This window comes from Nicotiana tabacum, chromosome 13 (genome assembly GCF_000715075.1).
Source record: "Nicotiana tabacum cultivar K326 chromosome 13, ASM71507v2, whole genome shotgun sequence".
NCBI lineage: Eukaryota > Viridiplantae > Streptophyta > Magnoliopsida > Solanales > Solanaceae > Nicotiana > Nicotiana tabacum.
In genome coordinates this window covers 41086450-41158538 of record NC_134092.1, presented here as the reverse complement: position 1 = coordinate 41158538, position 72089 = coordinate 41086450, and the positions used below count along the sequence as shown (strand labels likewise).

Genomic DNA, 72089 nt, shown 5'->3' with positions numbered 1-72089 from the left:
GAGTGTGTAAAAACTTATTTCTCCACTGATAGAGTGTGTAAGATGTGATCTTTAAGTAGGAAAAAATAGTCCTTTTTGGACAGATTTTGGTACTTTTATGTGCCAAAACAGTCCATTTTTCACCAAAAATCTGACACAACGCAAAGTAGTTGTATTTTCTAGCATGCTTAAACAGTAAAATACCCAACAACCATGTACTTTAAACTCAAGTACTCAGATTTTATCCACACATGACTGAAATTCAGCTCATACGCTCAAACTCAAACCAACTACGAATTAGGAAAGCAGAAACAAGACTCAAAATGTAATCGAACTAAGTATTCAAACAAACTAGATTGGAATGAATTAGATTTGTGCAAACTAGACTCGAGCGATCAGCTATTGCGCGAAACAAAAACTAAGCAAACATCGCTAAACTATCAAGATTAATAACAACTAAACATACGACTAACTATATAAAGAATTCAACTAATCTTTTGAATTTTGCACAAAGCTAGAACAACACACTTATTATAGACTAACAACTAATCAAAATAGAGAAACTTAAACTAAATTCAAAACCAAATGGGAAAACATAAACTAAGAAAATGAGGGAATGAATGTTATACCAAACGAGCATTCTTGAAAATATCCATGAATCTCAGGGACGGCGCGAGCAGTGACAAACGATGACGAGCGACCTTCGAACAAATTTCTAGGTGGCAGACGTTAGGACACCAATTCGGGGAAGCCGAATAGTGATTTCAACACCATGTCGCCTAGAAAGAGTCGTTCCCAGGTCGTATCTAGGCAAAAATAGCAGCTCGGTGTGATTGGTGGTAGTGAGGCAGTAGAGTAGCAGTGAGAGCGGGTCGGCGGCATCGGGGGTGGCTCGTCGATGATGGTGCCCTTTTTTGGGGGTAAAGTTGAAAGGAAAGTGTAGATCTCCTTGAGATCTACACGTTCATGTAGGTTTTGTGGGGGTGTAGTGGAGGGAAGTAAGAGGGAAGCTCTCATGATGGAGCACTGAAGCCTAAAAAACAAAATGATAAGGTCGTTAGAACATTCTAAGACTAAGCAAGATTCGCAAAGGATGCACGGAGTAGACATCTTAGCCGGTTTAATGCCTGTTGTGCCTCGTTGAAGAAGCTTGGTGTGCCTACTTCGTTAAACTTTGCCTGGTCCTCCTTGGTCACCAGGCAACAAAGATATCTGGCCAAACCCACCGAAGCATATAGAACCCGGGCGTCCGCTGGGATAGTAAGAACGACCATTCTTTTACGGTCGGGATCCACACTCGGGGCAGGGAACTGCCTCACTAGCTTCGGGATCGAGCTCGGCTAGCCCACTCCCAATCGCACGTCCTTTTTTGGGACCTCTGGGTGACCAAGCCTCGTAGTCCTCCAACGGGCTCATGTCCATATCGTCGAAGAACATGTTGAGGGCATCATTTGCACCCTGTGCCGTCTCGTTTAATTTTTCTTTATCGGCTTGAGCCTCTTCGAACATAGACTCTGTGTGGGACGGCGTATCCGTGATGTTGATGACACCGGCTACTTCCTTCGAGGTAGGAGCGGATTCTCAGGAGACCACGACCTCCGATTCTTCTTCTAGCTCCCGAGCTAGAGGAGGATCGACCTCTCGACTACCTTCTCCGATTGCCGCCCGCTCTCCTTCATCGATGGTCGACCCATGAGCGACGAACTCCAAATCATCATCCGTCGGGTAATCCCTGATCCTGAATAGGGAATCGGTGTCCGGTACCCTGGATTTGGTACCCTTTTTATTGCTTTTCCGAACCCGGACAACTACACTTTCCTTGTTCACCTCGGCGTCCAGAGATCCATGGGATTTCCTCTATTTCTTTTTTTTCTCCTCCTTTGTGGTAGATCTGGGCTGTCCCAAAACGGAGGGTTCAGCAAGCGAGGACAGTGATTCATCCTCATCCAATGGCCGAAGTACGGTAGTCTTACGCAAACCTATGAGAGGAAAAAAGAATTAGCAAAAATAAAAGTTAAGTATGTAAATGTAATTATTCGGGACGAAGACTCACCGTGGGAACGGGCCTCCCACTTTCCCTTCGAGAGCTTGTGCCATTCACGTTCAAAGTAAGACATTTATTTGCAAATCCCCTCTATCCACTCCTTGAAGCGGGGGAATACATTGGGAACATGGGCGATCGCTACAAAGTGGAAGACAAAGGCAATTAGAAAAAGAATAAAAGAAAGTACCAAGTACTTGAGAGGGAGAAGACTTACGGGATGAGTTCCACTTTTCAGGGAACAGTAGAAATTCGGGGGGAATGAGGTCTTTGATTTTCACCCGAACGAACCTTCCCTGCCAACCTTGATCTCGATCTTCATCGATTCTCGAGAATGGAGCTTTACTTGCTTGACGAACGAGCTTGATCAGCCCCCCGCCCCCGCCCCCCGGAAGATTCGGGGACTATAGAGACGAAGCAGGTGCTCAAGGGAAAACCGAGATGCTTAAGTGTTGTTTACGAAGTGGCGGAGGAAGATTATGATCCTCCAAAAGGACAGGTGAATCTGCCCCAGACCTCGTACCTTTTGCAGAAGCTGAGGATTATAGGGTCCACTGAGGCGAGCGTGAAGGGGTAAGAGTAAAAACTTAGATACCCCTCCACGTGAGTGGTGATGTCTTCGTTGGGCCTGGGAACGACCACCTCATTGACCTCCCAGTTGCAGTCCACTCGAACTGTGGGGAGTGTGTCCTTAGTAACGGAGTATATGTACCTCCATACTCCCTCACCTCGGTCATGTTGATTGGAGGCCTTCTAGACTTTGAAGTTGTTTTCGATGGAACAGTCCCCAAGGACGAAAATTTTCAAAGGAGGCTCCGGGACAACCTCAGGAACGGTCTCCTCGGCATCCGTGGCCGGGTTAAAAGTTGAAGGGGTGGTTTGTTGGGGCATGAATTTGGAAGTTTTTGACATCGGATTCTGGAAAATATGAAATTGGAAGAAAAATATGAAGGTTTCAAGATGAGGATGATGATTTGAAGACGGGGATGAAGTTATGAAGGTCTGATTTGAAGAATTGAAGATGAAGATGTGACGATCTAGAAAGCAATATATGAAGATTTGAAGGGGTTAGAGTTAAGTGGAGAATTAGAGGGTAAATCAAAGAGCTCTGGAATTGAAAAATAAAAAAGTGAAAAAGGGGTGTCCGGAGTCGGTACGACGCGACTAATGGGATATTTTGCTGATCCGTTAGCTCGGTTAAAGGAACCAGGGTTAATTTATCGCTTCCCATTACTTCAATAAAATTACTCTCCGAAAAACAAGGGGACTATTTGTGTACGAGTAAAATCGGGGGTAAAAGTTTTTCCTGATTTTCTGATGAGAGAACGAAGGGGACGCACGGCTCGAGTAATTATAATCGAGGCCAGGAACCCCTCGTATCGAGACCCAAGAAGAATGAACGATGTATCTGAGATAGGACACGGCAAAGTGACGTACCCCGGACCAAGTATGACTTCTGGACCTCGGGAGACGCAGTGAACGGTTATGCATGACGGATAGGGGGTCGTAATATTCGTCCCCAACTGCATTGTATGGCGCGAATCTCGTTCGGTATCAATCTCCTACTATATAAAGGAGAAGTCTTTCTTTAGTCTAACATATTGTAACATGCATTTCAAAGCAAGAAAAGTTTACTTTTGTCTTCTAGCTATTGTTCAAGGCAGTACTCATTTGTTCTGGCCGAGCTTGTACCGAAGGTCCAATCGAGGACGAGTTCCACTGTTCAATCTAAGATCAGGCTTGGTCATTATATTGCGCTTGGTTTGATCGTTTATTTTGTCTTCAATTCATTTATCTGTTATCTTAATTATTCGTATCTTTTAAACCGCGTACAAATTTAATTGTTACTCATTTTTCGGGTAAACAAGAATCTTACTCGCATCTCATGAATTTATCAAATTTGGTCTATTTAATACCTAATGACATTTATGAATCTTTGCTATGATTTGAAGTGCTTTTTTTGTAACATTTGAAGTTTGCATTTTTCATATTTTTATTGATGCATTTAATCGTAAAATACTAGTTTAGAAACGGATCTACAGCAACCATTACCTATGTAACGAGTCGTCGTGAATCCTCACAAGATGGATGAATTTACTTATTTCTACAGTCTAGATATCATTCTTCAATGCTTGTAAACCTAACTACTACACCCTAGCCGTATCGGTATTTTGAAAAGCATGTCTTCTTAATACCTGCAACAATGGGGAGAATGACAAAAATAGAATACTTTAGTGTCATTATTGATTTTTTGACCTCAGTAACAGAAGTTTGAATAAAATCCCACAAGAATTTTAAAGTTCGCTCACCAGGATTTTTCTAGATCACCGGAATTCAATAGTACATGACAATTATAGTAATCGTCAGGATTTTGCCACAAATTCTGACTAATCATTGTGGCTGAAAATTATGATGATCGTCATAATTTTTGGTGCTTTAAAATTTTGGGGCTATGGGCGGGCATGCTCGACTGAAAGGAGAGAAAAGCTTCTTCACTTTCGGCATGGGAAAAATTCTTGTGATCATCAAAATTTCTGGTGTTTCAAAATCCTGGCAGGTGCTTCAACATTCTTGCGAGTGTGTTTTATAATTCTACGCAGCTTATTCTCTCAAAAGTTTTCTTAATAGGATCAAAATATAAACAGTGGTTTAAAAAATGTCCATCCAGCATAATTTCTACATAATAATGTTTATATAGGCTATCGTTAATATTTAGGATTAGACTAAACAATGGGCCAGTTTGTTAGGTATCACTCATATGGGTGTAGTAAGCGTAAAAATCATATTCCTAAGGGATTTTTTTTACCTTCCTATACAATACTTGAAACTTATTTACCAAAATTGTCCAAACTTTGTATATTACCCGCCCTAAATAAGTTTTTCTTACAATTTATATACAATCCATTATTAGTGCCTTAAATTAGAGGATTCTTTGCTTGGAAAAGGGAGTAACTGAAGGGAACGAAGTCCAAATTATCCTTCCATCAAAATAAAACTCCTTCCAGTTGTGTGTTACCTATTTTAAGCCATAATTAGCGCAACTCTTCTCTCTATTTTCTATAATTACCTATTTTAAGAAAAGAATAATGTATGGTACATCAGGATACAAATTAAAAATAAATTTTATACAAAATTTGTTATATCTATAACAACATACATACTAAAAATAAATTTCATACAACTAATTATACCATATACAACTTATCTACAACTTTCATACATCATTCTTACCTAGTTAAATACAACTACAACATCATATAACTTAAATATAATTTTCATACAAATTTTATACAATATGTCTTTTGTATGTATTTTATATATAATTTGTATATATTTTGTATGTAATGTGTTCTATTTCTTCTTATTCTTCGAATTTCACTATGAAAATCCAGCCTAATCAAATCTAATCTTCACCAAATACCCTCAAAATCGAGATATAAACTCTATAGAATATTCTCAATCGTTTGCAATAACACCCAATCCAAACAAATAATATTTTTTGAAATATCCGAATTCGAAATCAAGGCTTCGAAACTTTTTTAATGGTTGTAAATAGTGAAAAATAAAATACTTTCAAAATTTATTGATTAATATCCATCTGCTACTAACCAGCCATTGGAGCGCCAACAAGAAAAGGGGAAGCCCAGAAAAGATCGAAACTCCAGCCATGGAAAAATTCAAATCGATAAAAAATTAATCCATTTCTTCGCAGTTGTTAGAGAAAATTATGAGCTTTAGAAAAAAAACTTTGTAAAAAGATGGTTGGTTTCAAAGAGAGAAAGAGGGAAAAACTACCGTGATTGGGGGAGGATTTACTAAATTAATGGACTACAATCAAGGGAAACACATTTAAAACTATTTGATATATAATTGGTAAATTGTATATGACCATGTAATTAAGTTAAAACTTGATTAGGAATGGTAAATAAGTTTCATATGTGTTTACCCGAAAATCGGATAACGTTAGATTTGTGTAGGGTTCTAAGGATATGCGATACAATTTGATATAAATCGTGTAGAGAAATAGAATATGTATATTCTTGACTATGAGAATGAGAATACTGAGTAAAAGGAATGAATAAAATAAAGTAAAACAAGCACAAGGGGATATCTTTCAATGTGAGAAGTGATCTTTTGTCCCAATATCCTCCGCTTGCTTACAATCCATATCCCGCTTATAGTAGAGGGATCCTACTTTATATACAATAAAAATACGTAGTGGAGAGCCCATGATGTATTGTCTTTTCCTCGATTTCCGCCAAGATTCTCTCACATAGTGCGGTTGCAACGGCCCTAGTCTGCGAGCTCGATACTGGCTCGAGCTCGATATTGGATCGAGCCCTCGGTCTTGGTCCGAGCTCGATTCTGACTTGGGGTCTCGGTATTCGGGGTGAGTGTTGGTCGGTCCATGCATCTTCGATAATCTCAGCTTTGCCTCGTAGTTCGATTCGGATATGAGCTCGATAATGATATCGAGCTTGTCATTGATCGGTATTAGAGCTCGAAGCTCGTCGCCCCTACTTTGGACCTTAACCGAGCTTGTCATGCGGATATATTTTGATCGAAATATAATCGTCTCGACCAGTCCGTACGACTGACTCAAATCAGTTTTAGCCGTACACAGATAGTCCCCTCGTTTCTCGAAAAAGGATGTGGTGAGAAACGATATGATTTTCTCAACAGCTCGATCAGATATATACTAACGTTTTCATCGATCCCGACCATGACGTATGTGATAGCTGTCCTATCGGTTCGATTTTACCGAGGCATTTAATGTGTTAGACGGTGGTCGGCCACTTTTGATATTGAACCGTCACTGCTTCAATCTATAAATAGCCTTTCCTTCCACCATTCATCATTTTTACGTCTTCAATCTTCAAAAAATTTCAAGTTCCTTTTCGTCTTTTCTGAGTTTTCTGCCTGTAAGCCTGTGAGTTTTACTGCAAACTCTTCCTTAGAACACCAAATACTTCCATTCTTTGTTTACGAAATTTTAAATGGCAAAAACGTCTAAAACTATTCCGCAAAAAGAGAGCGCTTCTTCATCTCGACCTGCTGGTGGCGAGGATGTGGAAGAGCCCCACCCTGAGGAATTCATTCCGATTGGGTGTTCGACAGTAGGCAATTTTAAAATTGAAAAGCCTTCTCCGAGACCGGGTCGGTGTGAGCTGATGTCGAGGTACCAATGTTCAATCACCGAAACAATTCTCGATAAATTCATACAAGAATGCAACTGGGATAATAAACTCGTAGTAATCCCATTGCCCGATGAATCAATTACTACCTACGTCGAAGGGTTATTAAGTGTTTATACTTATCCTTTCACGTTGTGACCGTTGGACCCTATCATCGTTGCCTTTTGTAAGAGGTACGATGTGACCCTCGGCTAAATCCACCCTTCCTTTTAGAGGATAGTGATTTTTCTTCGATTTTTCTCGAGCAAGGTCTAGGGGCGCATCTTCACCCTCGATCATCTTATGCGTCTTTACAGTCCCCGACTTTATCGAGGAGGACTAATCAAGCTTGCTCTCCGAGCAACCAAAGTGCCATTCTCAAGCATAGACTAGACCCAGGATCGGGGTTGGATGGGCCATTTTGTTCGAATCAGAACCTCGGATCTGATCCCTGCCGATGACTTGCCATTTCCCGAGAAATGGAATATGAGCCGTGAGTTAATGTTTCTCTTTGCCCGTTTTGATTTTGTGATTGCTTTATATTTTGTTGATCTATTTTTCCTTATCACAGTCATAGCTCGAATACCGGAACCAATCCCGGATCTTAGACAATGGGTCGAAAGCCTGGTATTGCAGAGACCGTACTCCGAGTGTGCTTGGGTCGAATTATCAAAGGGTCGATGGGAGGCTAGCAGTCATGGTAAATCTTTTTGTCAACTTGTCTCTTCATCGATTTGTATGGTAAATCTCCCTCTTCCCTTTTGTGGGACTTGGGAAAGATGTAGTCATGAGGCCGCCATCTGGTGACGAAGAAGTTCCTGTCCTGAAGCAGGTGAAAGAAAGGAAGAGAAAAAATGTATCGGGCTCCCTGAGCTCAAAAAAGAAGAAACTGGCTAAGAGACCTCGAAAGCTAAAGGGGGCTCTGGTGTTATGTCTTTGAAAGCGGTCCGTCATTCAAGGGATGAGCCCGAAGAAGGAGAGGAGAATTTAGCCTGCATACGGGCTAATGTTGTGATTTAATAGTCTTCCAATTTGGTGGAAGCAAATCAGGGAACCTTAGCCATAATCCCAGAACAAGAGGAAGCTGAGATTGTACCTTCTCGAGCTAAGATAGTTGGAAGGGATACCGATGGTGGATCTTCTCAGGCAGTAGAAGATATTTCAAGGGATGAGTTCAGGATAGTTGACATTGGCGGATCCCCCCAAATTTCGGATGCCATGATTCGGGAGGCCGTCATGTTGGAGGATCGGTCCTATGAGGGTATTCAGGAGTCGGCCGATATCCACGGTTTTCTGGAGGGGCTCGAGTCAGGTGCCTCGGAGGAGGTTACCGGTTTTGGTAGAATGCCGGTACCCAAAAAAGCGTCGTGGTTGGATTCCACCGAGCCTTCATCGATTCATAAACTGGTGGACCGATTTTCGGCCCCGAGTATCGATCCCGACCGAAGGCGGAAGATAGTGCTCTCCGTACTTACGGATACCCGAATTTTTTATTCCCCTGTGGGGATTGCCAGTTACCTTCGGTCCTTGGTGACTTAAGAAGATCAATCAGTGATGAATACGGTGGGGCCTGCCTGTCGATTCAACGAGTCCCAACATGCTTTGAATCGGGCAACTCTGATGGCGTTTTCGCCGCTTTTATTTTTTACACAGAGTTGCAGGTAATTCTAATGTTTCCCTTTTTGTTTGCAGGCTTCGGTGTTGCATCACGAGGCCTTTCTTTGAATCAGGGAGGATCATGATGTCAAGGTTCGGAGCCTCACTGAGAAGAGTGACTCGTACAAGCTTCTTAGTGAAAAACTTCGAGCAGATTTGACAGCGGCTCGGGGAGAGCACAAGGAGATGGCTGAGTAGGTATTCCGAATGTTCCATGATAGTGAAGATGAAAAAGAGATAACCACTAACGATCCGATTCTGCAGGTTCGGCAGAGGATCGAGCAGATTGGATGACTTAACTCACAGGTAGATGCGCTACTGGCCGAGGCAGAAGAATTTAAAAGGTGTATGGATAACCTTGCCTCGAAAAAGGAAGCCGTCGAAGCTCAGTTGGAGCTGTCCGATGCCCAACGTCGATCTACGAAAGAAAATGCTTTGGGGATGATCGAAAAGATGAAAGAGCTTCAGCATCGATTGGATTTGGCTACTTTAAATAAAGCAGATTTGGCCAAAGAACTCGAAGTGGCCAGATCTGAAGTGATCGAGGCCAACAAAAGAGTCGATGCCAAAGTGGCTCAGTTCAGGATCGATGTCGAGGTCAACCAGGCCAAAGCTACGAGCATGGTTGAACATGCAAAGTGGCAAGCTCGGAGAGAGGCTCTCGAGGAGGTCAGAGCTCAGGGCTTTGATGTTGGGGCCGAGATTGAAGTTGCTAGGGCAGAGGAGAACAAAGCCCGGAGGTTGGCTTTTCCCGAGGAGGACTCCGATGACTCGGGGGAGTCTGAAGACGAGGACGATGCTGAGAATACGGCCTCCGATGAAGATTGAGTCATTTAGGGCCTTAGGTCGATCGCTGCGTTCTTTTGATACCGCTTTCGATTTTTGTATAAAGAACTTTTTTTGGAAGAGTAGCCGCCTCTGTACAAAAGATTTGTAAATATGAATCTTTCTTCTTTTTGAAGAGAAATGGCCTTTCAAACTAAATAGATAGTTTGAATTTAAATCTCCGTTGCCTTCGGGCCTTGTGGGTAGTCCCCTTTGCTTTATCGGGCTCAAACGTCCTTCAGCTTAAATAGTCAAGTTTTTGTTTTAATTCGAAGAAATGAGTAGTTTTGCTCGAAATAATGTAGCCCGTAGGCATAATAGTTGAGTGAGTGATTGCTCGAACTCGAAATAAAGGTCAAGTGAGTGATTGCTCGAACTCGAAATAAAGGTAGCCCGTAGGTTTAGCAGTCGAGCGAATGATTGGAACTCGATGCAATCTAGCCCGTAGGCGTAATAGTCAAAGTTGCATGTAGGCTTAATGGTCGAGTGAGTGATTGCTCGAACTCGAAATAAAGGTAGCCCGTAGGTTTAGCAGTCGAGCGAATGATTGGAACTCGATGCAATCTAGCCCACAGGCGTAATAGTCAAAGTAGCCCGTAGGCTTAATGGTCGAGTGAGTGATTGCTCGAACTCGAAATAAAAGTAGCCCGTAGGCTTGGTAGTCAAGTGAGTGATTCGAACTCGATGCAGTGTAGTACGTAGGCATAATAGTCAAAGTAGCCCGTAGGCTTAATGGTCGAGTGAGTGATTGCTCGAACTCAAAATAAAGATAGCCCGTAGGCTTGGCAATCGAGCGAATGATTCGAACTCGATACAATGTAGCCCGTAGGTGTAATAGTCAAAGTAGCCCATAGGCTTAATGGTCTAATGAGTGATTGCTCGAACTCGAAATAAAGGTAGCCCGTAGGTTTGGCAGTCGAGCGAATGATTCGAACTCGATGCAATGTAGCCCGTAGGCGTAATAGTCAAAGTAGCCCGTAGGCTTAATGATCGAGTGAGTGATTGCTCGAACTCGAAATAAAGGTAGCCCATAGGCTTGGCAGTCGAGCGAATGATTGGAACTCGATGCAATGTGGCCCGTAGGCGTAATAGTCAAAGTAGCACGTAGGTTTAATGGTCGAGTGAGTGATTGCTCGAACTCGAAATAAAGGTAGCCCGTAGGCTTAGTAGTCGAGTGAGTGATTGCTCGAACTCAAAATAAAAGTAGCCCGTGGGCTTAGTAGTCGAGTGAGTGATTCGAACTCGATGCAATGTAGCTCATAGGCGTAATGGTCGAGTGAGCGCATGTTTGAACTCGATCCTGTTTGCATAATAAATTTTGAACATAGAATATCGGTAAAGAAGAGAGCTTTCTTGGCAAGTCATTATACATGGGTTCATGTTTTGCCTCAGGGCTCGGGCCAACTATATAAGCATGGTTCGTTTTGTCCATTTGGCCCTTACAACATATCCCATTGAGACACTGTTTATCATGAAATAACGAAGTAACTTCCTTTGCACCGAACTTGATAATCATCACAAATGCGTTCAATGATAAAGCCCCCCAGTGTACGATGTTGATTTTAAAGAAGGCTCGGATACTCAACAGTAGTATCGTTTCTGTTATATGGCTGGTATCGATCTCTGGTCGACTTTTTCTTTTTCGTAACGGACCTAGAAATCAACTGGTCATCTTCGACTCTTACTTTGGATTGATATCGATTGTGCACATCAGTCCAAGTAATAGCTGGGTACTCGATCAAATTTTGCTTCAACCGCCGTGAAGCCATCGAGCTCCGCTCATTTAGACCTTGAGTGAAAGCTTGAACAACCCAATCGTCTGTGACTGGTGACAGATCTATTCGTTCCATTTGAAAACGAGCTACGAACTCCCTTAGCATCTCATTATCCTTTTGTATTACCTTGAACAGGTCTGACTTTCTGGTTTCGACCTTTATTGCTCCGACATGTGCTTTTATGAAGCAATATGCAAGCATAGCAAAAGAATCAATGGAATTAGATGGTAAATTATGATACTATATCATTGCCCCATTTGACAGGATTTCACCGAATTTTTTTAATAATACAGATTCGATCTCATCATCTTCCAAATCATTGCCCTCGATGGCGCACGTGTAAGAAGTGACGTGCTCGTTGGGGTAGGTCGTTCCGTTATATTTGGGTATTTTGGGCATACGGAATTTTTTGTGGATTGGTTTTGGGGCTGCACTCGAGGGAAAAGGCTTTTGAATAAATTTTTTCGAATCTAGCCCTTTTATCATTGGTGGAGCTCCCGGGATCTAGTCGATCCTGGAATTATATGTTTCTACTTTTTATCGTTGGCTTCGACTCATTTTGTGAGTTCCTCGAGCAATTTAGTAATTTTGGGAGTAGTCCCCGATTCTTGCTCATTTGACTTCTATATGGCCGGTTCCGTTCTGTGGGTGATTTCTCGAAGCGGATTGGGCTCCAGCCTGCTTTGTACCTGAATTTGGCTCTGCAACTGAGCTATTGCTATTTGCTGGGCTTGTAACATATCGAAGATCATCCGTAAGCTGACTCTGATCTCCTTCATGTTATGGATGTCTCAAGCTACGGATCGAGTACCGCCCTGAATGCTTCTTTCCGGTTCGGAATGCTGATTCGCCTCTAGAGCTATTTGTGAATTGACATCCAATGGTACTTCGGCTCGAATTTCGGGTGCATCGATTCGAGCCTTAGTGCCATCATCGAGTGGCCTTCCGGCCCCGGGTGCCAAATTGTTGGTTTCATCTTGAAGACCGGCTTCGTGGTCGATAGGTAAAGCCATTGCTGATTTTAAGTTATAAGTTGGTGTGTATTGTAGGTTTGTATCAAACAACCACTGTTACCCTTAGCCCCACGGTGGGCGCCAAACTGTTTACCCGAAAAATCGAATAACGTTAGATTTGTGTAGGGTTCTAAGGATATGCGATACAATTTAATATAAATCGTGTAGAGAAATAGAATATGTATATTCTTGACTATGAGAATGAGAATAGTGAGTAAAAGGAATGAATAAGATAAAGTAAAATAAGCACAAAGGGATATCTTTCAATGTGAGAAGTGATCTTTTGTCCCAGTGTCCTCCGCTTGCTTACAATCCATGTCCCTCTTATAGTAGAGGGATCCTACTTTATATACAATAAAAAATACGTAGTGGAGAGCCCATGATGTATTGTCTTTTCCTCGATTTTCGCCAAGATTCTCTCACATAGTGCGGTTGCAACGGCCCTTGTCTGCGAGCTCGATACTGGCTCGAGCTCGGTATTGGATCGAGCCTTCGGTCTTGGTCTGAACTCGATTCTGACTTGGGGTCTCGGTATTCGGGGTGAGTGTTGGTCGATCCATGCATCTTCGATAATCTCCGCTTTGCCTCGTAGTTCGATTCGGATATGAGCTCGATAATGATATCGAGTTTGTCATTGATCGGTCTTAGAGCTCGAAGCTCGCCGCCCCTACTTCGGACCTTGACCGAGCTTGTCATGCGAATATATTTTGATCGAAACATTATCGTCTCGACCAATCCGTACGACTGACTCAAATCAGTTTTAGCCGTACACAATATGTAGTATATTTAAGTAAAAATCCTTATTCCTGCCATATATCTAAGAATGACACAAGATGTAATTATATTTACGGATATATATAAAGTAAATAAATAAGTATCAAGTATCACCACATTTTATCTCTTAGTTTTTATTTCACGACTTGTGCAAAACACGTCTTAATTGACCGGAGTCAATGACAAAAATTTAAGTAAAAGAATGTTTTGGTAGCATATATTTATTATTTTGATATATACATAATATAGTCTTTTCTTGTTTTTTCCTGGTTTGGACGTCTTTTAAAAATCTTTTTGGTACTGTGTGTGTCGGGTTAATTTCAGTAATGGTCATTGAACTATCTTTCAATTTCACTAAAGTCATATAACTATTTTTTGTCACTTAAAAATAACTAAACTTTATCATTGTCACTTAAAAGTCATTTTGCCTCAAACCCCTACCATAAATATGACATGGCATTAAATTTTATGATAAAAATCCAAAAATAAATGCCACATAAGCTAATATGGGTCATACCCATTTTAGATCCATTTATCCTTTAATGTGATTTGATCCATAATCCAAATGAGTTTTGATAAAAAAAAATATTAATTCCACATTAGTTTAAAATGATTATCCTATACTACAAAGTTTTGCCTTTTCTGTCACGGCACAATCATATTATTCTATACTAAAATAATCTATGCTATAAAATTCTTATTTTATTTGTATGCCCCATCCGAGTCATTCATAATTATTCTATACTAAAATAATCTATGCTAGAAAATTCTTATTTTGTTTGTATGCCCCATTGAGTCATTTTAAAATACTATTGTATACAATAGTATTTTAGCTTCAGTAGAGTTATAAAATGATTCAGATGGGCCATACAAACAAAGTAAAAATTTTCTAGCATAGATTATTTTAGTATAGAATAATTATGTATATGCTGTGACAGAAAAGGCAAAACTTTGTAGTATAGGATAATCATTTTAAACTAATGTGGAATTAATATTATTTTTTTTCGAAACTCATTTGGATTATGGATCAAATCACATTAAAGGATAAATAAATTTAAAATGGGTATGACCCATATTAGCTTATGTGACATTTATTTTTGGATTTTTATCATAAAATTTAATGTCATGTCATATTTATGGTAGGAGTTTGAGGCAAAATGACTTTTAAGTGACAATGATAAAGTTTAGTTACTTTTAAGTGACAAAAAATAATTATATGACTTTAGCGAAATTGAAAGATAGTTTAATGACCATAAGTGAAATTAACCCTTAAAAGTCATACTAAAATAATAGAGTAATTTGTCTTGTCATCTAACTGTGTTTGTTCTTTCAAATTGAAACAAAAGTCTATTGATGATTCACAGGAAATACCCGAATTTCCTTCATTCATGACTTGTTAACTTTGCACTGTTGCTTCCTCACCCAATAAATATAACTTAGGTCGTACACTAACAGTCTAAAAAACTAATAATGTAACATTTGATAGCAGATCAGTTACTTTTTAAACCGTGTTACCGGTGGCAAAACCAGAAAAATTAATAAAGGTATTCAAATTTTGAATACCTTTTGTCGGTGGATTATGCAAAAGTGTTCAAAGTTTATTTTTTAATCAAGAACAAGTAATATTTTACCTTATACGTAGTATAATTTTTCGGCGAAGAGTTTTCAGTTGACTACCCTTGGGCCAATATAGCTTCGCCCCTGTGTGTTACCAATCAATATTTAATGTTGAGATGGTAAATGGGCGGGCCGCGTCGAATATGGATGGGTCGAAAATAGGTAATGTAAAAAAGAGATAAAATATTCGAGCCTCTCATATTTAATACAGATAAAAAATGAGTTAATCAGTGAATAATAACTTCTTGAATGTGATCACTTTTGGAAGGATTTCTAATCTCCTGAATTTGAGTCTATACAAATATAAAAGTTAAATTCATTGATTATTCATTAAGCAATATGAATTTTATCCATATTTAATCTATTTTTAAAAAGTTTATTATCCAACTTATTTTTTAGTTGATAATATGAATAAATATATTGTTTCAACCACCGCTAGTTTAATACAAAGAACTTGTACTTAATTACCTTACAAGTACGCACAATGCGTAAATATTATATATAATGCAAAGCACCAAAACTCGAAAAGCAAAGAGAAGATGGTGGAAGATGGGAGTAAAAAATTGGTTGGCTGGGAACTCTACCATTTTATCTAACCGACGTCACCGTAATGTATCAAGGAATCCGGAATCAAAATCGGTTCTTTTGAACTTAAAAAATTAAAATATGTAGGAAAAAAACTTGGGGACCATAATATGTATAGCGCGGTATTTAATAATTCTTCTGGTATTAATTGGCACACCAATAATTCAAGTGGGTATAGCGCGTGTATTTAAGGCGCTATACATTAATATTTTCCTTATTTAAAGAGTTTCAGGAGGATTTTGTAAAAATTCATTCAGAATCCTTCAAGTCTTCCAAAATATTTGTTCGTTAAATATTTGTTAGTTAAGTTATTTTGCATTTTGCCATAATGTCTAAAGAGCAAAAAATTAGGGTTTCATTATATTGGGGGGATGAGGTTGTGGTGGAGAATAACTCAGTACACTATAGTTGTTCTCCACAGTGTCATGTTAAGCTGCCACTTACAATGGAGTACGATACATTGGTATCGTTATGTAAAAAAAATGAGTGTGAGCAAATGTTCGGTGAATATTAAAGTAACCAGAAGATATCCGTATTCTGTTACTCCGCAAGGGGTTGCTTGTTATGTTAAGTTTAACATCGAAGACGATGAAATTCTGAGAGATTTTTTTAGGACTCCGGATGAATATCGGGAATATCTTGTGATAAAAATGTTGGAAATGAACGTTAAGGCTGAAGACGGTCGCAATAATGAGGTTCCGCAAAATAGGGATATCCCCCAATCATCGGGTGGTTATTTTGGAGCAGTTTTAGTTGAACAGGTTCCGGGTGAAAGAGTTTGGCCTGATCTAAACTTATCTCCACGGGCGAATGAGGAGCGAGGAAATAATTTCTCCCCTAGTTTATATAATCCACAAGCCAAGTGGTAAACTTCAATTTTTCTTTGTGTTACGATGTTTATTTTTATGTAATGAATTTGTATTAAAACTCATATAATCTACAAGGGAGTACCGGCCAGATATGAATTTTACAAGTTATGAACCAACGCCCAGTTGGAATATGCCTAATTTTAGTGTGTTGGATCATGGTGGTCCATCCGGGAGTCATCATCAACAAGATAATGTCCATCATGGGATATCAACACATTATGATTTGTAAGTAAAGTGATAAAGCTATATGTAAAGTTTGGATCAATTTGAGAAACTCATTATTTTATTAGTTGTGCAGTGAAAACAAGCAACTTGAAGGTCTTGTCCTTACTCAATTGCCCGAAGACGACATATTTAATTGGGATCTGGCAGATGCGCAAAGTCAGGAAGAGAATAGTGATTATGACAACAATGCTAATGAGTCTGGAGATGACACACCCTTCCCTGATGAGGGTGATGAGGAGGAGGAAGAGAATGCTGGACCTAATTTGACGAGGGAGCATGCTCCACCTCCCGTTAGACCAAGAGTGTACGAGTCCCACGTGTCGTTTCATTCAAGAGAGATTCCCTACCCTGATTATTTGCCAAGTATGTCGGATGTGGATGCCCTCACAAGGAATTTTGACAAAATTCTGATAGCAATGTGGGATGAATCTAGAGAAACGATGCTGTCAAAGGGCATGCTTTTTGCTGATAAAGCGCGCCTAAGCAGGGCGGTGCGAATGTACAATATAAAAGAGTATCGTGAGATCGTGTTTCATGAGTCATCTCCGGATGTATACAAGGTTATTTGTCGTAGACGGTTTACGGGTTGTAACTGGATGCTCCGTGCGAGGAAGCTAAAAACAAATATGTGGGTTGTGAGTAAATACATTGGACCCATAATTGTGAAATGGACACATTCAGTGAGAATTATTTTAAATTGAATGTTGACTTGATTTCTCTTATCTTGATTCCACACATTGAAGCGTCCATAAGATATAAGATCAAAGAGTATATAACATCTGTCCACCAGGTATATGGGTATACCATTACCAAAAGAAAGGTATTTCTCGGACGCAAACGTGTGTTTGAAATTATTTATGATAACTGGGATAAGTCCTTTGCATCTCTACCCAGGTACATGGCTGCATTATAACACTTTAACCCTAGGATTGTTGTTGAATGGAAACTTGAGCGGAGTCTGGGAATACCAGAACACATATTCAGATATGTGTTCTGGGCATTTAAACCAGCCATTGATGGTTTTGTGCATTGTCGGTTGGTAATATCCATAGACGGTACTCATGTCTATGGAAAGTATGATATTAAATTGTTGATCTTCGTTGCAGTAAATGTTAATGGAAGCATATTTCTCATAGTTGTATTGTACCCTAAAGAATCATTATCACGCGAAACATAGCATGCCACCAAAGGGCAATAAGTGTATTGTCTTGTCGACCTGAAAAGTTATCGTACTGGAAAAGCTGTATTGTACCCAAAAGAATCATTATCATGCGAAACATAGCGTGCCACCAAAGGGCGTTATTTTCTTGTCGACCTGAAAAAATTGATGTTCTGCAAAAGGTGTCTTGTACCTTAAAGAATTATTATCACGCGAAACATAGTGCGCCACCAAAGGGCGTTATGTGTATTATCTTCCCTATAAAAGCCTAGCGCATTTTAGTTATTATTTGCGCTTAACCAAAGTAAATAGAAAAACGTTCCATAAATTTTTCAGTGTTCTTACATTAAGAAATGTCTGGACGCAATGACGTACCAAGGTGTTATTGTGTCAAACGTGCGATTTTGAAGCCACGTTGGTCAAATAGTAATATGGGGCGCAGACGCTGGATATGTCAACAACTTGTAAGTTATTGTTTTGGAAAAAATATTTGTTAATATTTTATATATAACATGTTAACTAATAGTATTGTGTTATAATCCACATTAGTAGGACGAAAATCAATGTAGATTTGAAGAATGGTATGATGAACCCATTAACCAGGAATACTATAAATCATGTTTGCAGTATGTTTGGAATACAATCGATGAATACGAACTCCAGATCTTTAAACTATAACAATAACTTGCGGCAGTGCAGGAGAAACTAAAAGAGGCAGAAGAAGAAAAAAATAGGTTAGAAGAGAAATTTAAGTGGTTGAAGCACAGAATAATGGGCGATAGTGACTAAACAAACACATGGATGTGTTAAGTGTAGTATTTTATCTTTATGTTTTACGTGTCATGTGTTTTCATTAATTGTACCGAATTTAATTTATGTACAGTTGTCGTTTTTGTTTTTGTGTTGTAGTATTAAACTAAATGTTGCTAATATATACTGAATGTCATATGTACAGATAATAAAAAAATATCAATGTGTCCCACAGCCTGTATGCTTTAAAGCATTGGCTGGCCTGAGGCGCATCCCATCCCGTCCGGCTACACTATCAGGATCTTTCTCATCACGTCGCCTCTTTATAGGAGGATGCGCTACAGCATGATCATCGGTAGGGCTGGCAGGCTCGGTAGAAGGGGTCGTCGGTCCAGCAGTAACCTACAGAATAATAAGATATTTTAGTATATGAAATATATATTACTAATGTACGTGTTAGCTAAAAAATATTTAATGGTCTTACCATGGTTTCGGCGGGCTCCTAAATATAATCATCCATCTCAGGCATGTCAGTTTCACACAAAGTGGCCTCCGTGACGGGCGAGGATGATGCCTTTAAAAAAAATAAAAATGCTTTAGATATTGATGACTAATCAATGAGATAAAAAAAATATAAATAATAGTAATACAAACAAACCTGCGCCTGTGAAAGATCCTCAACATCCCTCGATGATGACCCATAACCCAGTCAGCGCCCACTATGCACATCTCGTGTCGGACGATTATCAGCAACCGTCGATGGCACTGGGGGACCAGGAAAATACTGATCCCACTCTTGTCGCGTAATGGACGTGCCCGCGATCAACAATGGAGCTGACGGGGTCACCAATGAAGTCCCTGGCGTCAGCTGAAGGCTGAATGACGGCATATCATGAGGAGCATCATCTGGCTCAGGGTGGTCACCCGACTGATCAACTCCAACACAGTGGGATGATGCTCGACAATATCGAGACACATCAATGGGACAGAAGATCCCTACATAAGTCGGCCGCTCGAGCTCGTCGTTATATGGGGCAAACCAGCTATTAGCTCGTCGATGTATGGCCTCCATATGAACTATTAAGTAAAAACATGAATCGTGAGTAAACGCAACACATATAAAGCCAGGCCAGGTAAACTTAAGTATACATGTACTTGCACGCCCTCTAGCAAATCCAACAAATCCCTGCAATAGGGGAGATTATGTCGAGTCTCGACCTCGCATCTGTAGCCTCGCCTATCAACCCACCTCCTAGCTAAATGGAGAAACGGTGGAGGTGGTACATCCGGAGCGATGGGTGGTAGAGGCGGTTGCAACTGCAGGAACCGCTCCCAGGCCCAAACCTAATATACAACGTGGACGTAAAATTTAAGGTATATTTTTACTATGTATGTTATAATTATGAAAATAATTGACTGTGTTTTCACCTGCAGCAGCGGCAAAAATCCGGCAACATCTCGCTGGGTGCCCATGCTCGCCCGGCACATCTGCCTATACAAGTAACCTAGAACAGCTGTAACCAGGTAAATCATCTAGCCGCTCAAGATGATGAAGAAATCTCAAGCTGACTAGATTTTCCGAAGTGTTCGGGAACAATACCCCACAAAACATAAGCAGCAACAACAATCTCGTGTACCTGTTGATATGAAGATCCTATGTATCATCCGTAATGTCCGCATCCATCGCCTCCAGATGCAGTCGGACGGGCGTCAACTGCAAACGACTGGCCCACTCAATGTATCCTCTTCCGCTGGCTGGAACCCGATGAGCCGCTGCAACATCTCCAGGTACTGCAATCTCGTATAATCTCTAAGCGCATGCAGGTAAGCTACAGGATGTCCATCAACCGGCAGCCCATACAGAACCTCCATGTCCTGAAGCGTGATAGTAGCCTCGTCAATGGGTAAATGAAATGTGTGCGTAACCGGTCGCCACCGCTCTATCAAAGCCATGATCAACGACCAGTCCAACTACAACCGGCCGATCTCAATAATCTTATAGAAATCTGTATCCTGAAGGCGTCTGATTATACGAGGATGGAGTAGGTGGGCCCTAAGAAAGTCCCACATATCGTCTACCCGTCTAGCGCGTAATGTCTGGGTCAAACACTACCCCTCCCATATGTACGAAGACCTATGCTCGGCCTGCAGCAACAGTAGCTCTAGCGATGCAGGTCTGGGATACACAGGTGAAACCTCCATGACGACTACTGTAAATTGAACAATATTAATTAAAGTATTTTTCTTTTTCATTGCTTAACATCTTTAAATATATTGAAATATCTTTAATAATAAAATTTATTCAATATTTTTACTATATTGTTAATTAGGTTGATACATTCGATATTTTTATATGTTACTTTAATATTTTATATGTTAGTTTACTATTTTATATGTTTGTTTATTTTTTAATATGTTTGTTTCTTATTTTATATTTTAGTTTATTATTTTATATGTTAGTTTATTATTTTATATGTTAGTTTATTACTCACATATTTTTTACTATAATAAAATTAAATAATTAATTTTTTTAACTATACAAGATTTAATTATTAAATATTCATGTAACAATACTTAGTTTGACAAATATTGTTGTTTTCTAATGTTATTTTCTTACGTTTGTTGACTAGAATTCGAGAGAGTTTGTGTTTGAACTATCAATTTTTTTAGATATTTTTGGGTTTAACAGATAATTAAATAATTAATTTCAATAGCTATAAAGATACTACGCTAAATGGCACTATATTTTACTACGCTAAAAGGGCACTACATTACAAATACGAGCACTACATTAAAGTTAAGGGCACACGATATCACTACAGGGTACTAAAGTCACATATTCATATATGTACAACAATAACATCTACATATGATTAATTATTTCTAAAATAATAATTTATCTATTTTACTAATCTTTTAGCAAATAACTAATCTAAACCGGATAAAAATAATAAATTAATTTAATCACAAAACAATCACGAAAAAATATATACCACAGTAAAAATTAACTAATAAACATTATTTTTAACAACTAATAACAATTTTTCTATGTTACTAATTTTTTTAGCACACTAATAATATAATCCAGATAAAAAATAATAAATTAATTAAATCGCAAAACAATCACGAAATAACATAAAACACAGTAAAAATAACTAATATGCATTTTTTTATATATGAGTTTCAACAAAAAATGAGTCGGAATACCTCAATTTTAATTTTTTGAAAAGTTGAAGATTTTGTGATTTGGAGCCGAAACAAGCAACCCACTACGAGATAACGCCTTATACACGATGTGGGACCGAGAATCTACACTTTTGTGGGACCGGTGGGCTCCAACCGAGTTTGTTTTGGTTAAAAATGGTGGGGAGCCGCTGGAAGGGGGGTGTTCTGGTTCGCGTCTGTGGGGAAGGAGGCTTGCATGCTCTTTTATCTAGGTATAGCGTGCATATACATTTTCGCCCATTTAAAGTTCAAATATAGCGCGGTATTGCACTGCGCTATATCTTAACGGACAAACGTGTCGTTAAGGTATAGCGCGATGAAATACCACGCTATACATATTATGGTCCCTAAATTTTTTCCCCACGTATTTTGATTCTTTAAGTCAAAAAGAACCGCACTTTAGTTCTTTACCCATGTATCTAGTGGTAGTACGATACTGAACTCAAAACACTACGATCAAATCCAATCATCTCGTCCTTTTCCAACAGCTATGTTTAAAATTGTCAATTCCATGATATTTTGGAACTAAAGCTCCCCAAATATGTTAGGGGCAAACGGACGGGGCTGGTCGGATATGGGACGGGTCAAAAATGGGTAATGAAAAAGTGGATAAATTATCTGATCTAACCCATATTTAATACGGATAAAAAACGGGCTAACCGACGGATAATATGGATAACCATATTATCCATGACTTCTTGAATATGATCACTTTTGGAAGAATTCCTAATCTCCCAAACTTGAGGAACCCCTCAATTTGAGGTTCTACAAATGTAAAAGTTAAACTCATTAGTTATCCATTGGTTATCCATTTTCTAATTGAATAATACGGTTCTTATCCATATTTGACCCATTTTTTAAAAGTTCATTATCCAACCTATTTTTTAGTGGATAATATAAGTGGTTATTTTCTTTTAACCATTTTGTCGCCCCGTATGTAAGCTATTGAATGCTTCCTACTAAAGTTTGCATTTATATTATACTAATGTCAGGACGTCATGCTAGACACTGCACAATTTTGAAGATATCAAAACCAACTACTCTTTGACTTGCAAAAAATTATACTCCCTCCGTTTTAGTTTATGTCCACCTATTTTTTTTTTAATTCGTGCCAAAAAGAATGATCACTTTTCATATTTGGAAACAATTTATCTTTATACAATCATTTATACCCACACAGAATATATATACCTCATTTTGCACCATAAGTTCAAAAATTTTCTTTTTTTTTTCTTAAACTTTATGTCCAGTCAAATAAGTTCACATTGAAACAGAAAGGAGTATCAGTCATATCAACCACTAATGATGGAGTTGGAGGTGGAGGGACGAAATCTTGCTTCCTTGTTATTCCTTTATTATTTCTTTTTCTCGATTTTGGGTTGAGGGTGTTGGGAAGGAGATAGTGAAAAGTTTCTTTAATGCTGTCTGGTAAACTCAATGGTTGCTTGGTGAAGACAGAAATAAATAGATAACTTCAGTATCCACTTCCGCATCAGCAACAGTACATGACTAAGATTTTCTTAGAAGGCTAACAAGAGCTCTTTTTGACAAGACCGAGTAATAATTAAAGTAAACACTGTTACTTCCTTAGCCGTGTATAATATGAATTATCATTATGTTATTTCTAAAAGTGATGATTGCTATGTACAAACTTAAATATCAAATATAAAGTACTATGTTTCTTTTCCTTCCTCGCGAACCAATTTTTGCTTCATAAAGTTCTCAGTTTTTCAACTTTCTTTCACAAACCAAAAGGCTACTCTTTCAACTAATTTTACTAAAGAAAACACTGCCTTAAATGTTGTAACTCATTTTTAACAATCCTTATTACAGCTCACTTCTGAAGGATAACATAGATGTGCTATGAATTGAAAGAAAATAGGAGAAATATCATAATACTTATTTGCCTCTCAATGGAATCAAAATTTGTAATTTGCCAATCAATTCACATAACAGGATCACATCACATCATAGAATCTGCATCCCCAGAAAAAATAACTCCTAAATATCAGCTAAGTATACATGATATGATCTTTCATATCGAGACTACAGAAATCAAGAACCAGCACCATAGACAAGAATGAACTACAAACCATGCCTCCAATCTCCATAACAAGACACCATACACGACCGGGGAAAAATTCAAGATACTTACACTCGAAAAGAGCACTGTCCCAGAATTGTTCTTGCTAGATGCAAAAGTGGTTCTTAAGAACGAACAGCAAATACAATGCCAAATATGTTAAGGAATGTGGTACACACCTAGAATCAGCAGAAGCTGTAGTAATTACCTCCAAATGACTTTGCTACCAAGCATAAGTCATATCCATTGGACCATCTGCTACGACAACGTAGGAGAAACAGAAGTTTCTCTGATAAATGCATGGAGCATATGTTCCAGAACTCATGCTCTAGGTAATTCAGATGATTATAGTGGAACCCATCGAGCAGAGTGATAGGAAACTTTACACGCCAAAGTTGCTCCAACAATTCGTGCGGAACAAAAATTTACTAGCTGGATCTTATGGTAATATATAGCTCTGTGCCTTCAAGATTGACTGACATAGAGTACTGGGACAAGGCCAGCCATTTTCCCATCTCTGCCAGGGCGTTTTTTCTTGACCTGAAACAAGTGTGCACCATATGTCACCAAATAATCATCAGAGATAACACTTTCTACATAGTTCCTTCTTCCCTAGAAGGCAAAGAGAACATAGTAAAAGGAACTCTAGGTAAAGAGTGCAGAGTCAACTTTCACAATAAACCCACTAAAAACATGGTTGAACCAAATCAGATAATCGTTACCAACAGAATCTTCCCAAGAAGATGCATATTACACATTCAAGCTGTCAGACAGAGTCTCCTTGAATTGACTGGGTGAAATGCTTAAGAAAGAACAAACAACTATGGTTCATGGGTACCAGTTGATCAGTGAAATTCTCCACAAAACTTATAAAAAAAATATATATTACTCCCTCCTTCCGACTTGTTTTGCATTGATTGACTAGACAAGGATGTTAAGAAAGAGAGACTTTTGACACAAACGAAATATGCATAGATTAGCAAAAGTACTCTCGTACAAAACAATTTGTTTTTAAGTCCAGTGGTGCCTATAACAAGTCATGTCAATGGCATGGTGGAAATGTAAAAATAACCGAGCTTTAAAAACAGGAAAGTGCCTAGGGATAGACAAAAAGGGATAGGGTTCCAACCAAATTGAAATGGAGCGAATAATAGAAAATAGCTGGAGGGGAAGAAGGGTTACATGATTGGATTCAAACCTTCCACCTATTAAATTATCTTTCGATTGATAATAGAGGATGACTGCAGAGGGTATGGAGCATAACTTGTAGTTTAAATTTATAGACCTGATACTATTTGGCAAAATCACCTTAACTCCAACCACTCCCTTTAGTTATCAGATATGAAAAACACAAACATAAGCTCCAAGAGATCATAGTATTACATAAAAAAAATTGTTAAAAAGTATCAAAGTTTCAGATATCTAGCACAGCATTCTCAACAAATGACGACATAATCAATATGTGAGAGACAAATAATACAACTTCAGTGATCAGGAGAAGATTAATGCAGTGACTTAGTTATCACATTACCAGTTATAAAGCAACAGTTATATACCTTCATACATCTTAGGATTTAACATTCATTGCCAAAAATGAAAAGAGTATGGGAGATTGGAAATAAAGAGAGACAAAGTGGAAATAACTAGCCATTCGATAAAGTGACAATTATAATTCTTCTCTTCTCTTAAATAAAAAAAAAATTACTTCTCTTGCTTTTGGGGTATCACACGAAGTAAAATGGGATAGGTGTTACACCAGCCTTGTTCTTCCTTAACCAGTATTACAGATACTCCACACAAAGGTTCTTTTGGTTAGAAAGAATAGAGTATGATTGGCATTCGGAAAGGGAGAATCTGGATCAGTGTCACACTTCAAGGAAGATATCTGGTCCAAAGTATCTTCCCCATTCAAAGAAATTGAGTAGTGTACATATGAATGAATACTAAGATACAAGTAAGCTGAGTCAGTTAGATGCATGATTAGCAACGAAGAGTGGCTCTACAAAACATTCCATGGGAATTACTTACATAGAACCAGCCATCTACTTCATACTCAATTTCCACTTCTTCCCCCGCCGTCAAATTTAGCTGCAAGAAAATCCAAAACTTAATTAACCTTTGCACCTCCAGTAAGCCACAAAGGACTAAGATACATTTAGGTAGAATTTGGACATAATTCAAAATGTCAACATAAGAGTGCAACGTGTTAAATGGGACCAATTTTGTAGCAAGCAAGAACAATATATGGTATCTTCATCCCCAAAGGACTAAGATACATTTAGGTAGAATTTGGACATAATTCAAAATGTCAACATAAGAGTGCAACGTGTTAAATGGGACCAAATTTGTAGCAAGCAATAACAATATATGGTATCTTCATCCCCAAAGGAGTAAGATACATTTAGGTAGAATTTGGACATAATTCAAAATGTCAACATAAGATTGCAACGTGTTAAATGGGGCCAATTTTGTAGCAAGCAAGAACAATATATGGTATCTTCATCCCCACCACACATACTACCACAAGGGATTACTAGATCATTAACCAGTCTTTCCGGGAAGAAAATCTAGTAGTCACTAATAGGCCTACCTCATCATCTCCACCAGCAGTGAAGTCGTAAAGTGCTGTACCAGACTGTGGGTTGCCTGAAGAGACTCGCTCTTCTTCATGGGATCCAAAACTGTGAGAACCAGAGCCAGCCAAGGGATTCTCAAACGACTCGTATCTTTCTCTAATAGGTGATGAATATGGTGGAGGTTCTTCTCTTATCTGCAAATTCCTTTAATAAGAGACTTGCATCTCACATGACAAAAGACATGAAATTGACTGGGTAGGAGGCCTTACCGGAGATCCCAGACCATCGTATGAGGAGCCACTGTAGGAATTATTCTTATATCGGCTCCCACCAGATTTCCCCTGTCATGGGCAACAATGACCCATTTTACACACTAATACAGGCAGAAAAGAAAGGAACCCAAAATGAAATACAACGATTGAACCGCTGCTCAACACTAAAAGCAATGCAATTCGAGTATCACGGAATTTTTCTTTCTTTTTCAAGGTATCACGAAGAAAATATGGCTTGTAACACGGAAGACTACTTCATTAAAAAAACATTTTAAGTCAGTTTCAACCTCATAGTAGAGTCCATCCCTAGTTATATGTATTACTTTAGACCATTCAGATATAAACAAGGGTATTGAAACAATTAAATAGAACTTCCATTCTGATAAACACCACTAACTAGAGCGATTATCTCATTTCATAACACAGTTTAAGCAAGTTAGCTAATCGTGTATACTCGAATGCGTTGACCAGGTCCACTGAACCTCAGACTTGTTCTCATAGTAATAAGAGACAAAACATCAGAATTCAGCAATTGCACTTAGTTTGGTAACTAAGACTGAACCAACTTCACTACACAAGTTTACCAGGTTTACCAATATGGTATAGATCAGTTTTTTCCTATGAGGAAGAAGATTGATACACTTGATCAAAAGCAGAATATGGCAATTTAGTTATTTACGTTCTCAAGAAAATTTTAAGGAAGCTGAGCTGCTCTCAGTACAGTGGTTAAGCAAGTGTTCAAACAGTGGTAATAAAGAGATTCAAAGTTCAAGCTACAGAAATGATTACTAAAAGTAGGTGCAAATCGTAAGCAAGGAATGAAAGGATGTAAGTGACTTAAAGTATTGCATTACATGATGAAACACAAAATTATCCATTATTTTCACCTAACACCACCCTTTTAGAACATTGTTTGGCTGGAAAGAGTGGATATGTCCCCCTGATATAAAGCAAAGTCAGTCTTAAATACTAAAATAGTATGCTTTGCCATGTAAACAATCAGGGTTGGTTGGATTTCCAAATGCTGTCTTTTGGAACTAAATAGACTAAAAACTCAAATTTTCTGATCTTTTCCCCTCAATTAAAAATGTTTATTATCACCCGAGAATGGGTTCCCAAATGATGTAAACAGTGACAAGTTTGGATACGTCATTCTTAAACCTAGAGGTATTCAAAACTTCCTGCAGCGTTACATAATTTCTGGTTCTATTTGTCAGGTCTCCTTGTTACAACTGAATTACATTCAGCTTTAACATGTGGCTCCAAGTGTTTCTAAGTCTCAGGTGTTCCACTCCAGGTGATGGACTAGAGGTTGTGATGGTCTAGAGAGAGGGAGAAATTCTCTTGCCTTAGCTGTTAAGACCACTGCTTTTCAACTCGTCCTTAGCAATCCTAATTCACACACTCTTGCCTTTTAATTCTGATGTATCCTCTCTTCCATTTGAAGATTACTTTATAAACAAAATAAGAAAGTGAATCCAGACATATCACGTCCATCCCCCGAGGCTTTCCTCATTTTAAATCATGAGAGAGATACCAAAGTTCTGCAGTCTCAGCAAAGGTAACTTTCTATAGTGATCCAAAAGCAGGTTGAACACAAGCAACTTTGGTGCTTCTACATAAAACATTTTAGCTACATTTATACAAACTTTTGTACACCTCTGTCATAATTACTGGTTAGCACAACATTCTATCTATATTTCTCAAGAGATGTCAATAAACGTTCAAACTTTTCCAAAATATACCAGTGGGCTCCCATTTTCTTAGGAAGATTTTACCATTTGGCACGTGAAGCTTAATGGAACATAAGCCAATTGATAAATATTTTATCTTTTGTGTGTTGGGGAGGGGGGATTTTTGGGGGTGGAATAAGGGAATGAATATGACAGGAACTGTGAACATACATATGCTACAAACATGAAAGGCAAATCGGTGAGAGCAACATAGTCCTGGACAAATACAGATACCTCTATCTATGAGGTTTTGATTTATGCATAATGATGAAGGCGGTTGTCTGTAGCGTTGCATACCATTACATAACAGAGGTCAAATACATCATTAAACAATATGGTTCTTCATCAAATGTCAAAATTTCCAAGCAAGTGTTTCTTCATTTGGGGTATGCTAAATGACAAAAAAAATAATTGGATATAGTCGTCCATATCAGCAGCTATAATACGAAGCTCCTTCAAGCATACCATAATTATTCTCAGTGCATTAAATTTAAAGCAAATTTTAAATGCTAACTACCTACCTTAGATTGTGAAGTCCCATAAGTAGATGGCTTAGAACTGAATAACGATGGATAGTTCATTCCACCAAAGTGCGATGATATGGATGTCTCAACTGACCCTACTGAGTCTGGGGAGGAAGATCCTGACGATCGTCCATCATCTTCCTGCAGGCGCCAGTTGTATATATTTAATCATTTGCACCATGTTGGAGTAAAAGAAAGCAGCATAGATTTAAGAATTACTACCTCCATCTCCGAAGATTCTAGGAGAGTCTTTGCCCACATATCATCATAACTCATGGAGGGTCTAGAAATAATATTCTCCTCCTCAACATCAGGAGCATCAGTACCAGCACCAGCAAGAAACTCATTAACCTAGGGATGAAAGAACTCCTTAACAAGCATGAAAAAATTGGTTTGCAGGGGCTAATCTATTTAACGGTATATAGTGCTACACTATGTTTCTGCACTAAACAGATAGATAGTTTTACATCAAACAAATTCAGATACAATTCAAAACATACTTGAGACACATATAGAGAACACATTTTTCGAAAATAACGTAAATGAAACCGAGACAGTAAAAAGCATTTTCGCTATCCGACGTGTTCTCCTGGCTATCCTACGTGTTGTGTCAACTATGTGTCCACAGCAACCTTTAATAAATGTCCAAGCTACATATGACATAGAACAAATAAGTTGTATGCAATTTTCTTTTGTTTTATTCATTAAGATATACAATTTGACCACCAGTACAGAAAGGTGACAGTGTCAGTTTTCAGGTTTGATACATTACTCAAATACTTACCCTGTTAATTGCAGGTGCATTATTTAAGCTATCATCACCAAGATTTGCAGCCCAGAAGTTCACAAGGTCATCATCAATTGTTTCAGGCTCAGCAGCTTGTGCCTTGGTAGTTTCATACATAAGATCAGAGATACCCGTGGCTACAGCAGGATCGCTGAGTCCAGTTGACGCACTTATATTATGCCGAGTGCGGTAGACATCGATTAGCTTTGCGCTGTTCAATATATATAACTTTATTCAATACACTACATTATAGAAAACTTAAAAGAGTCTAAGCACACTAACCATCATTTTAGCATGTATAAGATGAAAAACACTGGTGAAGATCTTGACAAAGACAACGCAACACCAAAAAATGGGAATAATTGGGTGAAATGCTAGCAAAGCTGGGTTTAAAACCTATTGGGGATCATGATTAAATATCTAGTCTTTTATTACTAAGCCTTCATTTTCCATGTTACTTTAACTAACTGCTCTAGCCAAGAGTCAGTTGGTAAGATGTCCATTTCCCCATTAAGTTAAAAACTCAGAAGTATGTGTTTTGATGGGATCTCAACTCCAATTCACGCTTTAAAAGCTAGGTGCTTAGTTAATTTGTTCAGTTGGAACTTTTTCACCCCTGTAAATAGTGTAGACAACTTTTTGGAATTGTTAGCTCCTTGCTCCTAGTTTAGACACTCATGTACTGGAGCTAACTCTAATCTGTAACTCTTTTGCTTAGCATCCTCCTGATGCTCTTTAATGATATCTTTTTACTTCATCAAAAAACAAAACTCAGAAGTATGTGTAGGGCAGTTTCAGAAATCCCATTGAAACTAGATGACAATGAATTATTAAGTGGTTTTAAGGACTCGTGTCTTGCCATTGTGAAGTTGTATCCCCAAAGATTTGCAAGTTCTAAGAGAAGCTTTAATTTTCCTTGCAAGAATGCTACGGCTCCAACATGGTTGTCAGAGAACAGAAGGCAACTAAGGTAAGGTTGCTCCTAAGTAGTCCAATGATATATTTCTTTTAGATTATCTTCCCCCACAATGAACTGCTCTTTAACATGGTAAAATTGGGAATCCCAGGATGTGAATCAGGCTCTAGAGGCCACAATGCTACCATTGGGGAAAGAGTACCATGCTTCTGTGGTCACACGTCCCGTGCACGCTTTACAACCTCGCTGTTCGTTCAATACACACCACGCATTTTCTTAAATCTAATTAATGGTATTTGATTATAACCTATATTATGTGTGTTCTAGAATCCAGAATTTGGTTACTTTACTTCATACATGTAAATATTCTATCATGCAAGATATTTAAATACATTTCTGGCATTTGAGTTTTAATCAATTTTGATATATCCCCAACTTCTATTATTACATCTATTTTAAATTCTATTTCATTTTTACGCCTCGTGTCATGGAACTAATGTCCCAACCCATGAGAGATAAAATGTGCAGACCTTTGTCTCCACTTCCTAAAACACTGTTAGCAAGTGAATTGATGTTGTCGCTCTCACTTCAGCATGAAACTAACGAAAATTCATTTCTTGTATGCTCAAACAACAATGCCAAGGGGAACTTAAGAACAACGTACCTCGTTGGCCCTAAAGGAAGATACTTTGATCTTGGAACATAACAAAACAGAGAAACGAGATCCAAGAGCCTCTCATGAGTTTCATACAATTTCTTTAGCTCCTCGTCAGTCCATTCTTTTTTTGCATTATCATGGTTACGCATCTCTCTACATAATCAAGTAGACTGTTAACAAGGGACTACGTGTCACACCTTACAAATGGTTAATTAGTGTTCAGATGAGCCAGAAAATAGCCTTACACTTACTTTATCAATTCATCCTGCGCAGAATACATTTCATCAAGGACCTTCAACATAGGGCTGATTAAAGATCCAAGGCCAGTGCCACTGGCTCCCTGGTCCTCTCCATTGCTTATATGCATGTCTGAGAATTGAGACTGTACACCACCCTGGGCTAAGGCATGTAAAAATTCATAGATCTGTAACCTATAAGGCTCACCAGATCGAATTGCAATAGTTGTAAGAGCCTGGGCAGCAATTATGCGAACCTGAAATTTAAAAGTAGTAAGAAGGGAAACCACGGAACACTTAATAATATACATTTTTCAAATATAAAACACTCAATGATGTATATTGACAATAATAAGAAGCATTTGTAGTTGGATTACAACTAGAACTTACCTATACTCGTATATTCGTACTATACGTTAGCAAGAAATAAAAGATGAGTAAACGCCTCCACCCACCGCAGGAGAAAGAAGGACTGCCCCAAGAGGTATTTACAAACGTATATACAGGTTTAGAGCTCCTTCAAGTGGGAAGAATACAATTTTTCAGGGAGACAAGGACTTGAACATTAATTGTAGTGAAATGAACACAATTTTAGGATGGATTTGTTCCAGCACAGTGCCAAAAGTGTAAAACACAAAGGCAGGGTATATTTTCATCGTCAGCAACAGACACACACACTCCAGCTACTTGCCATTTGAAATATCATGAATAAAGTAAATCTTAATTTTTGTGAGAGCAGTCGCAACAAGATTAACACACTGTCCCGTTTTGTTTGACCTGGTTATTATTTAGAAACTCAACAAATTCGTCTTTGATCATGATTTGTTCAATTATTTCTTTTTTTTCTAGCAACATTTTCCATGTACTCTCAAAATCCAAAATTTTATAGTTTACAAAATAAATCATCAATGTTAGACAAGTTGATCGAGTCAACCCTTGTAAAAAATTTTGGGAAGGGAGAAATATAGGTTCTCGTACATTTCATGTTCACAACTAGTAAGCAGTTATAACCAATAACCAAATGCATAAACCGTGTATGAAATAAATCAAAGCTTGCCAAAAATTTTGTTTGCAAAAGGAACGATTAAAGAGCTTAAAACTTCTACCTCCCAGCTACCATTAAAAGCACACCGTTGAAGTCGAGTCAGAGCACCAGAGAGAGTAGGATTACGAGAACTGGCAGCAGCAACCATTTTATCTGCATCTAACATCATCAGTGCTGTGCCCGGGGGGGTAGCTGACTCCCAAGCATACTCAGAGGCAGCATAATTTGCATTTTCTCCAAGGAACCAGACCTTCAAGTATGTCATAACCCATTCAGAAAAATAACAGAAGTCATCACAGGTACTTGGTAGTTATCTGGTAGCTCAATATCAACAAATTAATTCGTAGATGAGGTTCTTACTGCTGCTTGGACCATTCTCTGCAACGCCAGAGCTGACTTTGGATCGGAGGCAGATACGCTATCAACTGAGGTAAGTCCAGACATTGAACCAGGTTGTGGAGGAGGCAAATCCAGAACTATAGTGACTGCTTCCAATGCGGTGTGTTTTCCATCAGGACCAGCTCCAACTAGACAAGTCTATAAATTATATTACTATAGATTAGCATGCATGTTTGCTACACGAATGGAAAAACTTAAAATGACAGAAAGGAAACATAGGGAAATGTATGAAATGGAATTTTACAAGATAAGGCAAAGATGAGAGGGTCAATAATTCCAAAATTCACAGAGCACTGTATCAAAGATTTAACAAAAAAATCAAGTTAATGTAGCAAGACAGAGAAAACAGGATGTGAATTAGCAAACAATGTCAAAGCTCCAACGAAGTTGCTCAGCATTCAACTAAGTGGAAGAAAAATTCTGCAAATCATACTGCACTGGCTGATGAAAGTAGCATCCCTGAGAGTACCTACAGATAGATCAAATAGAATGCCCAACTGTAGTTGAGAGAACGGACTGACATTATAACCTACAACCATTACACAACCATGAGGGACATGCATTTTCTGACACCCTTCTGCACATGTAACCTTGTCTTGGGATTACACGTGGATTGAAAAGAAAAACGATTTTCGATTTAAAAACACTGAATCTAACACCCCCGGCACGACAAGGTTAAGAAATCTGGAGCATGGACATAATGACATGAGGAATGAACACTGAGCAAACCAAGAATAGGAATGGGGTTGGCTCTAATACCATGTTAAGAAAAAAATGGACTGGTGCTTAACTCAATCCCAAAAGCTAGTTCATGAGGTGAGGACTGCCAAAAACCATATAAGGAGACAACCGCCCATTCCCTAATAAATTCCTAAGATGCACAAAAAATGTATTCATGTGAAATGAATAGACTGTTCGCAATCGCACTATTCTTCATTTGAGCATTATTTGTTAAAGAAAGAAATTTGGGAGGACCCAAGATCGTAAATCCACCCTCACTATCTACTTTCAAGCATATGATGGTAGAAAGAACAAAGAAAATGATGGTAGAAAGAACATCAGGTTATGAAGTGCAGCCAGAATAAACAGATGATAAAATACTTAATCATACCATGCGTATAAGTATTTACAGACACAGAATTTGCAAAAACGTATCAATTCAATGTTGTCAGATAATGTCCCTTTTAAGGGCACCGAGGTCGATAGACACTATACAGGACTTAGGTTGTTAAAAGAATCATCAATACTCCAGTTTAGTACCAAAAAAGTAGATAAAGCATGTATAAACAGACCATTCTCAGCAGTATATGTTATCAACATCTGTTCAGTCCATGTAGCAATTAGGGAAACTACAATCTGCTACACATGCAACTTTGTTTTAAACTATTTATTATGAACAGCATACTCAAATTGGAAACTAATAACTACAGAGAAGTTATAAACATATTCTATCGCCAAAAGATTAATTGAAACATAAATGGAAAGAAAGAACAGAAGCGTTAATTAAGGAAGAAAAATCAACTTCACATTCTGTTATGAGAGTGAGCTTACTTTCCATAGAAGTTGTAGCACATCTGCATCTATCTTTCCAGGAACTTTGGTGGCAAAAATTCTTGCAATCTCTAGAAGGGTTACTGCCATATCAGGAGTAGCCTAACAATCACACAGCAAAAGAAAGTACGGTATGTGAGCTCTGGGGATTATGCCAATTATCAAAGATCTAACGATACAGAATTTCCACACGCTAATTAACCGCAGCATGGAAAAATCGTGAGCCTAAACTTGCATTCACCCATCTCTGTCTCTTTTATTGGTGGCATGGACACTGATCTCAAGATTAAGATTAAAAGGAATGAATCTTGATTAGGTGAGCATAAAAATACTTCAAGCTAAAATGAAGTTACAATAAGGCATACTTTAAAGCTCTCTCTCAACAAATGGCTGGACAAATTAATACCTCTCGACCATCCACAATACCATAGGAAAACATTACAGGAGAAAATGATCTTACAATTCCACAGAAGAACAATGAACACCTATATACGAAACTTCCAGTGTAGAACAAACATACGTTCTTAAGCATCTTTTATCTAGTTCTTGCATCAAGATTTCTTTCACCAAAAAGAAAAACATTATGATGGAAAAGAAAGGGGTAGAATCTGTAAAACTTTTAAGGATGTCTACATATTTAGTCACAAGAAGAAACTAAAAAGCACAAAGCTCCAAAAGTGAAATAGAGAATGAAGCACTATGTAAAGACAAGATATGTTGAGGACGATCACTTAATTGTTTACCATATAAAACCTAGACAACAATGCAAAGATAATGCCTTTAACCGGCTCTAAGTACCTTGAAACGAGCATGAAGTGTTAACAATATATCATTCACTAACGGTGCTGGCCAAGCTGGGTCTGACAGTTCTGAAGCGATGATGGATTCCAATTCATCAAAAGACTCATGAGGGCTTTGCATCCATATCAGTGCTTTTATTACCATTGCACGAACATAAACACATTCACATGCAACAGTTGTCCGCACCACCTCCATTAATGATGCTAATAAACTTGCAATCGTGTCCTTGGCACCAGTGGCATTAGATATCGAGGAAACTCGGCGTATGCCTAGCCAAAAGGACAAAAAAAAATGGAAGAATCAGGAGGACTGACAATTCTGGATCCAACAAAGAGAACACAAAGACCATCGAAGAATTGAGGCCAGACTCCGATTATAATACGAGAGAAAACTGAGTTATTCCAACTAAATAAAGCCAACAAGTAAGCTATTCTTTACAGGACATAAAAGCAGCAGGTCATCCACAAAGAAAAATTACCTTAAGAGATGCAGAATCTATAAGTAAACACGATGCGGGAAAAGACTGATATAATTAGTAATGGCATACGAAAGGTAATTCAACTTTTTTGAGAAAGGTAACAATACTACATATCTTTAGTACAAAGGCTGTGCTAAGAGCCATACTTAAAGGTCATAGCAAGCAAAAGTATGTCCTTGTTCTTCTTACAAAGACTCTATGATATCTAACAATGGATACATATGACCTACAAATTCTTCTTTACACCAAAACTAAAACAAGAGTAAACAATTCATCTTGATTTTCTATATAGGGCTGCTAGATCCATCAAAACACCCTGTATTTCTCTCCCTTCACACAGTCCACCATATGCTGGAACGGTTTTCCACCATTTGTTCTGTCTAACCAAATCATTGGAGCTGGTCCAGTATGCTCGTAACTCCCCGTTTGTTTTAAGGATGGTCCATTTCAGTCCTTTCATGCTTCAGGAAAAGTTGCCAGAGTAGATCAGTTACTTCACAATGCAAAGAAGAAAAAAAAGATGACTATCGCTCTCTGCTTCCTTTCCACATACATTGGTGGAGCCACCTTTGTCCAACGGGTGTCAATTGACACCCCTTCGCCAGAAAATTACAATGTGTAGCTAGGTAAAAAAAATTATGTATATATACTATATGTTAAATCCTCTTGGCTTCTTCTTGTGTTGCCTTCTTTATATTTTGGACTCCCCTTAGTGAAAATCCTGGCTCCGTCACTGTCCATAGGTAACATCTTGAGCAAAGCTGCAATCTCTCTTCAAATTCTCTCGAGTCAAATGAGCATCCTTGACAACTAGCCAGACAACGTGATACATTAAATGGTATTTCAGCTTCTGAACAGATTTCCAATGCCAATTGTAAAACTGCTGTCCTGTAATACTACTTCATTTTGCTCATCCTATTTTAGTTAAATGTGCTACATATTCATCTATCATGTCATATCTTGAAATTGTGAGCCCTGATATCTAAAATGTCTGTACTTAGGCACTGCAATCCGTCTAATCACCTTAACGTCATTCTTCGTGTGTGTGCCAGTCGTGTATGTACTATATCTTACCTTTACTTATCCTCAACCCTTACTCTCTAGAATACTTCTGCATAATTCAAGCTTTTAGCTGATTCCCTCGCTGGTTTCATCCATTAACACAATATTGTTTGCAAATAACACACCATGAACTCTATCTTGTATAATATTGGTTAACTCATCCAGAACTGCAGTAAATAAGTATAAGGCTCAAGGCAAATACCTAATGTGAACCCACGATTATGGGAAACTTCTTTATATCTCCTCTCAGGCTCTCACAGTCCACAAATTTGTGATGGCTCCTATGTACATATCTTAGGTGTTCTCCAAAACTGGAAACTCTCCAGATCTCATGCTTATTCTCTCTCCATATGACCCAAAACTGCAAATTCCATATATTAGCCCATCTGTTACTCTTTTTTAAGACCTTGAGAAAGATCATTTGCACCACATATAAGCAATTAATGAACTCTTCAACCGGTATGACTTTTAAGAAACCATTCCATATCACAAAATTGAACCTTGCAGAAATTTAAAAGAGAGAGAGGGAGAGAGAGAGAGAGAGGAGAGACCACAAATTATGGCTAAAAAGCATATTCATTTTCATTACCTTCAGGGTGAGAAGTTTCATTATTATCGTGATCAAATGAGTCGTTATTCTCAGGAAAGGTGTTAACATAAGCTCCTTCATCAATATCTTGTAAGCCCAAAGCAAAAGCTGCAGCGCGACTTTTACCCATTTCTTGCACCACCCGGGCTGCTGCATGAAGTACAGGCCGAGAGAAACTGCGAAAGGAACTCTCCAACCTGCCAAAATGAAGGGTGTTATCTTACCAATTCAGCACGAAAAAGTTGAACCTATGGGTTAGGAGGGGGACGAGAGCATTAGAACAAGCTTGAGAACCTCCTCATCACAAGTTTGATCAAAGGTTGAGGACGCCTTGTCTTTGAAGACTTATCTTTGGAGGACTTTGACGGAGCTGCATCCTTTGATTCAGAATTTGCGTCTTTAGCTGAAGGTGCTTCTGGAAGCTTAAGAATTTCTCTGGTCAGTCTATACCACCCAGCGGCCCGTTCCTCAGTCCTACAGAGTCCAGAAGTCCACAGAAGATTGAGTATTCATCAATGTTACAAATTACGCAGTCTACAACATTAGGTAAAGAAAAGTCCAGTAGAAGGAGCTACCTCTCAGCATTATCAGCTTTACCCAGCACACAAAGGATTGCCTCAAAACAAACTCTTTCACTAGGATCAAGAAGTAGCTGATAGAGCACTGAATTGAACTGAGTCTTAATGTCTGGCCTTTCTGCACACGCAATATGGAGTTCACCAAGCAATCAGCCATTTTATTTACCCCCAGTCTCCAAACAGAAAAGGAACTTGCTTGCTCAGAATACATTTCAAATAGACATACCATCTAATGACCGAGCTCTGGATATACTGTGGCACAACCTAGCAAGTGCAACTCTAGCAAGAACATCATGCATATGGAGTACATCCTGTAGAGCCCCTGATTCAAACAAATTCTGATAGTATTAGTGGCTAATAAATGACTGTGAACCCAGAGAGTTTATATTAACTTACCACCAGGCTGCACAAGTTTCCCTGCAAAAAGACAAAAAGGCCTATAGTCAAAAACCAACTCTAGACCATCAATCAAATACATCAACAAAGAAAGTCTACACAATGACTTCATGAAAATCACTAGAAGTAGCATAAGACACCACAGCATCATAATCTCAATAACAAACGTTAAGACATTGCTAATTGTCAAGTGCAAACCCACAAAAAAAAAAATACAGAGTTATTTATCTAAAAGGAAAACAAATGCAGATAGGAAATGAAGTCCTCCTTAAAGAGTCCACACTCTGATCACTATAAACTCATGATAGTTTGAAGAATATCCCAGAAGTCCAGAACTTTGGCACTTGTAAGAACCCGTTTGGATTGGCTTAAAAAAGTAGCTTTTCAGCAGAAATAACTTTTAAGCCAAAAAGCAATAAGTTGGGGTTGCCCAGCTTACTGCTTTTGGTTTGTTTTAAGCAGTTTATAACTTATTTTAAGCACTTTTTAACTTTGTCAAACACCGAAAAAAACTAGAAAGAGCTTAAAAGCTGATTTGACCAGCTTAAAAGCCAATCCAAACACCCTCTAAGTCCTTTCCTCAGCTTATTCTTCACTTCTTTACTAATTGAACTGTGCTTCGTTTGCAAAACACACTGTTCATTCTACTGTTTAAGGAGTTCCTTCTCTTCCCTCTAACTGTTGAAGTGAGGATTCTCAAGTTTCTATATCTTTCCACGACAGAGCACTTCAACAATTTATCAAGAAATATATTTCTTTTTCATATTTAGGGATGTGTGGACTTGGACATAATTCAAATTTTTCAAAGAAGAAAAACCAAAACTATGGAACCTTTGCACCGTCCAACCATTCCTATTTACTTAACACAACTGCACTATTTATTTAACACCACTTCCCTCCTTCTCATTGGCTTTTACATTCTTGATCAAGAGATAGCACTATTTCTATAAAAACACAATGAACTCCAAAGCGCTCCCACCAATAAGTCTCAAACAACTGGCTATGAACAGATTGTGCTTGTTTTATTATTTCTTCAGACTATATGGACTATGAAAACCTGAGAAATTAAACAATGAAAGAGCTATAGTGTCTGTATCTTGTGAAGATTCTTGAAGCAAAGCATTAACCCTCAATGATTGGACTTACTAAGCCTCTACGGGAATTAGTGTTCTCCAAGGAATCGATAGAGTAAATATCACAATAAAGTACATGAGGCAAGGGAAAGAACAGAAACAGGACATGAAATGAAACGTCCTTTTCAGTCTTTTGGGAACTGCTAAATAAAGGATCTCTCTTCAATGCATCTATGATACTTCAAGCCTTTTTCCATTCAACAGGTTTTTACCCTTTGCCAGTTATCTCTGTCCTCCATATTTTTAGTTCAGACACTTGACTGGAAATAGTTCTGCTTTTGGTAAAGTGCTCTTTAAACTATTTTCTTTTGGGAGGACAGTAAATGCTCCTGCACGCGCAGCTACAGAGTTCCAATTTAGGCAAAAAAGATTGCCAGTGTTCATTAACATAAAACAAGAATCAGCATAGCAATGCACAGTATTGTAAGTCAACACAAAATAGAAATTGGAGTTCAGGAACTGAAGTTCCTCATACTATCAAAGCAAAAGAAACAATTGCCAAAAGCTTAAACACCTTATTGAGAATATTACCTAATCCCATAGCAACTCCATATGGATCACTTGTGGCTAAGTCAGAGAGAATTTCTAAAGAATGCCGTACAGCAACTGGATCAGCAAATGAGACACTGTATCAACATATAAACTGCCTTAATTTTGGCTGTTCGTCGATGCAAATAAATTTTAAACAAGCTTAAATGTATTTTTAACAAAAACAAAAGACCAAATTATTGTAGTAGACTAGTAATGAGTTTGAAACACTGTTGCAGATACAACACCGTATGACTTTTCTGCTCATTAAATAGAAGGGATCAGGTAATAGCTTATCAAGCCATGCTAAATTTCTGAAAGGCAAGACCATATTTAATGGCCCAGGCCCCGTAGGCCCAAGACAGTGCTCTTGGTAAACTTGAGAACTGGGGGCTTGATTTTCACCTCTTGACGTCAAACCACTTGGTAGCAGACATCTCCAGGATTTATTAAGCAGTCAATTTACCATATCCTCCATAATATGCCAAAAGAACATGGTTGGACCATACTTCATATGGTAAAAATCACACTAGTAGTCATACGGACAAGCATTGATTAATTAAGCAGAGTTCAGAGGCATGTAAACCAAGAATAAGACAAATTTGTGTTTCATCAGATATTAGTGTCCCTGATTACGACAATAGACCACTAATGAAATTGGGTTTACCACAATTAAGCAGCGAAATGAGAAAAAATAATCAAAATCTTTGTCCATTGATTAGAAAAATATCAACACTAGGGAGCAAACAAACCCTTGCACAGCACGATGAAGGAAAGCTGGATTTCCTGGATCCAAGGGAAGTCTTCTCAACGCGCTCAATGCAGCATATTGCAAATTACCCCTAATAGTAGACTGAAAAATTGAAGAAAGGGAGAAACAGTAAGTTGATAGCTTCCAAGCAGAACCATGAGACTGGTGAAAGCTTGTAGCATCCCGCGATATGATATCTATTTGTCCAACAGCCCTTACCCCACCCAACTACAAAAAGAAAGAGAATAATGGCATCCACACTTCAACTTAAATCAAAACCACTTAAAGCAAGGCTAGCTACTCAGCTACTCAAAAACGCCATGAGTCGACTCATGCAGCAACTACATTTAGATGATCGTGAATCAGCCTAGAACAAGTCTGTAAACAGTAGAAACCCATATTGCAAAAGGTAAATATTATACAACAGATGGATCTCCAAGATAAAACACGGATGTTATTTCAGAATTTCAAGGAACCATTATACGCCCGAAATTGGCTCGTGAATTGTTACGTATCACCACTTCACCAGTGCATAGAACTTCATGCAGTTGAATTGTGTGAACCGTCTTGTCTAAACGTTTAAACTAATTTATTTTAACAAGTAATGTCATACTGGATAGAACTATAAAGAGTAAAAACCTACACAAGAATATGATTCTCTACAAAAAATAATCTCATAGGTGCACCCAAAATTAACTAAAAACAAAAGATGGGCACTCGTTGTAGCAAATCATTTTTCAAACCTTCTTCTCTTGTTCTTTTTTTTTTTGACGATGGTATCTGGGCCACTTGGTGTACACCTAACTATTTCACTGGGTACCTGCTACCTCCCACCGAGTCCGACACAGGTATCGGGTACCTTTGAACAACAAGGCTAAGGAAGATGTGATAAATCATTTAGTGCTTTTTGCCTCCGGTGGGATTTGAACCTGAGACCTCATGGTTCTCCTCTCACTTCATTGACCACTAGGGCACACCCTTGGGTGCTAAAAGAGTTCTCTTGTTTCCTCCACCCACAAAGTATCTGCGCAATAGCTAAAGGAGCTAAATCAATGCATTGCAGCTTCTTTTCCTCCTGCAGAAAGCTTAGTGAACATTACATTACAACTGTAGCCGACATCCTAAAGTTTAAAGTGTTAGCGATGGCGCATTTTTAGTTAATTTTGTTCGGTCTTACATAGCCCCTTCACGTGCATTTAAAGCCCTTCAAGAATCCTCCTGCCACAGCTCTGTCCGTTTTCACTCATCATTTCTCATATCAGGATCTCGCTTTTCTTTAGGTTTTCCCTTAATCTCGAAGCAGCTTCAAACCACATCAAAATGTTCTTCAAACTATTGAGCTGGGCCATCTCAGAATCATACAGCATCAAAGTATCATTCGTCCACCAATAGCAAATGAGATAATCTATAAGCTATTGATCTTTCCTCTCCTAGCTGTGAATCCCTTCAAGTACTCTCATGTCACTGCTCTATCCATTGTATTTGTTGAGTTCCTCAGTAACTATAATGAATTGCATGGTTGATAGAGGATCCCCTTGTCTCAATGTCATCGACTCCAAAAGAAGCCTAAGAGAGTCTAATCATGATTAAGAACATTACCGACTCACTAGTGATGGAGTGGATAGAAAAAAGGAATGTAGAATTGTTCTTCTTTTTCTTTCTTTTTTTTGATTCATAAGAAGTATAGAATTATTATTTTCTTTACCATTTCATACAAGGTACATCCCTTGGTCTAGATACGTCAATATTATTCTATCCTAGCATATGCCATCTAAGTAAAGATGTATTGGCAATTATTAGTATTTTAGAGTTCCAAGTCTAACAAAAAGATTGTAAAAGACATACTACCAACTCTTATTTGAAATTCTGTAAAAATAATTTATCAATTTAAAATTGCACTCAGTTAAATTAGATCTAAGAGAGAGAGGATATGTCTTCAAACTGCAAAAGTCCATTCACATGTACATTGGCCCAAAGATTTCAGGCCATAAAGAAAAAACTTTGTGTTCCTGTTTGTTGGAAAAATCTCCTTTCCTCGCTAGTTTGTAATATAGTAAATCATACCCAAGGAAAGAATAAAATAGTTTGCAAACCAAATTTTTTATTTTATTACTGTGATTTGATGAATGTACCTCCTTATCACCTCCTTTCGTCCCAAGGATGCCCTTCTTGCGTTTTTGTGGTGTATCAGCAACCTAACAATTGGAAAACATCAATAAACAACTTGAGCCAAACTTTTTCAATGATTGAAGTAGATAGAGTTATTAAAGAACCTTATCCAAAAAGATAGCTACTCAAGAAAAACGTTTACAGTTGCTTATCTAACAAATAATACTCCCTCCCTTCCAGTTTATGTGACACTATTTCCTTAATAGTCCGTTCCAAAAAAGAACGACACATTTCTATATTTGGTAACAATTGACATTACACTTCTTATTTAGAAGAAGCTTTTATAGCCACACAAATGTTATGCATGTTTAAGGGTACAAGTTTCAAATGTTTTATAGCCCACAAATGTTATGAGCATGTTTAAAATCACAAATTTTAAAAGTCTTCATTTTTTACTTAAACCCAGTGTGATTCAAACTATTTCACATAAATTAGAATGGAGGGAGTAGTTGTGTTTATTTGAGGCAAAAACTCTTAGTTACTAGAAAGCATGTTTATGATTTTCTAGCATACTAGAATCAACAAACATAGTACCTGTGGTATAGATGCACTATTTGTTCTCATAAAACAAAAACAGAAATGTTCTTTTTTGATAAAGTAGCAACTTTAAAAAATAGAAAAAATTAATAAGCCACAACCACAAAATGCTATAAAGCACATTTTATATCTTGGCAAGAAAGACAATCTGGCAAAAGATTAATTTTATGTGGAAGTGATAATGGTGCAGAAACAACATACAAGTAACTGACAGGGACCAAAGTAGTTGACAATGGCTTCGTTCCTTATCAGATTACCTTCCAAAGCCTCTTAGCTTTTTACTACCTCTCTGTAAAGACTTTCGTTCGCTATGACCACAAGTAAATCATAATTATCTTTTCTTAATTTTTTGGGATAAACCACATGAGTTCATACTTCACAACCAGTAAATCATACTCATACAGTCAAAAGCATTAGGAATTTAGGAATTAAACAGGGTAAGGGTTCCAAAGCACTTCAGTTGACAGATGTGGCAAATTACTGCCACTAAAGAAGATAAGAATATTGAGGGGCAGAAAATTTAAAAATTTCAGGTCAAGAGAATTGCCAAAAGAGGAAGTTAGAAAAACAGATTCTCCTAAGTATCTAGGTCCACAAGCAAAGGAGTGTATATAGGTGAAAGCAGGAAATTTATGCAAAAAATAGGATTAGCTTCACCATGAGGAATCTGAATTTTCCTGGCAAAACTAGGAGCAAAAATTGGGTAAGACCTGCTCTTAGCAAATCCAATTTCACTGGTTTCCGAATACTACAATAAGAATTCGCATGTGAACTTCAAAACATATTAGAAGCTCCAATAACTACTCCACTCGTCCCGATTTGTATGACACTTTTTTCATTTTGGATGTCGCGAAATTTGACACCATCGCATTTTTATGACTTTTACCACTTTCAAGAATTCAAAATTCATAGAACTTTAAATATTTTGAACATTGAGGTGATGTTATCCCTAGTAAAATAGTGTTTCAGTACTTATTTTAAAATATTATTACGTTGCCGCTAATATAATATATGAGTCAAATTAACATCTTAAACTCTATATCCAATTAACTGCCATCATATACAATAGGTTCGAGGAAGTAATAATATGCGCATTTAAAGAATTATAATCAGTAATTTATACGAATTCTACATTTGATGACTCAAAACACCACTGCGTAAAGATTGTTCTTTTTTTATATTTTTGATAAGGTACTGTGTAATGATTAACATCTCTTGATAAAGATTGAATGTTCTCAATAATTTCTTTGGACCAACTCTGTCCTTTGCTTTCTTTTAAGTTAATAGTTTTTTTTTTTTTATAAATCAATTTTTAAGGTTAGTAATTAGTATGTAGACACCTCCTGCACAAAATGTATTATTACTTTAAATTGCATTTTGCAGCATGCCTTTATCCCTTAGGGTAAACACAACTGAATACCTTATAATCTGATTTTGATGTGTTCAATTAAAAATGTAAAACATCTTCGTACTTCCAGCAGGAAACAGTGACCCATCCCCCCTACTACTCCTTTATAGGAAGGAAAGAGAGAACATCATAACAAGGAGAAATAAATTGGCTTTACTTATCAGGAAAAGAGGACCAGAATAAAGTGGAGACAAAAAAGCATATGCTTCATATGTACCACAACAACTCAACCACATTAATAATGAAAATGCAAAGTCATATGTAGTATGTATAAGAGAAGCTATCTGTACAAAGGAATGGATTTTTTTAACCCAAGTGTAAGAATATGTGGACGGTAAGATATATGTGTGGACAAACCTTATCTAGAATGCCAAAAACAATTTCGTACAACTTCTGCGAAATCTCAGAGCTGCTAGAAGGTGCATATGTAAGAGCCTTTAAAGCTTGAAGACGCCGTGCATGAACTTCAAAAAGAAAAAGAAGCATCACCAACTTCATCCAGTTACACAAAAAGACAACCATATGAAACAAATTTATCTATTTAATAAACAAGCTCTGCTTGTAATGACACTAAGTATGATATGTAGAAGTTAACAAACATCATGTGTAAGAAATTTCTGTCGACCAACTAAATCTTAGAGAATGAGTTGATTCATAATTTACGTCTAGTCTGCTCTAATAGCAGCAAAATTCAAGCAAAATAATGTCATGGACAAATTGAAGTGCATGGACGAAAATTTTGAGATTAAGATGACAGCAGAGCAACTATTTTTCTGGTGGGTATGAATTCAGATTACTCTATCGGAAACAGCATCACTACTCCTCCGGAGTAGGGGTAAGGTCTGCGTACATACTACCCTCCCCAGACCTCACTTGTGGGATTTCACTGGGTTGTTGTTGTTGTTGTTGTTGTATGAATTCAGATTACAAGAATTCACCCACAGCCTATACATTAATCTTGAGGAGGATTCAAAAGGTTGCATTCAAGCAATGCTCAGGAGGTCAAACATCAACAGCAACAACAACAACAACAACAACAACAACATACCCAGTATAATCCCACAAGTGAGGTCCGGAGGTCAAACAACGAGAAGGAAAAAAGGTTGCTTCTTACATCCCCGTTGTGGCATCATAATTATCCCACAAAAAAGGAGGGAAATAGGTTAGCTTCACAATTCAAACTTTGGATGGGATGGGGTAGGGTTGTTAGAGGTCATATGGACGGAGAGATCAACACTGCCTATGAATCAGTGACAGCTACCTCCTTTTCTTAAACATAAAACTCCATTTGGCTCCTCAGTCATGGTTTTCCTGATGCAAGAAAACTTTGATATTCACTGAGCTTTTGTCAAAAGACTTGCAAGAGCCATGACTTTTACGGGCATAAACAAACTCCATAGGTCAACTTTGATAATCCAAAAAGCATTTGACATTTGACTAGAGAGGATTTTAAGCGCTTTCTTAAAAGCTTCTTCCATGTGCTTCTATACTGTCATTACGTTACTTTTTTTCAATAGGTGATAATCGTACAGTTATTTGGTTACTTCTAAGTTATATCTCGTTCTCTGGCATGATTATTATTTTATTTTTTTAAAAGAATGATAATACATAGATATTGCAGCTAAAAGGGTGAATAAAAGTAGAAGATTTACATTCAACATCTTCATTTAAGGCCTCTGATGTTAACCGATCTACTATTCTAGGTACCACATCAGCTCTTGTCACTCCTCCAACTGCATCAATATCAGCTAAAGCATCCCAGTTTGGTGTAGGAATCCCACCACCTGAACTTACACCTTGCGAACCACTATCTGAGAGAATCCGGGCCAGGTAATAATAGACATAACGTAGAACAGTCCGGTCCTCACACTGTTGATCAAGCTGTAATATAACAAAAGAAAGAAGCGTTGGCAAAAAAAAAAAAAAAAAAAATTTATCATAAAGCTTAAAAGAAATTGAAAAGTTCATTGGGTCCAGCATAAGAGTAATATAAGGAAAAATCAAAAGGTCGCTCCTGGCATATGAGCATAAAACAACTTTCACTAATTCAGATTCCTCAAGGAAGCTATAAGATATTTTAAAAAAATAAATCACTTCTTTTGCTAAGTAGAATAATTCACAATCTCCTACAAATAAAAGGAAAAGAACATCAGCAATAGCAAACTCCAGCAACTACCAAATCCTTCACCATAAAGGCAAATTTCAATTTTCACCTTCTTGTATCAAAGGAAATGCTAAAGAAACAAGAAAAGTACGATTACTTGTCAAAATGCACGCATTCAAGCTATAAACACTTACCATCAGCTTGGCTGTAATTGAACACTATTTCATGCAAATAAAGGTCACAAACGCTCAATGTATGCTCTTTTTTGGTATTATTCTCTACTCTTGCACGCTAAAAGTTCTTTCTAGAGCTTCTTTTTCTCTGGGAAGAAATAGCCAATGAAATGCAGAAACGAGATTATAGAAGTCGTAAGCCATACCATAAGAAGAGATGGCGCTAAAGAAGGGTCAACAGAATTGTATACGGCCAGTTTGGGGAACACATGATGAACCAACTGCCTCTGAGAACTTTTCTGCAAGTAATCACAGACAAAAAGAGAAATTTTAAAGAAAGAAATTTATCCAGTGGAAAGTACAATGTGAGAAAACTAATGTACCTGATCAGACGTTGCTGCTAGCTCGTGGATACTCCTTGCAAGTTGCGCATAAGAAACTGGCTGTACAAAAACGTCAAGCAAACTGAGACAGGTACACTAGAAAGGCACACTAGAGACGAGATCAGAAAGATTCAACCAATGTTTGGTCAAAGACGAAAAGTCCCATTGCCTTAAAAACAAACACCATTTAGGTTAGCTAGGTCTAGTCCTATAATATGAATCCCTAAAGCTGGCAGAGACATATTTCCTTCTATAACACCTACAAAAGAGTGGAACAGTTATATGAGTATACTCGCAATAAACTTGTGCATTGTGCACAGCCTTTACAAGAACATTTATGCACGAGAATGAAGTACGCAAAATTAGAGATTATTGGGTGTATTCAGTAAGCAACCATATTTTTGTATGGGTTCTCTGCTTTCTAATATATTGTGTATTGGAGCTTTTCCCAAATCAACTAAACACAAGCATACATTGGGGCTTCCAAGCAATCCCGCATTGCTTTGTGTCAAAACGCACATTCAACATAGTGTTCAAACTCATGTGCCTTCCGAAACAAGGGGTGTCCGAGCCTACTGCGTAGGATTAGCCAGCCTTGTGGCGGCAAAAGGATTAGACCTTCCCCCATGATAGAAGCATGGAAATGAGACAAACTCAAGGCCCTTCTTGCTCTAATACTATGTTTAATTGTATGACCACCTCATTTAAAAATTTAAACTATTAGAGATGTGACATTTTGATTTATTTCTTTTAGATCTGCAACAGCAGAAATAAACATTATTAGTGCATAGGCTTCGGAATTAGGATAAGATGTCGAAAACCAAAATGAAATTATGAGCCCTACTTTGAAGAAAAACAAAATGATATTAAATAAGTCATAAAACAACTACGAATCAACACCTAAAGATTGCAAACTAATTAGGAAACACGAATAAGCAAAATCCTTTCTTTTTCAATTAATTAGGAATCGAAGAAAATACGAAAAACCTAGATTCAACGCAGCAGGATTAGTACATTTTTCATTTATTGGTTTGCACTACAAGCAAAGAGATTAAAAGCAACTATCACATGAAATATACACCTCGTTATAACATTTGATTTCTCTATGTACAAATATGAAACACTAAGCTAGGGTAGAAGTAGGGAGATACATATTAATATCCATCACAAATTTCCTACATTTCTATGAAAAACTAAAGAGGCACTACAAAACAGGGTACACAGAGATAAAGCAGTGGCTCATAAAGCTGATACAACATTATCCTTATAAAGAATGCAAAGACAACTAGAATTAAGAAATTCATTTCTGATTTCTAGAACATCTCATAAACTAAGATCTATAGTACTTTGTGAAATACCCTCTCTTTTCAGGATTTTTTTTCCGCTTGTGAGCTCCAGATCACTTCAATAAGAGTGATACATAATAACAACTACTATGCCTCAATTCAACAGCAGTCGGGTCAACTATATTCTTTTATGACCAGAAATCCATTGTTTTTAACTCGACACTCAGGGATATAATGGGCCTGCTACTCTACTCTTCTATTTGGACCTGTAAAAGAATGGTACTCCCTCCATTTCAATTTATGTAAACTTATTTACTTTTTCGTCCGTGCAAAAAAGAATGACTTCTTTCCTTATTTGGAAACAATTTACATTTATGTTAACTTATTTACTTTTTAGTCCGTGCCAAAAAGAACGACTTCTTTCCTTATTTGGAAATAATTTAACTTTATGCAATGATTTATAACCACACAAAATGTACATGACTCATTTTACACACAAGTTCAAAACTCATTTTCTCTTTTCTTAAACTACGTGTCCAAAACTCATTCTCTTTTTTTTTTTTTCAAACTCCGTGTCCGGTCAAATGGGTTCAACGGAGGGAGTATTATTTAAAAAGTTACCTTTTTCTTTTGTTTCTGAGGCATAATGTTGGCACGAACAGCCTTAGCAGCAGAAATGGTATCACTTTGGATCTGCATCAGTGTGCCCTTCTTCTTCCGATCCGTCGATGCGGAAGCCGCCACAGTTGCCGTCTGTGAAGGTAGTGAGGGTGGTGGTGCAGCAGGCGTCGACTGTGATGAAGTGGAGGAGGTGGATGATGGGTCTGATGTTATCAGATCCATTAACGTCGTACCCGTCGAATCCTGCATCATTACAAAACACAAAATTAATTTAGAATAGAAAAACCCACAAATCAAAATGAAATTTAGGTAAATTTGTGATCAGCTTTTTGAGTATTTGATGGGAGATGAAATGTAGAATGGGAGAGTGAGGTTGGTAGGAAATTTACTGCCATGATTGGGTTTGATTGGTTGGTATTGTTGAAGTGAAAAGAGCAGAGACCAAAATTATGAAATGCACATTGATGGAGAGAAAACTCTGTAAATTCTTTGTTTGTTTGTTTGAAGAAGACGAGTTTCTGCTGGGTGGTTAAACGGGTCGGACTCTTTCCATTTGCTTTCGGTTCTATTAGGGAAGTTACACCTACATCCCTCTTTTATGATATGATTATACTAGTTAAGTTATTTAAAAAAGCAATAGATTATTGTATGATCTTGTTATACATTTAATCGTGATAGATATACAAATTTCATACATTGACTCAAAATATTTTTCCTTGTTAACTCCAAAACTCACAGTATTAAAAACTGCACATTTCACTCACTTCCAAATAGATTGAAAACCACTTGACAAAATACACTAAAAGAAAAAGAATCAAAACTAAATTTGTCAAAATCTTGAAAAATATTATCATCTTAGCAGAAACGGCTTAACATACGAAAATCAACCGATATCGCGAAACTTAACCTCAATTTCTTTAAGAGGAAAAGCTTTTTGCTCAAAAGGCGTGATAATAGTAATACTATCACTTCTTAAACCAAATTATTGCTTTCAAACTTTAGTGGCTTCCTCTCTATTAACTTTTTACGAAAATATTGTTAATTCTCGTAAGCACATGTTGTCTTTGTAATTCGTCATTATTTTTAGTATATGTAAAGGTCTAGAGATGAACTCAAAGCATATAACGCAATAGATAACATAATACATAATTATTTTAAATGAAGCAGACTTCTATAAACAATAAAAAGTACGATATTGCTTTGGAAAAAAAGTGTAAAAAAAAAAAATACAAAGAAACTAAAAATTCACAACCTATAAATCTTTCTTCACTTCACTAATACTTTATTTAAAAGGTTTATATGAATTTATATATATTTGGAGGCATGCAAAAGGCTTGAAAAAGAATAAAAAAAATAAAGCAAAAAAAAAATACCATATCAGCAAGGTTCTAAAATCTGAACTTTCATGCTCTTGAGGACTTTGCTGATTGAGGCTCTCTTAGTCCGTATATGAAATTATCTTTAAGAGATCCATAAGTTTAAGACTTCATTGAGAACGTTCAGCAAAATTGGAACTTCTCAAGAAATAGAACTCCACCAACACCAATGAAGTTAAAGGGCATGACTAAATACAAGCAATAATTGCAATATTAAAAAGAAATTACTACTTTCTGCTTATAAGCAAAATATTTGTCATTTAACTCTAAGAATACCTATTTCTGTAAGTTCAAGAATAAGAACAATCTGTGATACAAGCCAAATATTCGACGCATTAATAAAAAAACGGTTACATTCAGTTGGTAACAAAATATGTTAATTAATGCTAAGAGATATATCTGTAAGTGTGCTCCTCAGAACTAAAAAATAGATTGATACAAAATATAAGATAAAGATTTATACATGAAATTCTTACTCTGGCGCTATGATTTTCAAAATTTCTCAGCGGCATATTACCTTCAATTTTGGCATAAGAATCAGACATGAAGTCAAAGCAGAGTACTTCTAATACTACACGAAATAAACTCGACCATAAAACTCAAAGCAAAACACGTAAATTACTTCAAGAACGACATCACATGCATATCCCCAAATCAAATTGCCACTTGATCATTGATCTATACTTGTACATTTATACAAAAATTGTCCAATCATTTTTTATTTTTATATTTTACAACAGGCCAACTGACATGGGAGGGGGAAGCGAACTTTAGTTTGGTTTTACCATTGATAAGTTATTGAATTTCTCTAGCCTCATAAGAAAACGTCCCATGATTGTGATTAGGTGTTTGAAAGTTGAGCAGTTGAGGCAGTTTGTCTGTCGAGAGGACACAGTTGAGAAAAAATATTAATATTGGAAGAAAGAAATTGCACTTTCTTATCATGTAAGATCAAAAGTATAAGTGCAAAAGAAAACTCATGTTGAAATCCTATCAGCAACGGTTATGTTTTTTTACCTAATGTCTTCGAAAGGACGCTTCTTCAATAAGTTTGCGAGTTTTTTTTTTTTTATTGATGGCGTTTTATTTTTTTAACCACGTAGGTAAACGGGAAAAAAAGGAGGACAACCTAAAAAAGGAGAAAAAGATGAAGTGCATTCCCAGTTGATGACAGGTGCCACGTAACCAGGGCTATGTCCCTCAATTATATTTATATATAGATTATACAACACTCGAAGTTGGCACTAAATACCAGTTAGACGCTTTAACTATTTTTGTGACCAGATAAATATGGTTACTTAGCACAACTGCATTTTGTGCATACCTGAATCCAACAGATCTAATGTGTGAGTTTCAATCTTAATAACATGTCGAACTAACAAATTAATAAATGACACGTATAATTAAAAAAAGTTAAAAATACCTTTTTTATGAAGTAAAATAATTTCATTAAAAGCATCAAGCTGATGCATAGGCAAAATACAAAGGGAATGATTGTATACACCATATCTGCGATTCTTTTTATATCTAAATGTACAAAAAAAAATACAAGCATACACCATTTTTAAGATCTTCTTGATGGCTTTTATCAACTTTTCAAGTGCTTTCTTAGTATTGATAGGCATGACCTAAGCTAGTCCAAAAATTGAAAATAACTTGCTCCGGAGATCGATTGTTGCTAAATAGTGTTGAAGCTGATAATTCACACTCTCATATTCCTTTTGACACATATAACACATGTTCATTATCTAAATTTTCTTCTACTCGGATTATCTTGTATTAGACAAGCTTAATATAAGGTACTAAGGGAAGCATATATTTATTGGTAGTTTAGTCCTCCATACGAGCTCTCAAGGCCACCTGTCTTATTTGAACCCAAAATGTATACCCTTCTTTGATAGAATTAGTCCCCACCCTTAAGTTGCCCCATATCATCTTGTCACTTTCAAATAGACTAATTGAGCAACTATCCAGATTAGCTAGTAGTTCTACTAGAAAGTCTAAATCCAAATCTTGAATTTTTCTCCTCAATTACATAATCCATGTGTTATCCTCTTTGTTTTGAGCTATAATGGAGTCTGGGTTACTAGCTAATAGAAAATGTTAGGAAATTCCTCCTTTAGTGTTAAGTTTGCCAGCCATTTTCCCTACTAACATGATACGTGTGCTATATTGCCTACTTTGAAAGAGCAATTTTGCTGCAATTCTCCCTGAAATTTTGAGATGCACCTCCAAGGAACAGTGTCATGAGGTGATATAATTTGCTTTGTACACTTGTGACCCTATTCTTTGTACTTTACTTGTATAAGTGACTTCCACAAACTAGGATTCTGCTGAATCTCCATGACTATTTCATTAATATACATTTGTTATGTCCAACCAAATTCTTAATACTCACTCTGCCATATTCTTTGGGAAGTATTACTCTAGACTTTAATCAGATGAAATTTTGTGATTGTGTCTATTTTCTTCCCATGAAAATGATCTTATAATAGGGTCTAATTTTTTCTACATTTTATCTGGAATCAGAAGTAAAGATGTGATGTAGTTTGAAATACATCCAACATTATTAATGAGAGTCAATCTTTCATCAAAAGATAGCATCAGCCATGAGGTCAGCCTCTTTTAAAATATTTTTATCACTCCATTTTAGATTTCAGTTGTCACGATCCGGATTCTCAACCTCGTGATGGCGCCTAACATCCACTTGCTAGGCAAGCCGGCATGAAATAGATAATTAACCAATTTAAACAGTTAAAAATAAACTAATAATATTCAACGAGAAATAAATGTCAAATCTAATACAATGCGAATATAAATCACGGAATACAAACTACTCCTAGAAATTTGAAGTCATGAGTACACGAGCAACTAGACGTCTACAAACATAGTCTGAAATAAATACAACTGTTCGAAAAAAATAAACAACAAAAGTAGAAAATGGAAGGGGACTTCAAGGTCTGCGAATGCCAGCAGATTTACCTAGAGTCTTCGTATGAAAATGATAAAAGTCGACGCACCTCAAGCACCGCTGGGACCAATACCAGTATTTGTCCAAGAGTGCAGAAGTATAGAATGAATACAACCGATCCAGTGTACTCCGTAAGTGTCGAGCCTAACCTCGATGAGGTAGTGGCGAGACTATAACAAGACACCTACGTAAATATACCCATACAATTATATATAAAAGCAGCAACACAACAAGAAGAATGATAAAATACTAACTGGAGGGAACATGCGAAAAGGGAAAGATATAATAAGTACATCACGTTGTAATCACAAAATAACGTCTTCCGTAATGAGTAGCAATATAACCAAGTAAATCACCAAAATCGGAAACCAAAACCGAAAATCAAATAAGACAATGATAAGAAAATTGTACGGCATCACCCTTCGTATTTTTACTCTCGTCCTTACCATGTAATATCATGAATATAATAGCACGACATCACCCTTTGTGCTTTTACTCTCGTCATCACCATGTAATAGCATGAATATAATGGCACGCATCACCCTTCGTGCTTTTACTATCAAGTCTCACAATGTATGATTATGAATGCAAATGAGGCACGGTAACACCTTTCGTGCTTTTCTCTCTTCCTCACCAAGCAACAATATAAGTCCGAATAATAAAACAAGGTGAGGAATAATTTCTTTTCAAATATGGTGACATGATATCAAACTTCAACTTTAAAAAAATTTAACCTCTTTAAATAAACAATAAATATGAAATGAATAATTAAAGAAGTAATAATCTAACCTAAGCATGGATAACATAATTATCAAAATAATATAATATGCTTTAGCTTAGTGACAACGCATATTGTTTACCCGTAAAACGGTACAGTTGACAACTCTAACCATTTTCAAGTTCAAAATTAAGTTTTATTTGAAAAATCATATTGAAACTTTTCAGAAATCAAACCAGACCACACAAGCAAGTCATAAATCATCAAATAAATATATATAAGGTTTCAAATCACAAAATGAGAAGCTAGAACTCATAACGACCTATCGAGTCATTACATAAACCAACTACAGTTCAACATATAAAGAAGATATGGATTTGATATCAAATAACACGTCAACAGTTGCATACAGAGAAGATATGTATGAATAATCAAGTCAAGTTGCATAGATTGACATATAGAGAAGATATATACCATGTCATTCAAAGTAGCATATAGAGAAGATATGCATTTGAATATCAAATAACCCGTCAACAGTTGCATATTGATCACGTCCAACTATGACTTATTAAAAGGACTAAGCGGTCATTGCTAATATAATCCGGTCTTATAGACCGAAGTCAAATCCCACAAAGAACTAAAGCTTAGCTACAGTTATTCGATATCACTAAAAAACAAGTTTGAACAAATTCTAAAGTTTATATATTAATATTCTTATGTCTAACTAATTAACTAACAAATTAAAGTAGCAAATTATTAACTAAATATACTATGGGTTGGAGACAAAATTAAGGAGGGCTAGAGTTATGATTTTCCTAATTTTTGAAATCTTTTTCACTACGTCTTCTATAATTTCATCTACATATTCTCTACTGATCGTGAGCACTTCAAGTATCGTAATTCTCTCCCGAGCAACTACAATAATTTACTAGACATATTCTCCTGAACAACGCTAACTGGCACTATTTTACCGCTCATTATGACACGTCAAGGCTTTGTTATTCCTAAACTCACCTTTAAACCTACTGTATTGGTTCCTCACATACATTAGGAGTTTCAAATGTAAGGCAAAGACATCATGAACAAAAATAAATCGCTCACTCTCATAAAAATATTCATGTGCATTACGAGGTCGTACAATAGGCTTGCATGTAGTGTATGTCTCTACTAACCTAAGCTCGTAAAGTCTATGATTAATTAGGTCTTTGCAAGTTGTAGTGTAGGCTAAGGAACAGGATGTGTATTTTCTATCCTTTTTTTTTGTTTTTCTTTTTGTATGTTCTTTGCTTTTCTTTTTCTTCTTGTTTTTCCCTTCAACACTCTCCATAAATTTAGTTTGCCAGGCTAATGATTTTTAAAAACATATGTGTACTTTTTGGCCTTTATATAATTCTACTCAAAAGTCACTACAACTCTCACCTTACTCTTCTAGCAACTTAAGTGGAGGTAAAGGTTCAACAAAATTTAATTAAGAACAAAATGGGATTAGACTTGTAATGTGGGTGCCAAAGAAAAGGTTTATAGGCTCAAATAGGCTATCTAGGGATAATTTTATTTATCGTGGCATACTAGCTCAATGGACAATCAAAGAAACGCCTACATCATTTCCTAGACTCACAAAGCTTACTTATTTTGCTTCGATTAACACAAGGTGAAAGTTTTAGACTAACACAGGATAGCACATAAAGTAATCAATACCTCACATAAATTACTGCTCATGACCCCAGCCAGGACGGTCTCATTCAACTCTCAAGTTTAGGCAAGTAATCACAAAGTCAAGAAATATTAAGCAATAAAGCATTGCATAAATAATGAGTCAATAAACTGAGAGAAAGCGTCATATACAGACTATTCAATCTTTCACGATATCAATTTTCATTAAAATATATTAGGAAGGTAATTTGCATGCTAAGGCCTAACTATACTAGCACCAAACAGGTCAAAAGGCACATAGGAGCACTCAAGTTTTCTTCCCTCGATTTTCTAAAAAATAAAAATATCTGGTTCAAGTTACATCCCATGAAAAAGAACCAATGCCAAAAGAAAAATCAAGGGGTATTATTATCTACCTACAACTAACTAAAAATAAAGAAAATATTGTTGGATCTTTTTATTGGACCTTAATCTCTCAAGAAAGCTGTCTAAGAGATCCATCATCGGAAAAAATTCAATTATCTCTCTTTTTTTATTTCTTTTTTTTCAATTAAACTAACACAACTAAAATAACATAGAAAATAACCTAGACAATTTTCTCACCCCATACTTAAAATTATACATTGTCCTCAATGCATATCATAAATAATAGAAGGGTAAAAGAAACTCTCTGGTAGGACAAAGGATGAAACATTAGCAGCTCATGAGGTACTCAGACTTCTCCCAGGCCTGATCTTTTGTGGGGGCACCCCACACTTAGTTCTAACCATCTGGCATGCTTTTGCTGTCTTTCAATGGCTTTGCTTCCCATGGTCCTAGAAAATAAAAAAGAACATTAGCATAAATAACACAATAAGAAAAACTAATTAAGAAAAACAAAAAAAAAGCAGTAAAAATTGGGTTGCCTCCTAACAAGCACCTAATTTAATGTCGCGGCATGACATGAATCACTTCTTGCCTCCACTATGAATTAATGAATTGGATCCTAAATTTTGATTCTGCTCTATGATCATGCTCTTGGGGTGGTGTAAATTCTTGCAAGCCAAAAGTTAAATAATTCCTTATGCACTTTTTGGCTTGAAGCTGAGGAGTATCACTTGCCTAGATGACCTCGAACATTTCAAAATATATGGCTCATCTATTTCTTTCCTTGTCTCATTTCTACTCTCATAAGGATCCATTCTCATTTCACCATCCGAACACAATGTAGAAAAGTGTTTGGAATGAGGTCCAACATGTTCAAATACATGAACTTTAAGATGTTCAACATTCTCTACACCAATGATATTAGATTTAACTAAATATGTATTCTCAATGTCCTCGGTTGACTCTAGTATCACTTCTACAACATTAGAATCATCAAATTCTAGTTGGTTAGGTTATTGGTGTTCTACTCTAAACTCCCCCATTAGCACATCAATTTTCGTCTCTAATTCACGCTTTTCTTAGCTACTATTCGTAATACTATCTTGTTGAGCATTTAAAGCCTCAACCAATTGACTCACTTGAGCCTCCAAGTTACGAATAACCACCTCTTGCCTTTGGATAGTAGCCTCCTACTTTTGTGATTGTAATTATTTCTCATATTTTGTTCCAAGAGGCACATTAACATGTCCTTGATTTTGTTTTGGCCAGCATCTCTAGGTTTTTTGTTCCTATTAACTTCACAAGAAAAAGTAAAACCATCATAATAAGGGGTTGGGGGAGGATAAGAAGTATGAGCACAATCATAAAAGTGACTATCTTGACCACCACACACATCACACATATTCCACATATATGATTGAGTTGGTGCACATAACTCGCCCTCGAAAATATTTTGAGAATTTTGCCACAGGTGGTTTCCTCCACAATAAGTTTTAGGAAGATCAAAACTAGAACTACCAACATCCAAACTCCCATAATTACAAGATGTCATATTTCTCATATCACAAATAAAATAAATAAAATAAAATAAAATAAATGTTCAAACTTGAACCCTAGCAATAATTATATCTAACCTTCAATAGGGCTGGATTTCAAGCTAATATTGTTGCACTTGATAAGGTTGTAAAACCAGCAGGTGTTACACCTACTGCTGCATTTGAAAATGAAACAACAGTTGGGCTGATTGCTACTACAGAGCATGTTTAGGGGCAAGGCTTTGCTGGTGTGAGTGTTTTGGATAAAAAAACTGATGCTGCACTTGATAAACAAACAGTCCTAAAAGGTACTACTAAGCAAAATGAGGGGCAAGAACTTGAGGGTAAAGCACAGGTTGGGCAGGTGATACTTTTGTCAAGCACAACTGGTACAACTACACCAGGAACTGGGGGGAGTGAAGATGATGGTAAAAAACTAATGCAGGCCAAGAATGAATGTGCAAATATTAAAGGGGTTACTGGTTTGCCTGATAAGAGGAATAATGAGCAAGATTTACAAAGGATCAACAATAATCGCAAAGTTATTGGAAAGACTAGTGGTCAAGAGAAAGGGGCTAAAGTTTGGTTGGTTGTATCACCTAGCAAAAAGGCTGCTATAGATCAAACAAAATAGAAAATTACAGCAGAAAACATCTGCTGTGCTAATTCTTTTGATACCTTGGTCATTGAACAGATAGATGGAGAGAATGATAATGGTAAGAAGTTCGAACTGGAGTGTGGTGATACAGTTTCAAAAATGGAGATAACAGCTCTCCAAGGCAGAATACAACTCCAAAAGTGATGAAGCAGCAACAAATTTCAAGTGCTGCAGATGTTCGACAGAATCAACAGCAAACAGTCGCGCACCGATCACCTAAAAATAGGAGATCTCCAAGCGTTCAAGACCAGGTACTTCAACATGAGGCAACCTCAAGAAATAGTAAAATGCTGTAGTTTTCTAGCCCTCACGTAGAAACAATTATTAAGGACACCCATCTGATGCCAAAAACTGAAAGTACTTCGACTAGAAAACTAAAGAGCAAGCTTAATTTGGATGCTCCAGAATTCATTCCTAGAAAGTCTCCCGGTGCTACATGCATTCACAATGTAGTAACCCCACCAAATACTGGGCAGGAGCATATTGGAACAAGCAAAGTAGGTGCTATCTGGATGAAAAATGCAGCAACAAAAAGGATTGGGCAGCAGCAGAGTTTTGCAAACACTTTAGCTGATACTCTTGTGTTTGGTCAATATGCAACAACACCAGCAGTTGCTGGACAGCAGAAGCAAATTGCAAGCATGCCACAGGCAGTAATATCAACTCCAAATGCTGGACAACAATAGTAGCATTTACAACCATGTATTGCAGTAACAACTACACAAGCTGGACAACAACAATTAGTTACAGCCACTCCATCTATTTCTGTGAATGAGGAAGTAAACGTTAGGCGACTCCCAATGAGAGTTACCAAACAAAAACATGCAGCCCCAACTACATCTACAAGGTCCAAACGTTCAATAGAAAAGTCATGAATTTTGAAGACATTCTGAAGAGGTTTGATGAAAATGATCAAGAACTACAAATTGAAGAAGTTACAAGTTTGGGCAACAAGGGACAATAATCAAATTCCTACTACATCTTATTTTACCATTTTATTAGTATAGTCATTTGTAATATCATCACGGAGTATGTTATAAACTCTGTGATGGTCATAAAATATTTAGTGCTTTCTAGCTCTTTCTTTTTACATGCTTGTTAGTAGGCGAGGATATTTATGCCTCAATAGGATTAGTAAGGTAAGGTTAGGCCCAGTATGTGGTTGCCCATGTCCTATGCCTTTGGAAAGACATCCAAATGGCTATGAGATTATATGTCCTCATGAGACTTTGCCGGCAGATCCATGATCCTCTACATGAGGCTGCCATTATAAGGCAATGTGAGGCGCAGATGAGTAATTATATAGCCAAGGCATACAAGGAACACTAGGTGCTATTGTCCCCCTTGTTTGTACTCTTCCTATGTGTTGCGCTTTTCTTTTATATTATTAATAAAATAACTACTGGGCACGCCTAGTAGTATAATTTGCCAAAAAAAGAAGCAATATTTATACCTACAGCTACACTGTTAGTTCCCCGACAATGGCGTTAAAATTTGATCATGCCCAACTATGCCTTGTAAAAAAGACTAAGCGGTTGTTGAAAATATAATCCGATCTAAGAATTCGGAGTCGTATTTCCACAGAGAACTAAGGCTTAACTACAATTGTTCAATATTGCTAAGAAGACAAGTTTGAACAATTTCTGAAGTATATATATATATATATATATATATATATATATATATATATATATATAATTGTTCTATATTATTAATAAATAACCTTTCAATGAAGTATATATATATATATATATATATATATATATATATATATATATATATATATTAAGATTCTTATGTCTAACTAATTAACTAACAATATAAAGTAGTAAATTATCAACTAGAAATACTAAGAAACGGTGACAAGATTACGGAGGCCTAGAGTTATGATTTCCCCAATTTTTGGAATCTTTCCTGCTACGTTTTCTATAATTTCGCCTAAGTATTCTCTACTGATTGTGAGCACTTCAGGTATTGTAATTCTATTCTGGCAACTACAATAATTTACTAGATATATTCTCCCGAACTACAATAAACCCATCTTTAAACTTGTTGTATTGATTCCTCACATACGTTAGGAGTGACGTTGTTCAAAAACCACCTAAATATGTACTCTTTTCCAAGAAATACATACTAAATAGGTACTGTTAATTGAGAGCTCTTCAATTAACTAAAATAAGCACGTAACTAAACAAGTAGAGAAATCCGAATGCTAAATATATGAAAACATATCAAGAATTCATATTTCAAAAGGTTCCATCGAAAATCCAAAAAGAAATTTAGCTACTCATAGCTTGCTAACAATCATGTTAATATTTGAAAGCATTAATCTACAAACTAACGAAGAATGGAAGAAGAAATTAAGGGATCCAGTTCTTTGCAATTGTTTTAGCGGTCTTTTGCCTCTCGAATAATGTATAACCTCTACAAAATAGGTTTAGAACCTTTTTTCTACATGTTGGGGGCGTGTAGGGTCGAAACTTTAAAGTCTTAGCCAAAATAGGAAAAGTTTCCGCTTGGGTGCCACGGCGGGTGCCTGGCGCAAAGCTGGGCGCCCAACTCTGTCTTATGTTGTCTTTTGTGTTTTGAATGGTCTCTGGCTCAAACCTGGATCCCAAAAACCATACTCCCGCTAAACTCTTCCATTTTGGCTTCAAATTGCACACAATCCTTCCATATCACTTCCGGTTGACCCCTACACATATAAACATCATTATTAAGCTCGAGTCACAAATATTTGCACTAAATTTAACAAGATTGATGCATATTGCAAGGCAATTTACATGCAAAAACATGAAATTTTAGCCAAACATCACATATAGAGAAGATATGCATGAATAAACAAGTCAAGTTACACATATTGGCATATAGAGAATATATGTACTTTGAATCATTTCATCAATCACAACAGGACATGGAGAATATATGAATAAAAGGCATGTATATATATTCCAAAGCTAGCATATATAGAAGATATGTGGTAAAATTATATATACATCCAAGGAGTTTGCATATAGAATTGTCATGACCCGGAATCTCAACCCCGGGGTCGTGATGATACCTAACATCCACTTGCTAGGCAAGCCGACATGAAATAAATGATTAACCAATTTTAACAGTTAAAAACAAAATATGTTCAACGAGAAAAAAATTCCAAATCTAACACAGTGCTAATATAAACCACGCGATAATAACTACTCCCAGAAATCTAGAGTCAAGAGTACACGAGCAACTAGAAGTCTACAAACACAGTCTAAAATAAATACAACTACTTGAAAGAGATAAACAGTAAAAGTAGGAAATGGAAGGGGACTTCAAAATCTACGAACGCCAGCATATCTACCTCGAATTTCCATATGAAAGTGATCAGAGCGGACATACCTCAAGTATCGTTGGGACCAATACCAGTATCTGCACAAGAAGTGCAGAAGTATAGTATGAGTACAACTAACCCAATGTACTTTGTAACTGTCGAGCCTAACCTCGACGAGGTACTGACGAGGCTATAACAAGATAACTACGAAAATAAACATGTACAAGTGTTTATAAAGTAGCAAAATAACAAAAAGAATGATAAAATGCTAATTAGGAGGGGACATGTGAAAAAGGGAAGATATAGTAAATACAAGTATGAAATCACGGAATAACATCTTCCGCATTAAGCAACAATATAACCAAGTAAATCACCAAAATCGAAAATCAATGATATAAAAATAGGACGGTATCATCCTTCGTGCTTTTACTCTCGTCCTCACCATGCAATATCATGAATATAATGGCACGACACCATCCTTCGTACTTTTACTCTCGTCTTTACCATGTGATAATATGAATATAATCACGATCGATAGCAGTACACCCTCTTCTCAGTTGACTTGGTGAGCCCCACTCAACAAATGGTATACAGCTAACAACAAAGTTGTTGAGTCTGTCACTCCTCCTCTAGAAGGAATAAAAATCCCAGTTTCCAATACTGTTATCTCTGCTTCTCCTTTTAAAACGAAGAGCAAGAAACCTACAAATATAGTTGCTTGTTCTGATCTCGAACGAGTTATTGAACAAAATAATTACTCGAATTAACTCCTTCATGTCATTTCTAGACAAATAGAAGACTCCAAAGAAAAGTCTTTATTCAGTGGAAAGCCAACCTTTTCCCAATCCAGTTCTAGTCAGAACATTGAACCAAACCCAAGCTTCAAAATCTCTGAGTTTTCAAAGAACAAATATCCAAAACTCAAAGATACTTTTGAAGTCAGTGGTAATGTTCTCGACAAGATCAACAAACAGTTGGCCAATTTTAATATTTCCAAAGAAGTACCCAAGGAAGGAAAAATATCCACCATCCAAGAGAAGGAAGACCTTCTCCAAAGACTTTCTCATGAACGCTTTCATAATTACAAAAATTATCATAAGCGTCCTTCATTTCCAGATATTCAATATGAGGAGAATCATTTTCTTGCCTCTACTTCTCACGAAGGAAGAAGCATAATAGAATGGAACATTGATGCTTTGGAAGAGCATCAAATTTACCATAAACTTCATGAAATGGGAGTTTGCATTACAACTTATAAGATAAGAGGATCTTCTGACAAAGAAGCCGCCTTTATGATTGTAGCTGGATTTACAGGTATGTTGAAACATTGGTGGGATAATTATTTCACTGAAGATGTTAGACAAGCTATTTATGCTGCCACGGCTATTGAAACCATAGTCAAAACCGAGGGAACTACCTCCACTGCTATGGTTATAGGAGGTACTATTACTCCTATGGAAACCACCTCCCAGATAACTAGAGAAGATGCTTGCGCTACCCTTGTCTACCACATAGTAAAACACTTCATCGGAGAACCAAAACTCTTCCAAGATAGAAGTTTACAAATTCTAAACAATCTATCCTGTCCATCTTTAGATGATTTTATCTGGTACAAAAACCAATTTATCAGTAAGGTTATGATTAGACCTGACTGTCATCTAGATTTTTGGAAAGAACACTTTATCAGCGGTCTTCCTCCCCTATTCGCTAGCAAAGTCCGCACCAAAATCCAGGATCGTTGTGAAGGTAAAATTCCTTACCATCAAATGACCTATGATGACATTGTTAGCATTATCAACGTTGTAGGTCTAGAACTCTGCACTGACATCAAACTCAAAAATCAGCTCAAAAAAGAGCAACACTCTTCTAGAAAAGAATTAGGAAGTTTCTGTCAAGACTTCGGTTACACAAACATTGTTGCTCCTTCTACTCATTCTTCCAAGAAGGACAAAGCCTACAGGTCTTCCAGAAAGACTCGTCGCCATAAAACTAGGAAAAATCTCGATGATTCACCTAGAAAGAAATCCAAATTCAGAAGACCTTCAAAGTCTTCCAAAACCAAAGATGTCTGTTGGAACTGTGGAAAACCGGTCACAGAGCCAACCAGTGTAAATCTGACAGAAAGAAGAAGAAGATTAATCTTCTTGAAATCAATGAAGATACCAAAAAGGAACTCTTCTCCATTCTGGAAGAACCCAACTCAGATTCTTCCCCTGATTATTCATCGGATGAGTACAGTGATGATGAAGACATCAACATCGCTTACAACTCAGACTCAACCCAATCTGGTTATGAATGCCATTGTTCTGGAGCCTTCTGTACTTGTGATAAAACTCCTAACTCCATCAAGGTACTTTCTGATAGCTCCAAAGAAGCTCTGTTTGATGTTGTCCAACACATCACAGATGATGAGTCTAGGAAGAAATATTTGATTGAACTCAAAAACCTTATTCTCACTCATCAAAATGACAGACCTAAACCCAGGTTAGTTGTTGAACCTTTCAGCATGAAACAAGTCATGGCTCATTTTGATAAGCCAGCTGAACCCTCGATTTCTGATCTGAAACATGAAGTTTCAGAACTAAAAGAAGAAATCAAAGATATTAAATCTAGACTTGGGAAAGTCGAAGTTGATGTTCTAACAGAACAGGTTCTTAAACACCGCTAGGACCAATACTGGTATTTGCACAAGAAGTGTAAAAGTATAGTATGAGTACAACCGACCCAATGTACTCCGTAAGTATCGAACTTAACTTCGACGAGGTAGTGATGAGGCTATGATAAGACACTTACGTAAATAAATCTACACAAGTGTATATTAAGCAGCAAAATAATAAAAAGAATGATAAAATGCTAACTGGGAGGGGTCATGCGAAAAGGAGAAGATATAGTAAATACGGCAAGTATGAAATCACGAAAAAACATCTTCCGAATTAAGCAACAATATAACCAAGTAAATCACCAAAACCGAAAATCAATTAAATAAATGATATGAAAATGGCACGGCATCACCCTTCGTGCTTTTACTCTCCTCCTCACCATGAAATATCATGAATATAATGGCATGACACCACCCTTCGTGCTTTTACTCTAGTCCTCACCGTGCGATAATATGAATATAATGGCAAGGCATCACCCTTCATGCTTTTACTCTCGTCCCCACCATGTAATATCATGAATATAATGGCACGGCATCGCCTTTCGTGCTTTTACTCTCAAACCTCATAATGTATGATAATGAATGCAAATGAGGTACTGCAACACCGTTCATGCTTTTCTCTCTTCCTCACCAAGCAGCAATATAAGTCTAATAAATAGAACAAGGCGGGGATAATTTCACTTCAAATATGGTGCCATGATATCAAACTTCAACTTCCAAAATATTCAACCTCTTAAAATAAACAATAAATACGAAACAAATAATTAAAGAAGTAATAATCTAACCTAAGCATGGATAACTTAATTATCGAAACAATATAATATAAAGAAACAATTTCCCCCGCATGATTTAGCCTAATGGAAATACATAGGTACTCGTCACCTCACATATATATGTCCCACACATAAAACACATAGATAATAGACCAACAAGTCCTAATCCCCCAAGTCAAGGTTAACCACGATACTTACCTCGCTTCGTAATCAAAGAAACCAATCAACCACGACTTTGCCTTTTGAACAAGCATCCAAACCAATCAAATCTAGCAAATTATTGATCAAACGGTACAAAATAAACTTTAGAAACTACACATCAATGATAAAGGTTGAATTTTGCTCATTTTAGAAAAAGTTAACAAAAGTCAACCCCGGGTTCGCTTGGTCAAAACCCGAGGTTCAGACCAAAACCCGATTACCCATTCACCCCGAGCCCGATTACATGATTTTTTTCGAAATCCGACCTCAATTTATGGTCTAAATCTCAATTTTATAAAATCCCTAATTTTTATGGAAATCCTGGATTTGATATTGAAAACACGTGAAAAGTAATGGGTAATTGAAAAGAAATGGGCTAAAGTTCTTACCAATGATTTTGGGAAGACAATTCTCTTGAAAAATTGCCTCTAGAGTGTTTAGGCTTGAGAAATGGTGTAAAATGAGCTAAATCCTGATTTTTCCCTCTTTTACCCAATTGCAGATGTCGCAATTGCGAACATCGCAAATGCGAGACAAGGGTCGCTAATGTGAACCCAGTCACAGAAGTCCAGAAGTCGCAATTGCGACAAAGATATTGCAAATGCGAAGATCCCACCTTCGCAATTGCGGCTAAAATCTTCGCAAATGTGAAGATGCCCTACTGTTGCGAGGCATCGCAAAAGCAACCAAGTAATTACAAAAGCAATCCTGAGCAGTTCGCATGTGCAAACATTTTCCTCAAAAATGCGAGGTTACCCAATCCCAGGCCCTGCTCGCAAATGCGAGCCAAACCTCCCAGATGCAAGATCTGTATTAGACACCAGATCTAGCATTGCACCAACAACCTTTGCACTATTCAAACTCATCCAAAACACGTCCAAAACTCACCTGAGCCCCTCAGGCTCCAAACAAAACATGCACACAAGTGTAATAACATCATACGAACTTGCTTACATGATCAAAACACTAAAAAAACACCTAGAACTATGAATCGGACATCAAAATGCATGAGATTTTCAAAGAAACTCAAGAACTTCCAAATTCACAACAGAGCGTCAAATCCTATCATATCATCTCCGTTTTGCACCAAATTTTGCAGACAAGTTTTATATAGTAAAATGAACCTATACCAAGATCCGGAACTGAAATCCGAATCGGATAGCCATAAAGTCAACCTACGGTCAAACTTCAAAAATCTTTTTCTTTCAAATTACTAGTTTTCAACAAATCATGTCAAATTAAGTTAGGGAATTACGAATTCAATTTCGGGCATGCTCCCAAGTCCAAAATAACGATACGGACCTACCAGGATTGTCAAAATATGGATCCGGGGTCATTTACAAAAAGTGTTGACCGTAGTCAACTCAAGTCATTTTTAAAGCTAAAATTCATGTTTTCTTCAATGTTTCACATAAAAGCATTCCGAAAAAAGACACAGACTACGCATGCAAGTTGATAAATACTAAACAGAGCTAATCGAGGTATCAGAACATGAAAATAAGGGCTAGAAATGACCTATCAGGTCATCACAAGAGAAGATACTCAAAATTCAACGACTAATTAGTTTTCCTTAATCTGCGTGTAGGTCATCAAGGTGAAACATGAGAAGAAGACCCTAGGGGGATGGATTCTTATCCACACGCTGCAGGACAACTCACGTGCTATAATAACCCAACCCTCATGGACCACTCACGTGATGTCAATCCAGTCCATCACAAAGAAATCATATACAAGAATACATATATACAAACAACGGATATCAAATCACATACTCATGGACTTAGGAAAATAGCATGTAAAGGTGTATGCGTGTGCGGAGTGTACGACTAGAGCTCAAATTAGATGGTTACACCATAAAATAATGAGTATCACATTCAAATAGGAAATCAACACCTACACATGATCTCTAGCATGTTTCAAGAGGTTCACGTAGTCATACAAACATATAAAGCATGATAACAGGAAGCCCAATATCCATAATAGGACATGATATAACCTAAAGACTACCCCGGGCATGGATAAACCCAATGCACGCACATATGCTCATTACCTCGCATGTACGCCACCCCCGCATGTAGAAAATGATATCATTTATTAATAAAAAAAATTCCCTCAAACTATAGCTAGGCAAGACACTTACCTTATTCGACTAGTCTTCAACCTCAAATCGCTTCAAAACCTTGCTCTTGCCCTTCGATCACGTAATTCCAAGCCAAACGTCATCCATGGAAGTTAAACAATGCTATTGGAGGTGATACCAATTCATAAAGCTTCAGTCTTTGAAAAATCCTCAAAATGTCATAAAAGTCAACCCGGGCCTGCGTGCCCAAAATTTGAAACCAATATCAAATCTCGATGGCCCATAACCTGCCGAGTTCAAATATATAATTAATTTCTGAAACCAAGTCCAAATTAGTACTTAAATCCTCAAAATACATGTCTTAAAGTGTAGACAAAAAACCCAAATTTCACTTCAATATTTCATATTTTTGGTGAAGAAATTCATGGGGAATCAATATATAAAACCAAATCCAAGTGAAAATTCCTTACCTTCAATGTAGTAGTGAAATTGCTTTTCAAAATCTCCACCCCTCGATGTCTAAGGGGCAAAATATGAAAGAATGGGTAAAATTCCGAAATATAAAACTTATAAAAGTCTGCATAAGCGATCGCAACAGGGCCCCCGCATCGCATGACCAAATATGACCTGCCACTCTTCTTTCTCTTCGCGGATGCGGTCCTCATCTCAGGAATACGGTGTAGCTGCGCCCAACTCTACACGGATGCATCCTACTGACTGCGAATGCGAAATACAAAACTCCAGCTTAACTCTACTTTTTCGCGGACACGGACCCCCATCACGCGAGGGCGTTGACAAGTGAGCCCTGCTCTATGCGAATACGGTCACTCCCATGTGAATGCGAAGAAAACCTCTCCTAGATCCCGGATTACATTACGCGATCGTGATTCAACTTCCGCGATCTCGAAGCTGTTCATAGACACCAGAAACCAACAATGTAAAACTCAATCGAAATGATCCAAAACCACCCTGAAACATACCCGATCCCCACGATACCCCGTCCAGTCATACCAACATGTCCAAATATCTTATCCAAACTTGTCCCAAGGCTTGAAACATAAAAAAAACATCAAAACCAAGAATCGAAGATCCAATTATTTCTTACCTTTCAAATATTCCAACTTCGCCTAACGCGTCCGACCCACACTTAGGCCTTATTTGTTTGCACTTAATGGAAGTCTGAATCTTAATCATTTAAATCTCAAATATTAAGTGTATTTATTTTCAAAGTGTAAAACTTAATTGTCCAGATCTTAATAATTAAGTGTGTTTGCTTTTTTACTTCACAACCACTTAATAGGTTTTAATAGATGTGTATAATTAAGATCTATAACAAAGACTTATTTTCATTAAGATGCTATCATCTGCGTTCGTTTCTATCTGCCGCCACCGCATATCATTATCAACTACCACCACCACCATACTCAACCTCTACCACCACCACCATCCATAACTATAGCCGCTACCATAACCACCACCCACTACCCTCACCACCATAATCCTCAACAATAACCACACTCTCACCTACCTCAACTACCACAACCAACCACCCCATCAACATCAACAATCATAGTCGGCACTGCCCACCATTATAAGCTACCACCACCTACCATCACCTTCCTTAATCACAACCACAACCCACCATTATTAACTATCATAGCCCACCACCACCATCCTCAACCCTAACCGCCATCGCTACCAATTACCACTAGCTACTACCATGAACCACCACCATCAACCAAAACCATCACTAACCACCGCCAACCATCACATTCACAACCACCTTCGTTAGCCATCACCAACACCAACTATCGTATTTTAAAAAAAAATATTTTATTGATAGAATATTAGATTACTTAGTGTTTTATTTAATTTTATATTTATTAATATTTAAATAAAGATAAATTTTATACATTTAGATGTTAAAAATCAAACAGTGTTAATCATTTAGTATTCAGATCTTAATACACATCTTAACATTCAGATGTGTATTCAAATTCAGATGTCTTAATCTTAATACACATCTTGATATTCAGATGTGTAATCAGATTCAGACGTCTTAATTTTAAAAAAATGAGTCCTTATACATTTTAGATCACAACCAAAGTTTGCACACAAGTTCCAATGAACTAAATGAACCTATCCAAGGCTTCAAAACCACAAAGCAGTCCAATAACACTGAAATCAACTTCCGGTCAAACCTATGAGCTCTCCAATTCTTCAAATTACCAACTTTCGACAAATAGAGCCAAAGCCTTCTAGGAACATCCAAATTCAAATTCGAACATAAAATCACCATATGAACCTATTGAAACAAAAAAATCTCGATTCCAGAGCCGTTTACTCAAAAGTCAAACCTTGGTCAACTCTTCCAACTTAAAGCTTCCAAATTGAGAATTACTCTACCAAATTAATACTGAACCTCTCGAACATCAATACTAACTGTACACACAAGGCTTAATGTATCAGATGAAGCTGCTCAAAGTCTCAAATCGCCGAACAAAAATGCTAAAGCTCAAAACAACTGGTCGAATCATTATATTCTACATATGTTTGTCCTCAAACGTACTAAGGGCCATTCCAAAGCTATCAAATCACTGCATAAACTCATTATCCTGACTGAAGATTCTTCCTTCAACCTTAACTTACAATCCTTAGAGCCCAATTCCAAATTTTGGAACTCCCTATAAGATCCTAGATCTTTGTATATAGACACTGTATCAATCCCCACAATGCCACCACCCAAAATCCCACCTCGAGGTCGTGATGGCGCCTAGTCGAACTTGCTAAGCAAGCCAACTCACAAACAATGAGTAAAGTCCGTTTTTGTTATTTAACAGAGAGATATAACAATAAACGATTAAAATAGTCTCAAACCAATGATAGTATCTGATAAACCCAAGCACGACCTAAACATGACCACACAATACGTCCCCAAGACTAGGTGGCACAAGTACACGAGCAAACTACGAAAATGAGAACAAATCTATATACATAACAACTGTCTGAGATACAATAGATAGAAATAAAAGAAAGAACATGGACTCAGGAATTGCAAAGTAGACCCATGATTTGTAGCTCATCCTAAGTCTCCGTATAGTCTCCTAGCTCAAATGAGGAAGCTCTGCTAGTACCCACCTACGGATATTCACAAAAAGATATGCAGAAGTGTATTATGAGTACATTACAATCGGTACCTAGTAAGTATCAAGTCTAACCTCGAAGAAGAAGTAGCGAGGCTAGATACTTTCGAATACTTACCGCACAAGTGTAGTAACTAAATTTAACAACTGAAAAATAAAGAACATCATAAATAATAAGAGTCATAGATATCTACGGGTAAGCATGCTCTTCTAGCAGAGAAATAACCCTATCACTGCTCAAATATAATAATAAAATACCACATGCTTAAATAATTGAGCCTGGGCTCCCAATTAGCATGTAAGAATGTCAAGTAACAGTTTATAGAGAAATAAATACTCCAAGATGAGTCAATAATAAGGATGCATGCTCAACCGGTACAAGATCCATGTACCCGATACAAAGTCCATGCATCACAGAACCTGATACAAAATCCATGTATCGATCCAGTACAAAATCCATATACCGACCACGCTCACATGGCCCAAAGTAACATGAGTTATCACCTGACTCCGGAGGGGAGAATCCAAATCCAAGCGCAAAGAGGGGCATAATAGCATACCTCATAAATCAATATCCAATCATTATGTCCGATGGTCAACCCAGTCAATATTCGAGAGAGGGTAGGCTTTTGGCGTCCGCAGAGATGGCGGATGTGCCATAACTGTATCTCACCCGCACGTTTACCCTTTGTGCCAAATCCTCAGTCCAAATCACGTATTCAATATTGAAAATGTATGAATATGCTCAAGAATTATAGATAAAAGGTGCACAAGGACTTAATAAATATCATACGGATATGTACTCATGTAATCTCTATGTGACTACATACAATTAAACAATTTAACATAGCAGAAATAAGCTCCCATGCCTTAACGATTAATCACAAGTCTAGGCATGATTTCTAACATGAATAAGAGAGAACATAGTCACATAAGTCAAATAAATCATGAATCAATTGAGTTTATAGTCAAACAACTCATAAAATATCCCAATTTCTACCCCCGGTCATGATATAAACTCAGTGAGTGCATATATGCTCGCCACCACGTATATAGGCCAACCATAATACCTCAAACACATAGCAAACAAGTCAAATCCTAGGGGTTTCCCTCTTAACAAGGTTAGCCAAGAGACTTACCTCCACTTGGTAGCATCTAATCTCCCAAAATAGGCCTTTCTCTCAAATCAACCTCTGAAC

General features: G+C 37.2%; 1 protein-coding gene across 2 annotated transcripts; it reads right to left on the bottom strand.

Moving 5' to 3' along the window:
* Window positions 1–23548: 23548 nt before the first annotated feature.
* LOC107768943 (uncharacterized) lies at window positions 23549–50038 on the bottom strand. 2 transcript variants are annotated; one of them, XM_075227933.1, is made up of 27 exons: window positions 49834–50038; window positions 49445–49687; window positions 47538–47597; window positions 47361–47453; window positions 46530–46758; window positions 45235–45341; window positions 42896–42958; window positions 40765–40865; window positions 40016–40110; window positions 38352–38372; window positions 38182–38277; window positions 37953–38073; window positions 37672–37851; window positions 37378–37574; window positions 35246–35517; window positions 34448–34549; window positions 32858–33034; window positions 32559–32747; window positions 31468–31709; window positions 31223–31369; window positions 29640–29853; window positions 29078–29206; window positions 28853–28996; window positions 26596–26667; window positions 26341–26520; window positions 25779–25838; window positions 23549–24290 (listed from the first exon to the last, which is right to left on the bottom strand). In XM_075227933.1, the coding sequence occupies exons 1-27, from the start codon at window positions 49837–49839 to the stop codon at window positions 24216–24218; spliced, it is 3615 nt and encodes a 1204-aa protein (XP_075084034.1). In that variant the 5' UTR covers window positions 49840–50038; the 3' UTR covers window positions 23549–24215. The 2 variants fall into 2 exon arrangements, with proteins under 2 accessions (XP_075084034.1, XP_075084035.1); XM_075227934.1 differs by lacking the exon at window positions 49834–50038 and having other exon boundaries at window positions 49445–49693.
* Between the last annotated feature and the right edge of the window lie 22051 nt (window positions 50039–72089).

What these genes read in the sequence shown, in the direction of transcription:
- LOC107768943 (XM_075227933.1), bottom strand. An exon ending in CTTAAATGAAGATGTTGAAT is followed by an intron (nt 45,342 to 46,529) that starts GTAAATCTTCTA and finishes TTCTTTTTGAAG; the next exon opens with TTCATGCACGGCGTCTTCAA. An exon ending in TGAAACTTCTCACCCTGAAG is followed by an intron (nt 35,518 to 37,377) that starts GTAATGAAAATG and finishes CCTTTTGGCTAG; the next exon opens with GCATACGCCGAGTTTCCTCG.